General features: G+C 35.3%; 1 protein-coding gene across 1 annotated transcript; it reads left to right on the forward strand.

The window, feature by feature from the left end:
• Nucleotides 1-35,437: 35,437 nt before the first annotated feature.
• LOC141540484 (serine/arginine-rich splicing factor 3-like) lies at nucleotides 35,438-36,248 on the forward strand. The gene is made up of 2 exons (XM_074264602.1): nucleotides 35,438-35,806; nucleotides 36,095-36,248. The coding sequence occupies exons 1-2, from the start codon at nucleotides 35,472-35,474 to the stop codon at nucleotides 36,246-36,248; spliced, it is 489 nt and encodes a 162-aa protein (XP_074120703.1). The 5' UTR covers nucleotides 35,438-35,471.
• Nucleotides 36,249-72,089: the final 35,841 nt, after the last annotated feature.

A 72,089-nucleotide genomic window follows, 5' to 3' on the forward strand; every position in this document is an offset into this window, starting at 1 on the left:
GTGTCCCTATTGTTTAAGTGAGTATCCGGGATCTAATAGCTTGATATGCTCTTGAGACCCAGAACCTTCAGCTGTGTAATGTGCCCTGATGTTGAGTGTGTCACTTTCCTTCCCAAGTCTAAGGAAATAACTATCTCCTCTCCTCCACTCAGCACGAGACACCATAAGTATTCTTCAGTTAAGGATGACAGAAATCTTTGCCTTTGAGCTAAAAGAGTTATTAAGCAAAACAGGGCTTATAAAAATGGTATTTATTATTGGTTTGATGACTATTACGATGTCATTGCGTTCAACTAATGAATTGTGCTATTGTATAAATGACTGGGGAGGATGGAATTGTCCCCTGCAGGTCTGCTTTCTGGCAGGCAAGACAGAAAGCAGCTCCTGCCCTCTCAAAAAGCAGAAGTGGACCCTTCAGCCCTTACAGGATATTCCCTTTCCATCCCAGGTTGATAAACTACAAAATGGGGTTTGGAAATGACTAGTCACACAAGTACCAACAGAAGGCAGGAGGAAGTCTTTTGCATTCTCCGAAGACTGCCAGCTTGCTGGAAAGCCTGTGTCTTTCTCTCCAGCGAGCCGCTTCCCATAATGCCTAATAATAACTTTAAAACTTACTTAAACTCTTGAAAATCAAAGGAACATTTCAAAAAACATCTGTGCCCTAATAGTAGTCTGATTAATTTCTGATTCTCTTTAACATAACTAACTAGGACAACTTGGCTTCATTCCGCTGAAGATGCATTTCTTCTAACTCTAAGTTGGCATTTATCTAATGACTGTAATGAAGGGAAATGTTACATGCTAATATTATGATATAAAAAAGAGAAGTCAGAGAATTGGAGGACTTTTTATTTTAGCTAAAGGGAAGGAAGGAAGGAAGGAAGGAAGAAATTGTTTGGAAGATTCATATCATTGATCTTCAAGATGGTACAAAATATGCTGTCTCCACTCCCTCATCTTGACTGCCAAAATAAGAATAACTAGTTTTTTTTATTTTTTTAATATAGGAAACAGGTAGAAGGCAATTGCCACATTGTAAGGAATCTCTGCTCCATCTGTCTAAGGAGATAGATAGATAGATAGATAGATAGATAGATAGATAGGTAGATAGATAGATAGATAGATAGATATTGATATGGATAGGCCTATATTTATATTTATCTATATCTATATATGTATATTTCTATATTTATCTATATCTATCTATGTCTATCTATATCTATATATGTATATATATATGTCTATATCTATATCTATATATATATATTTCTCTATCTATCTATCTATCTATCTATCTATCTATCTATCTATAAGATTCCCAAATATTATTGTTCATTGGCTAACAACTCCAGGAAAACTTTCAGGAGCAGAATTGAGGTTTCTTTATTACATTTGTAGATCTGACCAAGTTCTTTGATACTGTCACTCATGCAGGCTTATGAAAAATTACATCAAAATTGGGTTGCCCAGAGAACTTCATCAGTATAGTAAATCAGAAGACTTTTTTTTAAATGTGCTTATGAGAGTAATAATCATTTTCAAGCCTGTAATATTTTGACTTACTTTTCAAAAGCATCAATATCTATGTAGACATGATATGGGATTGACTCATCCATAGCTCAATTTCTACTTCACCTCTAAAGGGGTATTTATCTATTATAATCATAATTATTTAGGAGAATGAATTTATCCATGGCACTGGAAATTGCCCTTCGATTTCAATGGACCTTGATAATTCCCTCACTTGTCTGATTACCCGAAGAAATTTCAATTCGACTTTGACATCTACCATAAGACAGATGCTGTTTAGTTAAAAGATGATAATATTTTATTAAATGCACCTGGTCCAGGATCTTGTTAAATTTACTGTAGTTCATAATACCACCAATAAAACTTTTGTTTTTATTGTCAATGTCAAGGATTAAGAAGTATAGCTAGGAATGGGAGATTTGGTACCACAGTGGGAAAACAGAGTAGAATGTTGTCTGAAAAACATGAGATAAAAGACAGTCTCACAAATCTAGTGAGAGCTACATAGGGCTATATGAGTTGGGCAACAGTGTAAATTTAGATAGAGAATGTTCAAGTAAAGCTGTGAATTAGAAATAAGTGAGTAAATAAAATAATAACTCAAATCCCTATAGATTGAGGATCAGTCCAATCAGCAGGGGAGCATCCATGGAGGCAATTGAGAAATAGAGGATTCTATCGTCACATGGAGGAGCAAGAACAGAGGAAAGAAAAACATCCACAAAGTAGAACATGTTTAAGAAATGAAGAATGAGAGAAGAGGAAACAGAAAAATTATACTATGTAAGAGTGGGGCAAGAAAAGGAAAAGTCAACAAAAAGATTTTTGCCTGGATGCTCAGGCATATTTGTATATATATGTATATATGCAGACATATATATACATACATATATATATGTATATGTGTGTGCATGCACATGTATGTATGTATTGGAATATATAGTTCCATGTAAAAAGCAGGTATTTTTTAGTGGAGTGAGGAAAACCACAGGTTAAATTTAGCTTCTGTCAAATTATTGTTGTAATGCTTACCCCAGGAAGGACTGAGTTCCAACTTCAACAATTATATGAATTTGGATATGTTACTAAAACTCTTTATTCCTCATGGTCAAAATAAGCATGTTGACTGAAATAATAATAGCTACTATGAAGGTAGGGATTTTAAATATGAAATTTGTTTTAATGATTATGAGGTAGGTAGGAAGGGTAGTAAATAGAATGCTGGACCTGGGGTCAAGAAGATCTTGTTCAAATCTCACCTCTGATACTATCAGGGAAAGTAATAAACCTTACTCATCTGTTTCCTCATCTGTTAAGGAAGGATAATATTGCCTTTGTCACAGAATTGTTGTGAGGACAAAATGAAATGCTATTTTAAAACTTGCTTTGCCAAGCTTTTAGGGCTACATAAATGCTATCAATTATTATACTTATTAAATATTAGCTCATTTCATTATCACAAAAATCCTATAGTGTAGACCTATTATTATCCCCATTTTACATCTAAAGAAACAGAAGGTAAGAAAGGATAAATAATGCCGCTATTCATGAGAAAAAATAAGTGCCAAAGGAAAAATTCAAACAAGTCTTGACTCCAAATCTGTCTCTTTTTATAATAGATAGCTTATAAATCCCTTTCAAATCTCCATCCATGAACCCCTAAAACTCTGAGTTGGTACTTGAGATGAATAGATTGAATTGAAGGCTGTTTGAGGTGGCAGAAGAAACAGTGACTGGAAGAGAGACCCTAAGAAGTTCATTGTTAATCTTTCAATGATTTAATAGTAACCATGGTGATGATGATAGTTACAAATATGATAGCAATGATGATGATGGTGATGATGATGATGATGATGATGATGATGATGATGAAGATGATAATGATAATGGTTATAGAAATGGTGGGGGTGATGCCCACCTATAATAGCGAGCATTTATAAGTTACTTTAAGGTTTGCAAAGTGCTTTATATATGTTATCTCATTTGATCCTTATGACTCTGAGATGAGTTTTATTCTTATGACCATTTGAAAGATGAGCAAATTAAATTTGAGAACAATTAAGTGACTTCCTCAAATGTCAACTTAATTTGAACCTAACCCCAATGCAAGTTACTGGCTATTTTTTCTTGGTAATGTCTGCTTAATATTGACCTTCTTTAAGGAACATTGGTTTGCCTCCATTGCTTATGATTCCTATCAAATCAGCTTCAACAAATATTTATCTCTGCATTTCCATTCAGATTTGTTATCTTTTCATAAGTTTCTTAGATTGATAGTGGGTGAGACCACAGAAAATAAAGAACTTTAAAATGGGAAATAAATTCCTTCAAAGCCTTTTTGCATATTAAATTCAGGGACATTTGATGGAGAACCCATTGTTTCATTAGTGTCCTTATGGTGTCAGGATCTTATAAATAACTTTAGTATAACTAAATAGGAGTAATAATTGTTGGGACCCTGGATCTCTTAGAATCAACCTGAGTCAGGATAATTAAAAGTCTTTATTCTTGGTCAAGGGATTAGATCTAGCGATCTGCACACCTCCTTCCTCACTCTCCACCTCCAGGAAAATGAGTGAATTTCCTCCTCCTACTCCACCCACTCATGTCACTTTCTCTTCTTTGTCCACACCCACCATCCAGCCAGCACAGAATAGTTGGGGAGGGTCATCCTTCAAATGTGTTAATAGACAATTGTCCAATTGGCAATGAGCCTCAAGTGCTCCATTATCCAAGTGCATTTGCTCAGTTCTAGCCCTTTACAAATAATAACTATGATTAATAGGGGTATATAATTAAATAGAGGTAATAATAAATATATCTAATAGGGGTAAAACTATCAAAATATTTTGAAAAGAGTTACACATGATGCTCAAGCCATTATTTAGTATAGTTTTATTACTGTAGAGAATATCTCTACAAATAAGAGCACTAACATGTTAGAATATTGAAACACCACCTTAGCAAATGTTTTTGAAAATCATACCAATATCTGAACACAGTGTTATTAGATCAGCTTTAAAGTAAACAACTCAGATATCAAATTTGAAAAAGCATGTCACCTTCAAAATGCCCAAATAAGCCACAGAAAGATGAGGAATAATATTTCTGGGGGGCTCATAGTTATGAGAGAACATGGACTAGAAAAATAAAGGAACTGGCATAGATGGTGGATGGAAGGAAAGATATTATGATCCAAGCCTTATTTTTCTGGTTTTCCCTATTATCCTTATTATGTTCCATTGAGTTCTTTAAGGAGATTCTAAGAAAGACATATGACCTTGAATTTTTGAGATAGTGTTGTAGAGAAGATAGAATACTGGACTGGACATGTGTTTATAGAAGGATAGGTAGGATTGTATAAGTCTCAGCATTTTTCAATTTTTTTTTATCCATGAGTGAGGCTAATATAGAACTTCTAAACATGACAATTATAAGGGCAATATGAGATATCATGTGAAAAGTGCTTTGTAAACTTTAAAGTCATCTTTAATTGTGAATAATTATCATTACCACCCCCATCATCAAGTATCATTATATTCACCATCTTATTTAATTATTAAAAGTGACTTGGGAGGAGGGGATAGTTTCTACAGAATCCTTTCTTACATAAGCAGAAAGATTTAATTAAATTAAATAACTTCTCCTGGCTTATACCATGGATTTATTTTAGCTCTAATTCAAATTCCTCTTCCTGAATCTAAATTAATTTCTCTATCCAATAAGCAACATTGTTTTTTTTTCTATTCATTATAGTAATAATAATAATTCATAATTGTTAGTGTTTTGATTGGTAAATAGGATAAGTTTGGATCTGTAATATCACTTTGGAGGGCATTCTCTATGAGGAAATATCCTCTACTGAATTATAGCCACAAAAGTCTCACAATATTTATTCTTGGAGAGTCCCAGGGGGAAATGGGACCCTAAATGACTAGACTAGGATCACAAAGACGGCATCAGGAAGAGATGGAATGTTCAGCAAAGTTTTACCGACTCTAAGGCTAGTTCCCATCTTTGGTCCCTCAGTGCCTCTTATCATCATGAGATGAAATATTACTTCATTTTGTAATTTTAATTTAGATACATTTTAAATATGTATATATTATGTATATACATATATATGTGTTTATATATACATTAAATACATATGTAAAAGTGAATTAGCATCAATAATAGTAATCATGATAGTGCCACCAAGAAAAAAAATGATCATTTTTAATAGGGTAAAGAATTTGAAGGTAGTTGTGCTTTTTGCTAGAATCCATGAACACACAGCAACTTTCTGAACATCTATTTATTATTCAAGAGATTTTTGTTCAGGAAATCAGAAAGATTTAGAACTAATAATTAGCCTGTCTCCAAACACGCTCACATTAAACACATATAACCAGCAATATAACTTTCCTTTGTAAAAAGGATTGGTTGCATTTCTTCTAGGTGAATGATTATGAGGGCATGATTATTAATCACTCAGGATTCATAAGTGATCTGTATTTTGTCAGATTCTATATGGGGCATGGAGTTGGCTCAATTGCATTTGTTGGCATTTGTGCCTACCCACTTCTAGTTATTTGACTTTTTGTATTTTGAGGGTAAACAAATTCAGTTATTTGAGTTCAGCTCCTTGTAGGGCTTTGTACTCTCCCACCCCATTACCTTTCTGTAGTCTCAAATTCAGTTTCAGATGCCTTTTAAAAAGGCAGACGATGAGAGGAAAACCAGTATCATGAACTTCCTTAAGATCACTTAAATCCTAAAGATTGATTGAAGAAACTAGAGATGTTTGGTTGGTATAATAAAAGACTAACTGACTGTCTTAGAAGACTGACTTCCCCTCCCTACAACTCTTCAAGGGCAAATATTATAGAAGGCATTCTTATTCAAATAAAAGTTGGACTATATAATCTCTGTCATCTATGTGTGATTTGATGCCTTAATAATTAGCTTCAAGTATTTAAATATCTAGCATATGAAAGAGAACATTGATGGATTCTACTAGGCCCCAAAAGCCTTAGGAGCAATGAGTAGAAGGGATAAATAAGTAGATTTAGAATTGACTTCAGGAAACATTCAAGCTCTTCCCAAGTGAAACAGTTTGGCAGTGGCCAGTAGATTCAATCTCACCAGCAAGATGGTTCCTTCCTGAATCAGCAGTGAGGGCTTTCTTGTTTGGTAATTACTTTGAGCAGTTGACCTCAGGTCTCTTCCAGTTCTGAGATACTATGATATCACCTTCATTGAGGCAATGCTTCCCGCCTCTTAGCTACCCATATCTTCCCCCACCTTTTTTCAAGAACAGAGGAGGACAATTTCTCCCAATATTTCCTTTCTCTAGCAAACTTTTGGTTCAATTCTCAAATAATTTAGGGATATGAAAAATGGCCAGTTCATATTATATATCTTAATAGGCCCAAAACCTAATTTCTGTGCAATTCCCAGTCTAATCTCTGGTAGATTTAGGGATCTAAACAAGGTCTTCATTTTATTACTATTTTAATACATTGAAAGGAGCTCAGTTCACTTGGAAACTATCTTTTAATATGTGTACTGTCATGTGAATGAAGTGATTTAGTTTCTATTCTTAAAAAGCCTTCTATTACTATGGAGAATGTGTTTAAAAATTATCTTTGAAATATTAGCTACATGCATTTGTGTACAACCCAACAAGTTTTAAAGACAGAGCTGATCTGGCCTTTATATGTCTTATTAAAGTCTTTTGTGGACATGGGGACGAAAAAATAATACATGCATACATGTTTTCTACAAGATTTTTGACTGGTCATGTGTTGAGATTAAGGGGAAAGTGACAGTGTTCTGATGATGTATAGATGCCTCTATAACATTAGATCAATCCCAAGTGGGGAAGTTCTGAGAACACATAAATAAGAGTTATTGAAGAAGTCCTGGTAGAAATAGTAGAAGGGAACTAGAGAAGGGAACAGGATTTATTAAGCATCAGATATTCTGCTAAGCATCTTACAAATATTATTTCATTGATCCTCACACGATCTCTTGGAAGTAGTGCTAAAAATAATGCCTCAGTGACTGATCCAAGATAGCAGATATTCCTCTGAGGTCTCCCTCAAATCACTGAAATCCCTTTACAAAATGGCTCTAAGCAAATTCTAGAACCCACAAAAAATAGAGCAAAAACATTTTCCATCCAAAAACACTTTAGAAGGGAGGTGGGAAAGGCCCTGTTGTACCAGGGTGAGAGTGAAGAAAAATCTATCACAGGCCACACCACGGCTCAAAGAGCCCCAACAAACTGGAAGAAGGTTTCTAGATGATAGAATCAGTGGGCATCAGTGGCAGTAGTAATAGTCAGTGTAACAGAAAAGTGAGCAGCTTCTATCTCAAATCATTTGAAGGTCTGAAATACATTATTCTGGAGTGGAAAGGAGTGAGGATTACACACAAGAATTACATACCCAGCAAAACTGAGTGGAATCCTTTGAGGGAAAAGTAGACATTCAATATGAAACAGAGGACTTTCATCCTTAATAAAAAGACTCAAGGAAATTTTACTTCCAAATTCAACACTCAAGAGAAGCATAGAAAGGGAAAGAGGAAAGGGAAATCATAATGGAACTAATAAGATTAAATTGTTTATATTTCTACTTAGGAAGAAGATTGTAACTTATAAGGACTTTCTCCTTATTGGAGCAGGTAGGAGTATATGTAGTGAGAGGGCACAAGTGGCATTTAATGAAGGGATAATATCTAAAAAAGTAAAATTAAATGGTGAGAGAGGAATGTACTAAAAAAAAAAAGAGAAAAAGAAAATGGGGAAAATTATCTCACAAAAAAGAGTCAAGTAAAAAGCTTTTACAATAGTGGGCAAAATAAGGATAGTGAGGGAGAATTGAGTGAACTTTACTTAACTAGGGAATAATGTACACAGATACTCTGGATATAGGTATCTCTCTTACTTTCCAGGAAAATAGAGAAAGAAGGGGATAAGAGAAGAGGAAGATGAATGAAGGAAAGACAGATTGGGAAAGGAAATAAAAGCAAACACATTTGAGGAGGGATAGGGTGAAGTAGAGAAGGAGTAGAATAAATGGGGGGATAGGATGGCTGGAAATAGAGTTAGCAATAGCAACTGTAAAAATAATGTAAGTTTCTATGATAAATGCCTTATTTCTCAAACTTATGGAGAACTGAGTCAAATTTATAAAACTAAAAGCCATTCCTCAAGTCATAAATGATCAAAAATATGAATAATTTTCAGATGAAGTAATCAAAGCTAGCTACACACATATGCATATATGCTCAAACTCACTGTTGATTGGAGAAATGGAAATTAAAACAATTCTGAAGTACTATCTCAGACCCATTATATTGTCTAATAGGACTGGAAAGAAAAAAAAGAAAAAGAAATGGTGGAGGGAATGTGCTGGAACTCTATCTTCCCAGAAATCAGCCGGAGTCAGGATCACTAAATGTCTTTATTCTAGATCTTTACTGTCCCCTCCAACGCCAGGTCACGAGTGCGAGAGAGCTTGAGTTCCACCACCCAAGTTACTCTTACTCCTCCTACACAAGTCACTTCCCCCTCTTTGTCCCACCAATCAAGTCAGCACAGAACATCTGGGGAAGGTCAACCTTCAAACAAGTTAATAGGGAACTGTCCAATTGGCAATGAGTCTCACGGGCTTCATTATCCAAGTGCATTGCTCAGTTCTAGCCCTTTACAGGAATGTAAGAAAAATGAGACATCAGTGCACTGTTGCTGGAGTTTTAAACTGATTCAATCATTTTGGAGAGCAATTTGGAACTATACCAAAGGGCTCTAAAACTGTGACCTAAGAATACAACTTAGAAATAAAAACAAAAACAAAAAACAAAAAAGGAAAAAGTCTACATGTACAAAAATATTCATATCAGTTTTTTCCTGGGGCAAAGAAACTGAAATTAAGGAGATACCCATCCATTAGGGAACAGCTGAACAAATTGTGGTAGGTGATTATGATAGTATAATATTGTTCTATAAGAAATTAACATCAGAATGCTTTCAGAAAAAACCCGGAAAGATTTCCATGAGCTGATGCTAAGTGAAATTTACTGTGTACATAATAATAACAATATTATTAGATGATCATCTCTGGATGACTTACCTATAATATAATAATCCAATACACATCTGAAGAACTTTTGATGAAATACATTATTCATCTCCCAAAGAACTTAAAGTGTCTGAAAACTGATTGAAACCTACTTTTTAAACTTTCTTTATTTTTCTTGAGATTTATTTATTTTTCATCTATGACAATTCATCATTAACATCATGGCTATTATAGAAATCTTTGGCATGATGACACACATAGAACCTGTATCAAATTGCTTGCTTTTTCAATAAAGGATGGAAAGTGAGGAAGGAGAAACTGAGTATTAAAATTTAATTTTACATATAACTGGGGAAAAATAAAATACTAAATAATGAAGGAAGTGGATGCTAATATTGTGCCCATTTCACAACCGTAGAAACTGTGGCAGATAGAGGTTAAATTACTTTCCCAGGAACATATAGAATTTGAGACTATATTTGAACTTAAGCTTTCCTGGCTAGAAGTTCACAGTGCTCTCTCCACTGTGGCACCCGGCTGCCAATTTAGTGATCTAAATAACTGAAGAACAGAATATCACATAAATAGAATCATAGATTTCTTTGAGAATTTTGAATTTTTTGATTATCTCTGAAAAAGTCCCTTTTCTCTGTTTTTTTGTTGGTGCTGGGATGATTCAGGGTGGTCCAAAATTAGGCTGGTAGGATTACAGATCAATTACACCACCCTAAATTAGTGAGGTGGAAAATACTTTTAAGAATGGGTATTCTTGTTAACTAAAGACTAATCAGGTAACTTTGGAAAGATACACTGCCAAGTGGGCCACAGCCTGATGAATTTTTCATTATCAATGGCTTAAGATAAATGAATGGACTGAAGACATTTATGCAAAGAGCAAGTGTTGGGCATCAGCAATTATCGCCCCCAAAGCACACTTCCAGTAACTCATATAAAGGCAGAGTTGTTATTCTTTTGTTGCTGGAAGAAATACATCGGTCACAAAAGGATCCAGAAGCTGTCAGACTCCGCCCAATTCCATCTTTATTCCAATCGAAGCAGGAAAGAGTGATATTATACCCATAGTGTAATCTACCTTTGCTAGCTCAGGCTATTCCTTGGGGTGGGAAAGAGGGTATTCATGAGGCAGTTTCCATCTCCATTGAATGATGATAAATGTTCTTCAGATATGCTTTTGGGAAGACGAAATAAAAACAAAACTGATTCTCTTCTTCTGAATTTGACTTTGCGGGCTGTGCGTCCTCGCGCTTACCTATCTTGATGTTTGCTACAGTTGCAGAGACCTCCAGGGAACCGCTCTCTATGGAGACTCAGCCAGTCTGCCTCCGTCTCTTCTCTGTTCTTGAGTTCCTGTTTTCAAGTAATGATTTGGGGAAAGTGGAGACTGCTTGCCTATTGCGCAACTCTGGTTGCTGAAATTAATTCTCCAAAGACTTCTCTTTGGAGGCAAGCAGATGGTCCATGTGCACGTGTTTGAGTTTTGATTGTACCGGTTCTGAATAATTTAAAGTTTCAAATCTCTATAAAACTACTGTATTCCCATTTCCCAATACAATTTTTTTTTCCCTTTTGCCTTAGAAATTCCTTCCTTATATTTTGACATTTGGCTGAAACTTCGCTCATTCTGCACTGGCTCCATTGTCACATGTCTCCTGCTGTTCTTTGTTATAATTTTAGATAAGTCTGGCTTTAGAAAACTAAGATGCTTTTAGAAACTATTCTACTGGTGATTTTCCCCTTACCGTTTGCAGAACATTTTGTATACATAAACAGCACATTAGCCAAATGATGTTGTTATCGCAGCTCCTGTTGGTCTGCGGTTGGCACTTGCTTTAAGCATTGCCCCAAATAGGTTTGCATTGCAGAGCTTTAGAGAGGCATTATGAGGCACTCAATAATATGTGGGAACTCAGGCATGTTTTGTCTGCCATTTTGGTCGAGAAACAGCCAGAGCCGACATTGGAACCATTCTCTGCTTTTACAGGTAAATAATGAGAATTTGTTAATATTCAACATGTTCTCTAAGTTCATTTGAGCCTCTGTATCCCCATCTGGAGAGTGCTATGTTTTCCACGTATGTTTCTCTATATATATTTGTACATAGGTCAATCTATAGTAAATCTATCCCCCTGCTCTAAGAAGGTAAAATAAGGGGCTCAGGTCATAGAATCAGAGCTGGAATCCAATTAGTCAATTAGCATTGATTAATCATTTACTTTTTGCAAAAATTGTGGGGATACAAAGACAGGCAAACAAGAAAATTCCCATTCTCAAAGAGCTCACAGTGGGGATATGACAACATGCATACTGTATACAAAAATACAGAGGGAATAATTGAGCAGTGTCCTCCGGAGGGCACTCAGATGGAGAGGACAGCTTCTTTCCAAAGGTAGAAGACCATTTAGAAGGATGATAGGCAGAAGATCAGAAATCTAAAGGTAGAAGGGCTTTGAACCCAATCCCCTAAATGTGCAGATGAGGAAATAAAGATACAGAGGCCCAGAAAACTGATGCAGGTTCCCCCAGCTGGCATTGTCAGAAATTCAGGTCTCCCAGGCTTCACCTTCAGTGTTTTATCTGCCTGAGGGCCACTGGATTCATTACTTTAGTGATAGAGGAACTGCAGCCTCCAGAATTGCCATGATTTCTCCAGGGTCTCCTAACCTTAACAGAAGTAGGATTCCAGATGAGGTTTTGCATCTGTGAAGTTCAGCATGTGTTAAAGAAACCTCAACAGTTAGATGGCAAAAAACCCAAAACAGGAAGCCATGAGTTCAAATCCTCTCACATATTTTTACTAGCTTTGTGACCCAAGGCAAGTCAACATATCCTGTCTCTGCTTCATGTCTTTTTCTTAGTAAAATGGGAACCATAACAGCCCCTTTCCCCAATTTGGTTGCTTTGATGATAAAATAAGGCATGATAATTGAAGTATTTGACCCATCTTAAAATGTTATAGAAATATCATCCAGTAGCAACTATTTACTTCCCAGTTCAAGTGTCAGGCTAATATTCTTTTCCATGTTGGTGATTCCAGTGTGGAGAGTTGTGCCAAGTTGCAAAGCCAATTATTTTATGGTGCCTTCTATTAGAATGGATAAAAAAGAGAAGACCAGGAACAAAGGGATGATCAGAAAATCCAGGTTGTCTAGATGTGCTCCCTGGGTCCAACTAACTATATCACATGACTAGAAGCAGTAGATGGAAACTGAAAAGAGTCAAATAAACAACATGGTTATTAGCAATTAGAGCTATCCTAAGTGGGAAAGGCAGGATAGCTTGCTGCACAGTGAAGAGGATACCAGATCTGGAGTCAGGAAAGCTAATTTTCTTGTGCTCACAATCTGGCCTTATAAGCTGTGTGATCCTGGGCAAGTCACTTAACTCTGTATGCCTCAGTTTCTTTATCTATAAAATAAGCTCGAGAAGGAAATAACAAAACATATCTTTGACAAGAAAACTTCAAACGCGGTCACACACAACTGAACAATCAATGGGAAAGGGTCCTAGCTACAAACATGTATTTACAGAGTCTGGGAGTCATTGACTGAGGGCCAGAAAATAACTTGGATATCATCAAGTTCTACTTCTTCAATTTGCAGACAAGGAAATTGAGGAAACTCTAACTGTAACTAATTCCAGGAAGTTAAAAAAAAGACATATGCTTAAAGATTGAGTTTTAATCTATAGCTTCTGACTCCTGAGTCAACAGTCTTTGCATGACACTATATTCCTATATGAAAAAAACAAACAAAAAATAAGTATAATAAAATATATGTAGTGTACATACATGTATATACACATGCATTGTGTACACATTTATAGTGCACATATTATATGTATGCATTGCATGTATATGTATGTATCCATATATATTTACAAATAGATGATAGAGCGATGGCTAGATAATAGATGGCTAGATAGATAGACAGATGATAGAGAGCATATTCTAGATTTGAGATTAAAGTTAAAAACATCCTAATAATGTGAGCACTCTTGCTTATTCAATGTATACTGAGACACAGATGACTATTTTTTGACTAAATATCTAGTTTACTTTAGGAATACTACTTAGAAACTAGAAATTCAGAATGAAGGAAGAGAATCCTAGCCGAATTGTTTTGTCTTCATTGAGCCTTGCCCTTGGGACTTGGGCAATCTCTCTGTAGAATCAACAAATAAATAACTTTCAGCAGTGTTTTGTCTCTCTTGATTTCCACAGTTCAAATAATGAGACTTGGGCCACATCCCTTGGGAGATGATTCCCTAATCCAGTGGTTCGTACTGTCAGGAAGCTTTTCATGATGTTCAGTCTGATTTTCACTCTCTTCCAGTGTCCCTGCTTATTCTCTCTGAGGAAATCACTAAATGATTTCTTATTCTCCATAGGGAGTATGCCTTTCAAATGTTGAAAGGTCTATCATTTCCTTCTTTCAATTTCGCTGTTCCAGGAGTTAGCATTTGGTGTACAATTTACTTTTTAAAAAATCAATCAGTTGTTCTAGGAGATTAATCACTTTTAAGCTTTTAAATTCCTTGCCTTTAAGATATTGGTGGTATGATAACACTGAAATTCTAAATGCAAGTGAGGTCACAATAGGGTAGAGAGGAAAAGAGAAGGAATTCAGTTCAATCGAATAAACAATTATGAAGCATCTGCTATATTCAAGGCTATATTCCGAGAACAGAAAGGGAAAAAAATAATGAAGTCCTTTTTGACCTCAAGGAACCTTGTTCTACTATGAGCACAAAATGTCATACAGAGGGGTAATGCCAAAGTAAGGTCTCCTGGGGTGATCAGCAGAGTCCTGCTAAGGAAAAAAGTACAAGGCTTGTCCTTTGACTGAAGACAGGAAGGTGATAGAGCAGAGGGTGATGGGGATTAGAGAAGAAGGGATCCATTTGTGGAAAACAGATTTGCGAAATCAAATGCTATGTAGGTGAAATGAGAAGTGGGCTCATTCTCCGGGCACCAAGAATGCATTAAGAGGGATGATCTAAAATAAGATGGGAAATTGTGTTGCTGCCATATTCTGGGAAGAGAGGTGGTGAAAAGTTTGTTTTCTGCTAGAATTGGCAGGAAGTCACTGAATATTTTGGATTAGGGGAGTGACATTGTCAAAGAGGTGCACTAGTTTAGTGCCTTTGGATTCGGCAGCTTGGTTTAAATCAAGATTTAGCTATTATCAGTGTGGGCCAAAGAAGGAATTTCAGCAGTTCTTCCCTTCCCTTGTGCCTTCTTCTTTTTCTCTTGTTTTCCTGTTTATCAGATATGGTTATCCTTTTTCAGATTGTGACTTTCTTTGACGAGGTTGTTATATCACAGATCAGCATAAGAAATTAAATGGGATTTAGGGGAAATTTTGCAGAAGTCACAGATGATATTTGAAGGCCAAAAGACACAGGAAAAACTGAGAAACTCAGAAATGTACAAAATATATGGATACTATTATGTAATATCAACCTATTTTATCTTTTAATATCATAATAATTCAGACCTCTGGTATACAGGGTGGGCCAAAACATGCTCTGTTGATTTTTCAGATTATGTGCTACTGCACATCTTATCTCGGGGATGTGGAGGGGATAACTCCACTTTACTAGCTGGCAATCTCTGCCCCTGTTGAGAGCTTATTTTCCACCTAACAATAAGAATATGTCCCATTAATTCAGGTTGCATTTAACTTTTTGAAATTCCATAAAAGTGTACATAGTTATTATCATCCCCTTTTTTTTCATTTTGTTCTAGGTTTTCACAGAATAGATAACTGCCAAATAAAAGACTATTCTAGTTTAAATAGAGGAATTTTTAATAACAATAATGAAATCACTACAATGGTACAGAATAGAACGATTGAATGTACATTATGTCCTAACCCTTTCTTAAAATTGACTCAAGTTGTGACATTTTCTATTCTTGAAAAGAAAAGTTATGTTACAAAAAATGAGGTATCTGAATTCCAATTGTGTCCTTTTTTGTATTCTCCCGCTGTTCTTGGCTGACCTTTTCAGTATTCCATGCAGTGTTTTGAAATGGCTGACCATTCAACTCCTCTTCCTATTAAGCAGAGGAACCTGTTGCAGACTGAAATGACTGGCCAATTGGAATAGAGAATTTTTAAAAGGTCAGTATGATTTAGGATATCATTTTTGTCACAGTATTTATTAAGCCTAAAATTGTACACGCATATATGTGTGCCTGCATACATACATTATATGTGTGTATACATAATATGCACATATATAATTTAGATATATACATATGTACACATACACATATAGATATAGCTCTCTATATACATATATTTGTATGTGTATGCATTATATATAGACAGAGAGACATATCTGGTTGTTGTTTATTTACCTAGGTCATATCTGACTCTTTATGATCTCATTTTGTGACTTTTTGGAAGAGATATTGAGGTAATTTGCTATTTTCTTCTCCAGGTTATTTACAGATGAGGAAACTAAAACATATGGGGGTCAGATGACCTACCTAAGCTCACACAGCTTGTAAATATCTGAGAATAGATTTGACCACAGAATTAGTCTTCCTGATTCTAAGCTCAGCACACTACCTACTGTGTATCACCTGATATATATATATACATATATATATATATATACATATATATGTGTGTGTGTTTGTATGTGTGTATATATATATATGTGTGTGTGCGTGTATATATGTGTGTATATATATACATATATATGTGTGTGTGTTTGTATGTGTGTATATATATATATATGTGTGTGTGCGTGTATATATGTGTGTATATATATACATATATATGTGTGTGTGTTTGTATGTGTGTATATATATATATGTGTGTGTGCGTGTATATATGTGTGTATATATATACATATATATGTGTGTGTGTTTGTATGTGTGTATATATATGTGTGTGTGCGTGTATATATGTGTGTATATATATACATATATATGTATGTATATATAATATGCACACAAATATGTATGTATATACATATATGCGTGTATTTATATGCATATACTTATCTTCTGTGTATACACCTATATATGTATTTTAGCATATATATGTGTGTATGTTTATATATATATATATATACTCACATATTACAAGATAATTTTCTTCAGTTAATATTCCCTAATTATTATAAGCTACTCTTTTGTGGTCATCTCAGGATATTCCAATGAGGCAAAATCAATGTCCTCTGTCCCATGATGTCACAGCTGAAGCTAAATACCATCACCCTATCCCTCTAGTTTGTAGCCCTAAAGAAATTCATCTCTATCTTGTTAAGTCTCTAAAAGTCTTGCCAGTTCAATTCAGGAGCCAGCACATATGATGAATCAATCTTGATTCAAACCTTCTTTTCTTTTCGTTGTGTTTTGTACATATATTCATCTGTAAAACTAGTGTCTTATCCTAATGGTCTTAGAGTTTTGTTGTTTTTTTTTTTTTTTGTTTTCCTAATTAGAGATCTATCTCACTACAGTATTATAACCTGTTTATAATTTTCGATTCCATCAGCAATAAACTGAGCAAGAAAACATCCTGGGTTTGTTTGCTTTTAAAATAATCATTTATATTATTTAGCACAATGCCTGTGTTTTCTTTGTATTATTGTTTACCAGTTCTGTGATTTTAGTGGCATAGGGAAATCCCAGGCAGAAGGCTCCCTCTATTCTTGGAGGTCATCAGCTATTCTGTAACTTATCTTCTGCGAGAATAGCCGATGGTTCAAAGGAATTGTCATGATCAAGGATTCAATACATTATCAGACATAAGTATCAAACCCAAGATCCCCAAAGGCAAGAATGGCTTTTTAGCCCTTACACCAGACTGGTAGAGAGCAAGCAATAAATATGTACTTGTTTCTATTGGCTTGGATGAAATAATTTCTTTACTTCAGTGTTTAGGCAGTCTTCTCTGAGAACTTTAAGCTCCTATTTGTAATGTCTCCTTTGGTCCTGGAACATTTATACTTTTGTGAGTCTACATGGATATACCGAATTCTCAGATAAAAATCAAAGAAACAAAAATGTAAAGGTAATTCAAATAAGAAACATAGTATTTTATGTTTCTGCAGCAGCATTATAAATATGTATATATAACGTCTATGTGTATATAAATACATATGTACATATATACATGTATACATATATTTATAAATATACACATATATATATATATTTATAAATATACACATATATATACTTACAAATACATACACAGATATATATATTTACAAATGCACACATAGATATATATTTATATTTATAAATACACACATATATATATATTTATAAATACACACACATATATATATATTTATAAATACACACAGACATATATATATATTTATAAATATACACATATATATACTTACAAATACATACACAGATATATATATTTACAAATACACACACAGATATATATTTATATTTATAAATACACACATATATATTTATAAATACACACAGATATATATATATATATATATATATATATATATATATATATATTTATAAATACACACACACATATATATATTTAGGAATACACACAGATATATATATATATATATATAAATATACACATATATATATACTTACAAATACATACACAGATATATATTTATATTTATACACACATATATATTTATAAATACACACAGATATATATATATATTTATAAATACACACAGATATATATATATGTATACATATTTATAAATACACACACATATATATATTTATAAATACACACACACATATATATATTTAGGAATACACACAGATATATATATATATATATATATATATATATATATATATATATATATAAATATACACATATATATACTTACAAATACATACACAGATATATATTTATATTTATACACACATATATATTTATAAATACACACAGATATATATATATATATATATATATATATATATATACATATTTATAAATACACACACATATATATATATATATTTATAAATACACACACACATATATATATTTAGGAATACACACAGATATATATATATATATATTTATAAATACACACAGACATATATATATATTTATAAATACACACAGATATATATATATATATTTATATTTACAAATACAAACAGATATATATTTATAAATACACACAGATATATATATTTATAAATACACACACAGATATATATTATATGTATTTATAAATACACACACACACACACACACACACATATATATATACATATTCATTCACTGGGAGAGTGATCTTCCTAACATATTAGCATCAGCATAATCTATGTCAATAGACAGATAGCAGATTGAAGGTCCATTTTGACATAAACAGAAAAATTAACGTGTCGAAGAGGGGGCAAGCAAAGAGTTCCAGGGCTCCATTCTGGAATCCCAAGTGACTTTGAACTAGTTATTAAGGGACTACATAGCTGAGAGAAATTTTTTTTTTTTTTTGGGAAAAAAAAAAAAAAAAGCTCAACACTACCATGAAGGTTTTAAAAGCTAATATTTTGTGACATATGTAAATGACATTCTTGAATGCAACAATCATGCAAAAAATGTGTCTATTCTCTTTATATTTAGTACCTGGGAGTACCTAGGGACCCAGCTGCTGCTTGAATGCCCGACAGGAGGAATAATGAATTTAAACAAAGGGTGGCAATTTGATACCAAAATGTATTTTCTCCTGGTATTATGTGGAATCACTTTACAAGTATCTTGGGATTTGTGGGAACAAGAGCAATGTATATTGAAGCCAAAATTATATTTTGTGCGGTAATGCTAACAAGGTGTTGAGGTTGGGAATGGGGGATGGGAAGCCACTTGTTTCTTACATTTAACTTTAAAAGGAAGATTATACAATTATATGCATTTTCTTTCTGCCTATGACACTAAAAGTCTATTCCTTACTTTACTGAACCCGTGATATCATTACTTAAGATATTCCTTCAAGTAGGGTAAATACTTCCCCATTTATCTATACCTATCTGGCCTATATTTACACATCAGAAATTCACCAACATGAATAAGTGAAATCTATCCAATATTCTGGGTGCCTTCTTTACTTTGTTCTGCCATTGCAGGCATACTAATAGAAAACATTAGGTATTCTTTCCTAAAGCCATCTGCCCAGTTCTCACTTTTTTGTTCAAATTTACCTTTGATGATATCATTTAGGAAAATAGAGTTTAGGTTTGTGGTTTAACTTATTTTGAAAATTCCAAGATTGTGAAACATCATCTAATATGTCAGGTTATCATCTTTGTTACAACTTCAAGGCTCAGAAAGTTGCCTAGGTCATTGGGAGATCCAGTGCTTTGCCCTAAATCACACAGCTAATATGTGTGCCAGGCAAAAGGTAAATCCTAATTTCTGGGTTCTAAGGCCAGCTCTAATATGGTGCACAAAACTCATGGATGAGAGTCAGAAACACTTGAATTCAAGAATTTTCTAATTTCAGGGTTCTGGGATAGTTAGTTCACCTAAAAATGTAAAGTTTGCTTTATATTTTATCTGTAATATGGGAATAATGACAGCATCTATTGCCTATCAAATGTAGGACTCTTTGAACTCTATTCTTAAGCTCACACACACACACACACACACACACACACACACACACACACACATACACAAACACACCAATTCAGGGATCTTTCAATGAAGAAGAGTGGCAAAATGATGTCATCAAATACTGGAAATAATTATACATTTGTCACAATGTATACCACCACAATGTTCTTGGTATTATTTTATTTTATATTAGTAGCTAGGATTTATGTAGCACTTCACAAAGAGTGCCTCCTTTTACCCTCACAATAAACCTGGGATATAAATACCATCATCCTTCTAATTTTACAGATGTGGCAAGTGAAATAATGTAAAGGTCTGGTTGTCTCTAAGTTGTCCTTCCAGACCACCGTCTCAACTCAATCTCCATCAGACTAGAGTAACTCCTTGCCCTCCTGCCCTCCTCTTTTATCCTAGCAGAGATTGTAGTGAGAACTCAAAGGGGCTTGTGAGAAAATACTTCAACCAATGAACTTGCTTCTTTTAAAGGGGCATGTGAGTACTCAGGGGCTTAAAAGCTTCTTTAACTCAGGCTTCTTAAAGGTGCAAACTTATTTTAAACCTCAGAAGATTAAAGGTGTAAACTCCCTTCAAAGGCCCAAACCAAAGGTGTGAATTCTGAGCTAGAGAATTGTCCAGACAATCTGAGTTCTCACCTTGTTATCTTGTTAGATAAGAAGAGATTAAATGAATTGTCTAACATCACATAACTAGGAGATGTCTGTTTCTATATTGCAAACTCATGTCTTTCTGTTTCCAGGTCCAGAACTCTATCAATTATATCACCCAACTTCCAAAAGGAAGCTCATGTAGATACCATTCTTACTATTCCACACATAAGACAAGAAGGAAATGGCAGAATATGTTTGATTCAATTAATCAACAAATCTTTATTTAGCACCTATTTTGTTTTAGGCGCCTTGCTGTAATGTGCTCTTGAGAGATAAAAAGATAAAATCAGATCTGTCCCTGACCTCAAACGCTTATCATTTAGAAGAAGGAAGACTACATAGCCATATATAAGTATTGAAAGAAAAAGCAAAACCAATAGCAGGGAGTAGGTTACTAATCAGGAAAGATTTCACATCAATAGCAGTTTAGCTTTTATTGTTCTTATTATGAGCTCTTATTATTCTCCCTTCAAAGGCAGAAGCTGATGACTTCATATAATGCTGCCTGACAAATTCGGTTCACAGTCAAGTCAAGATATCATCCCATGCTATCACTGGTTCTCTTCAGATATGAAGAATGAACAATAATGGTCTCTGGCCACTAGTCTGATATCTGTCTCTGGCCTTCCAGTCTCACCTTTCCATGTGTTTTTGTATGTTTATTTCCATGGACTCATTTATACTTTGTTAGGTATTTAAATCTCTTCTTCCTTTTCCTTCCCTTCTCTAATCCCCTAGTCTTATGACACTCTGGAAACTCTTAACTAATCTATTACTATTTGTGTCACCTCCTATAGTTGATATTTTGAGTTGAAAATAAAGAGGGGACCCAAGACAACCTCAATAGAGTTTGGATAGAAAATCCATTTGCATCCAGAAAAAGAACTATAGAGGTTGAATGTAAATCAATACATGTTATATCCACTTCTTTTTTCCGTGTTCTTCCTCTTCCGTGGTTTATCCATATTGTTCTGAATTTTGTCTCCTAACATGATTCTTAAAGCATTGTGTATTAAAATGAATAAAAAAAGAAAATTGATGGACAAGTTGTGATATATAAATGAAATGAAATACTATTGGTCTAAAAGAAGAGATGAGCAGGTGGATTTCAGAAAAGTTGGAAAGATTTATATGATGCAGCTTGAATTGAGAAAAATCAGAACATTGTACATAGTAACATAGTACATAGTACATGTACATAGTAACAGCCACATTGTGTGATGGTCAGATATATCGGTTTAGTTCTTAGTATTACAAAGATCTAAGACAATACCAAAAAACTCGGGATGGAAAAAGTTATCCACTTGCATAGAAAGATTTGTGAAGTCTGAATGCAGAACAAAATATACTATTTTCACTTTTAATTTTTTTTTCCTTTCTCAAGATTTTTTCCCTTTTGTTCTGATTCTCCTTTCACAATGTGACTAACGTGAAACTATGTGTAATATATTTGTACATGTATAATCTGTATCAGATGGTTGAATGTCTTGGGGAGGAAAAGGGAAGGATGGGAGGGAGCAATGATTTGGAATTCAAAATCTTATAAAAATCAATGCTGGACACTTAAAAAAATTCAACTTCAGTGCTCACACTTCTACTCTAATTAGCTTTTGTACACTCCTATAAGCAAATTTTTTACATAAGAAACCAAAGAAATATAAAAATTTAAAATGAGGGGGAAAAAGAAAATAAAGAAGGAACTGGTGATATAAAATTGAAGAATTATGTGATGTTTTCCCTCAGGCATCCCAAATTTCTCACTGATTGAAAAACTCAATATTTGGAACATCAAGCTGTTCCTGACAATTACTTTGAATTTCTGGAACATGATGATCTTAGAAAAATCACCATATCACCAATTCACATATGGAAAGGGTTTAGAGGCCATTAAATCCATGCTCTCATTTTACAGACAGGGAAACTGAGGGTGCCTAAAGTCACAAGTGTATGTCTGAAGGACACGAAATGACAGGTCATCCAATGACAAGAGATACTTAGTGAGTGCAAGCAGACCAGAGCATCATGTCTGACATACTATGCTTCAATACAGCCTTTTGGCCTCCTGCTTCTCCTGGCTTCAGTCTATCTTCTCTACAGAGAAATAGATTTCCACATAGATTGGCTCCTTAAAGTGTGTTAGTACTTAGTGAATCTCAAATCCAAAGGGTATCTCAGTCTGCTATTGAAAATGTTTCACACTCAAACTACAGATACTAGGTCATTTTTATTTTCCTTTACTCCTCACAGTATTATTTTATCCAACTAAATTAGTTAAGCAACTATTCTTCAAATTCTATTCTACAAATTTTGTCTGCATACCAAAATTTTGCTGAAGCTGATCCTTAACTGCTTCCAAGAGTTGAATGTTAAACTCTCAGGATAAACATTCACACACACACACACAGAGAGAGAGAGAGAGAGAGAGAGAGAGAGAGAGAGAGAGAGAGAGAGAGAGAGAGAGAGAGAGAGAAAGAGAGAGACAGAGACACATTTGGCAAATTAGGACTTGATTTCTTGTTTTACTGATTTTTAAATTTAAGAAAGGGATGGGTAAAATGTTAATAATGCAGGTTAAAATTAAAAGTGTTTCGTGTTTATGTTTGTGTTTGATTTTGTTTGAGACATTTTTGGAAAGCTGATTATTAAACAGTTACCAGCATATTCCTCTCCTATGTCTTTACACAGTTCATTTCCCTTAAACTCTGAATGCTGGAATGCACATCCTCCTTATCTCTTCCCCTTCTGCCTTGGAATATTTATTATCAGCATTCCTCAAAGATGAGCTCAGGTACCACATCCTAAATGAAGAATGTTCTTATTTCATCTCTCCTCAAACACATTCTGCCTCCATCCCCTTGTCAATATTTATTCCTTTTCAAATATTTGCTATTAACTCCTCTGCTTGCATAATGCAAGCTCCTTGAGGCGGTGGACAGTTTCATTGTTTGGTTTTGTGTGATCAGAAACTCATATAACACTTTGTTAAGTGTGTCATTCATAACTTTTTAAATGACTTGCTGAATGAACCTAGAAAGCAGGTGTGAGCCGGGGCAGTAGGCCTTTTCTTGGAAGGGAATTATGTCTTGTTTTATTTTGTTTGAGATATGTAGGCAGAACATTGACACCTTCACAAGCATTTCTACTCTCCTTTTATTCCATCATGGACATTTTATTTTCTTTAGGTAATATTTTCATATAGTTGTTCAAATTATTAAATGGAGGGTTTCTACAACTTTATTAGTAAAAGTAGACCAGAAACTATAATATTCAATTACAAGATAGTTAGTACAGAGAGAAGGAATGGGCCTGTGATGTCCTTGGTAGAGGGAACTTCTAGGTCAAGAAATCCCTGCTACTAATAGACTTAGATACCTTCTCTGCAATATACAATTTTATATAGTTGCCCAGATTACTAAGAGAGGAGCTACCTTGCTCAGCTTTGCAGGTCCAATATTTAGAAGAGACAATATTTACATACCCACCTTGTTGTCAAAATCTGATCTGAATGCATCAAAACAGATTTGAACTACAAGATGGCTTCTGTGGGAAAAAAAAAAAAAAAAACAAAAACAAAAACATGTGTCTTCTAGCATTGTCTCTATTTTTTAATCAATAAATACAGACACATTTGCTAATTGAACACATGGACGGTGGTAGGCCATGAGAATATATGGATCAAAAAGGAAGGAGTGCCTGCCCTCAAATTTTCATCATTTTGGCAAAGTCAGTATATGCATTTTTTTTCTGTCTTTTTCAGTCATGTCTGATTTTTCACAATCCCATGTTGCTGTTTTTTTTTTGTTTGTTTGTTTTTGTTTTGTTTTGTTTTGTTTATTTTTTTTGCAAAGTTACTGGAGTGGTTGCTCATTTCTTTTCCCATGTCTTCTTACACACGAGGAAGCAGGAAAACAAGGTTAAATGACTTGCCAAAAGTCACACAGCTAGGCAGTGTTTAACACCAGATTTGAATTCAATTCTGGTGCCACCTAATTGCCCAATGAAGGCATCTACAGCATAGAAAAAATGGTAAAATGTAATCACAGGAGGGCACTGATAGTTGGAATGATAAAAAAAAAAAAAAGTTAATTGTTGTTTCCCTCCCAATAGAATACAAGATGCATGAGGAGAGGACTGAATCATTTGTTTCTTGTACCTTCAGACTGAACAAAATACGTGATACCGAGACTTTTAAAATGTTGCATTGAGGAATGAATGAATGAAATAATAAAAAAAGTTCCAATTTTAGAACTTCACCCAGGATCTTCAGCTACCCTAAATAGCACGACTCCTATACTCTGAATAAAATAAAGAAATGGGTCAGTATGCCTTTGAGGAAAAGATGCTATTCTATTTTAACATGGATTCACATCAATCACGGATCTTCTGAATACCTTTCCCTGAAAATGACTAGATAAATTATTCAGCAAAACAGAGTACTTGCCATGTAAAAATTCTATATAACTGATAAGTTACAATTATTTGAAATGACCTATACTATATTGATATACTGTATAATGAGTTAGATCTTCTCTGAGAATTAGCCAAGACCTGTCAAATGACATATCTTTTTGGATATGTGAGAATGAGTCATCTTGTCAGGAATATACTCTCTTTCCTGACAGCAGGGTACCATTTTGAAAACTGCCACTTCAACATGCTAAATGATACCCCCAGAGACCCCCGAAAGTGGAAATGTGCTTCTGAAAATCTAATTTCTTCTGTGGGAATAGTTTACTCACTGCCAAGACCTGACCTCATGCACTGTACTCTCAAATACCAGCCAAGCAATGTATCTGAAAAGCCACACTCCATTTTTTTAGCCTTTGAAAAACTGGTTTCCAAGTCACTTGTGTACAATTTTAGTGAACCAGATAGCTTGTTAAGGAGCTGGGACTTCAGTGACATTCCATCTCAATGGCTCTTTGGAGGATTTATGATGTGATGTGACTCAGACTCTTTTAATCAGTTCAGGTGTTTCCACTTATGATAAATTAAGATTCTGCCAAGTTTTTCAGTCCTTTTTACAGCTTTTATATAATATAAATCTTGTACCATTTTTTCATTCAACTATTGCATTGTGAATTCATAACAACAAGAAAATGTGGCATATATGCATATACTTGTTAAAAATAATGATCAACTGCATATTTTTAAAGGACCTTTCAAAATGACTTTTGTCTTGACCAAAATGGAGACGAGTGCTGGTCCATTAGCACTGTTCCAGCTCTCCTGAGGAAAAAATGTCATTACTATCAATTCTTTTAATGTGCCTGATAAGGCATTTCAGTTTGGTATTAAATATAGTCTTTGTCACAATCTTTGGGGGCTATTTCAGAAAATGCAAATTGAAAGATGCTAGTGAAGGGTATAATAAGTAACTCAGCTCAAGGCTATTGTGAAGTTTGGGATGGACCAAGGGGACTATTGAGAAGGGTAGGATGCTATTTGCATGATTGGGAAAGTAGATGGCAAATTCCCTTTACTTTCATTTAACCTTGGCATAGAGTCCACATTTCATGAAATTATTGAACTAGCTGCCTCCCACTTACCTCCATCTCTAACTTCGAACCAATTTGGCAAACTCTTTAGTTGTTTGTACTTATCACATATTAAGCTCGGATACTAAGATAGATTTTATAAATCACAAGATGTAATTATATCATTCCAAAGAAGAAACTAAGACACAGAGATCAAGAGGAAGCTTCCTTAATGCTGAGAATTGGGAAGGAATAATGTAATTTTCTGCTTCAATCTTTATCCAGAAAAACATCTCTTAATATATCTGAAAAGAAAAGAAAGCTGACAATTATCAAATAGATTTTATTACAATATAGTCAGTGCATCTTAACGTTTGCTAGGAGATAATGGACACATAATAAAAAAAATAGACAAAATAAGGCAAATCTCAATTATTATAATTTTGAATAAAGACCTCTTCAACATTCGTGCTCCATTACCTATTAATTAAGTTCCAAGCACAATACTTGGAATGCAATGGCAAAAAATAAAAGCACCTCTGCCCTCATGGAGTGTATGTTCTCTTGAAGTTCTCATTGAGGATATAGTCTTGTAATTTCTTCAGAACCATGAAGGAATTTCATTAACTGACTGTACCTTTAGAGATTACTTTCCGTGCGCTAATTGTGGCTCAGATGGTTAGGAAATAACACTGAATAAAACTCCAAGTAGAATTAAAATTCAGATTGAGAATTCATAGGACCATTATCTCATCTCTGAATTGAAAGTAATTTACACCTGCTCACTATTGAACATAATTAAAAGTGGGAGCAAAAGAGATTTTGTGGCATTCTCAAAGGGACAAGAATTTATGTCTTAACTAACTGAGAACAAGACATGAAATTACTACTCTCTTCAAATTCAGGATGTCCTAAAAGTAGGGAAAAGAGTGGGGAGGGACAACAATTCAATGACAGTTTGTTTTTTTTTGTTTGTTTTTTTCCTACCAGCTTTGTACTCCTCGGATTTGATTCTTTTATCCCAATTAAAATAAATCCCTTATCAGAAAACTCATGATTCTTCAATAATGTCAACTTTTGTCCTCATTCCTTTTCAGTACACTCACTACACTTTTCTTTGATGAGAGAGCTAAAGGGAAGGGTAAAGAACTCTTTCCAAAATCTCTATTTAAACAGGGCTCTCAAGACAGCTAGCTCTTTATTGCCAATTAGTTTGCAGTCTTTGGGCTTTACTCTACAATTCCCCAAAGAAAGCATACCTCATCGGAAAACTAATCATCACTCACTATTGCATTATGTTGGGTCTTACCTGATGGGAGTTCTAGAAGAAGAAAGCTTCTCTTTAAAACTCTAGCTCTTTCTTCATTTCTTACTATCTTTCTTCCTTTTATTGGATTATGTTGTATCTCTTAATCGGTTACCTTCCTTTCAAGACCCTATATTTCATCTTCCTATTGTACTTTTCTTTTTCCATTAAATTGTAAGTTTCCTTAGGCATGAGACTTTTTTCTTTTTTTCTTTTTTTCATATTTATACATCTGATGCTTAGCCCAGGTACATATTAAGAACCTCATCAATATTAATTCACTGAATGATTAGCAGTTTGCTAAAACTTTCAGATACATTGGGCTATCTCATGACTTAGCTGAATATACTACATAAACCAGACAAGAAAAAGCAGTGTTCAAAGCTTACCGACTTATTATAATTAAATTCAGTAATATAATATTGCTCATTATAAGAGGTCTTATTGACACATGGAGGGGATACAAGTAGAAAATGTCAGGATTCTTTATGATAAAGGCAGAGTGCATCAGAGATGAATAGTGCCTTAGAAGTAATTTAGTCATAATAGTCATTTTTCTTTTTCTTTTTCTTTTTTTACTTTGTTCTTTGGGGGATAAAACCATAGTAATGGTATTGCTGGTTCAAAGGGTATTGACATTTTTAAAGCCTTTTGGGCATAGTTCAAGATTGTTCTCTAGAATGCTCATAGGACACTTCACAACTCCACAAACAATTCATTGGTCTACTTCTTTGTCCACAACCCCAACAGCAGTTAGTCATTTTTCCTTTTCTATAATATTGGCTAATCTTTTAAAGCAGCTAATCTTTTAATCTGGTCCCTTATATCCTCCCAGAGAATGGGCTTGTGGGTATTCCAAAGGTGTAAACTCCTTTAAAGGTGTAAACTCCTTTCAGAAGACTAAAGGTGTAAACTCCTTTCAGAAGACTAAAGGTGTAAACTCCTTTCAGAAGACTAAAGGTATAAACTCCTTTCAGAAGACTAAAGGTGCAAACTCCTTTTAAAGATGTGAACTAAAGGTGTGCATTCTGAGCAAGAGAATTGCCAAGTACCAACTTACCATCTAGTAAGAACCTAACAATTTATTTATTATTATTTTGGATTTTTTTTTCATGTGACTATTGAGATAACTGTAAACCTCTCTCTTCTACCACGGTTTCCTGATTTTCTTCCAACTTTTGCTACAACAATTTGCAGAATATTTTTAAAAAATCATTAATCAAAATTATCCAATTACTTTGTATGATCCTTTCTATCATTTATTTGGTCATAGAGTTTAGTTTTACAAGTTCTAGCAAATAATTTTTTCTGTGCTTCCCTACTTTCGTTATATCATCCTGCAAGTATAAAGCATATACACATTTTGACCTTATCTTGATATGCTCTTTGTAATAGCAGTCAAAACCCACTTCCTGTCACATTGCTTTTCAGTTTTCCCAGAGTTTGTTGTTCTTATTCTTATTGTAAATGGTGAATACTTTCCCCAAAAGCAAAATCTTAAATCTTTGAATTTATTGAGTTCAAGCTTACTGTGGCCATTTCCACGTTCGTGGGGGGGGGGGGAAATATATATATATATATATATATATATATATATATATATATATACATATATATATATATACATATATACATATATACATATATATATATATACATATCTATCTATATATGTATATCTATATCTATATATATGTATGTATATATATATATACATATATATTTATATATACATACATATATATAGATATAGATATACACACACACATACACACACACACATATATATGTATATATGCTACTCTAGTCCATTTACCAACCATTCAGCTACTTCTTAGCCACTATCAGATTCTTTTAATGATTACTGCTTTGTAATAGACTTTGAAATCTGGTACTGCCACATTCTCTTGCTTCATTTATTTTATTTATTTCCTTGATATTGTTCTACTTGTTCAACTGTTACTTGTGCTTATTAGTATTTCTATTTCCCAGAACCTAATTCCTTAACCTCTGATTGAATCAACTCCTTTTTTTATAAAATGAGAAAATATATAATTACATGAGTAATTTTGTCCAGCCTTATACTATTAAAGTGACAATTTAATTGCAATGGATGAATGTGCACAAATATGAATTGGCCAGATTAATACAAAATGAAATAGAATATATAAAAGTTCTTTTTAGAAAAAAATGAACAAGCCATAAATAACTTTCCCAAAGAAAAATAAGAGAAAATGATCAGATGAATTTACAAGTCAATTCTAGCAAATATTTAAGGCATGCATTTAGGGTTAGTTTAATCCCCAAATCAAGTAAATTCTTTGAAAGATAGGTAAGATAAAAAGTTCTGCTTCATACCTAAATTAGAGAAAGCTTTGGCTACCTTCCTTAATAATATTGATGCAAAATTTTTATTTAAATATTAGTAAGGAAATTACAATAATAATAACCATATATTATGACCAGGTAGGATTTTTATTAGGAATGAAGGACTACAAAGAGATTTTTTCCCCTTTATTAAAGCTTTTTATTTTTCAAAACATGTGCATGGACATTAGCCCTTGCTAAATCTTGTGTTCCAATTCATCCCACCTTCCCCTAGATGGCAAATAGTCTAATACATGTTAAACATGGTAGGAATATATATTAAATCCAATATATGCACACATATTTATACAATTATTATGCCACTTAAGAGAAATCAAATTAATCCAGTTAAAAAAAAAAAGAGAGAAGCAAAATAAAATCCAAGCATACAACATCAAAAAAGTGAATATGCTATATTGTGATCCACACTCAGTTCCCACAGTCCTCTCTCTGGTTGTTGATGGCTCTCTTCACCACTGAACAATGGGAACTGGTTTGAATCATCTCACTGTTGAAAAGAGCCATGTCCATCAGAATTGATCAAGGTATAGTCTTGTTGTTGCCATGGATAATGATTTCCTGGTCCTGTTCATATCCCTTAGCATCTATCCATGTCTCTCCAGACCTTTCTGAAATAATCCTGCTAGTCCTTTGTTGCAGAACAATAATATTTCATAACATTCATATGTATATAACTCTATTTTTGCTTTCTCTAATTTAGGTATCAAGCAGTTATAAGGGGAAATTTTATAGCTCTTGATGCTTACTTGCATAAAATAGAGAAAGAGAAGATCAATGAATTGGGGTTGCAACTAAAAAAGCTATAAAAAGAGTAAATAAAAAAAAAAATCAAATACCAAACTTGAAATTCTAAGGATAAAAGGAGAGATTAATAAAAATGAAAGTAAAAAACTATTGAATTAATAAATAAAACTAAGAGTTGGTTTTATAAAAAACTAACAAAATAGGTAAACTTTTAGTGAATTAGGTTAGAAAAACGAAAGAGAAAAATCAAATGGCTAGTCTCAAAAGTGAAAAGGGAGAATGTTCCACCAATGAAGAGGAAATTAGAGAATGATTATTTATTATTTTGCCCAACTTTATGCCAATAAATTTGATAACATAATTTAAAGAAGCAGGCAAACTGCCAGGAGTTTTGCCAAAGATCTGTTCTCAATTTTGGAGTTCAGAATCTCCACCTTTCTCCTCCTCATCCTGCTGCCAAGTGAAGTCTCACCTCTCTCACCCCACCCTCAAATCCTTGCAGAGGATTATCTTAACATCAAACATTGAATCAGCACCAAAGGTCAGAAGAGCCAGTTTTCGAAACATATGCTAATAGAGCCATTGTCTCATATTGAATAGGTAATTAGCCTTAAGTGCTGCTTCTGTTTTCTTTTTCCAATTTGTCAATTTTATTTTTTAAGGAGTTATATTCTTTTTCCATTTAATTATGTCTATTTTGTAATGAATTTTCTTTGGATATTTCTGTATTTCCTTTTCCAAACCCTCTTGTAAAGTTCTCATTTACATTGCCCATTTTTCTTCCAGCTCTCTTTTTCGAGCCTTTTAAATAGAGGAATTGAGGAAAAATTAATTGCTATATATAAACTAAGTCAATATAATAAAAATGAATACTATTTCAGTTAATTTACTTATTCAGTGCCATATAAACTATCAGATAATTATTTTTCAACATAGAAAAAATAATAAAACTCATCTACCATAACAAAATGGCAAGAATATCAAAGGAAACAATGAAAAAATAATATGTGAACGACAAAGGTCTAACATACCAGATTCCAATTACAAAATGGTAATCATCAAAATAGTTAAATGATGTAAGAAACAGAATATGGTCATTCTAATAGCTTAAGTATACAACATATAGAAGCAAATGAAAAAAGAAACCCATTCCCTAATAATCCCAAAGATCCCAAATACTGAGGAAAGAGCTTACTGACTGAGAAAAACCAAAACAACCAAACAAGAAACCTGTCAGTCAACTGAAAAACACATTAGCCATAGGTGAATGTTTTATGCTGCATACAATAATAAAGTAAAACCAAAATGTATGCATGATTTAGACATAAAGGATGAAACCAAATGACAATTAGCTATCATGGCATAGAAAATAATTTTCTTTGTCAATGTAAACGTTCTTTTCTTTTTTCAGTTAATTCTTACTTGACATGTTTTGGGGTTTCTACTTAATGCTGAACTCTTGTGGGTATAAAAATATGGACAATTGAGAAGGAAATAAAATAAGAAAAACCTAAATCAGGTAGATATGAGAGCAGTGAATTGACAATCAGTTTGTTTGAGCTTTATAGTGACTCTGCCCTTCAAGTTACTTTTCTGGAATTCTTATTTTAAATAGTTCTTCAGATGATACACATACACATCTTTTATATATACATATACATATACATATACATATACATATACATATACATATACATATACATATACCTATACATATACATATATATATGTATGTATGTATACATACACATACACCTATACAAGCACACATATATCCTCTTTGATTTTACATATTGTCTCTCCCATTTTTAATTAATTGCAGCACTGCTCAAATGGTATTAGGGCAAGCTATTCATCTGTGAATGAAAAGGTTCAATTCTATCCAATTTTCAAAGTGACTTTTTAAAAATGGGTGCCATTCACTTCCTCAGTTCATTTTAGGGATTGCCTTTTACCTCCAAAGTCAAATACAAACTACCATGTTGGACATTTAAAGCCTCATGCAGTTTAGATTCAGCCCACCTTTTCAGCATTGCTAGATAGTACTCTTAGTCACTCACTCACTGATCTATCCCTATGGCCTTAATATTGGTTATCCACAGAACTCCATCATGGCTTCCTAGCCCTTTGTCCTGACTTCCCTTTAGGTAGGGAATGGATTCTCTCCTTTAAAACAAATGGGTTCACATTGTAATTCCAGATCTTTCCTGATCATTCTAAGTGCTAATATCATCCTTCCAGTTAGTCTGTATTTGTGTTTTCAATCTGGAGTCCATAAACCAGCTGTAATTGATTGATATTGGGTTTCAATTCATTAAAACTACCAGGAATGTGAATAAAATGACAATTGATGAAGGAAAGGGATGGATACAAAGAGCCAGCATAACTTCACTCATAGCTCATGGCACACTAACCTCATTTTTAGGTGAGCTACAATTTACTAGGCACATACTATTTGTTGAATGCCATGGATACAAAAATCAAAATAAGACACAATAACAATCCTGAAAAAGCTCACAGAAAATGGGGGAGACAATATGTAAACTACTAAAATCAAAGAGGATATATGTGTGCTTGTATAGCTGTATGTATGTGTGTATACGTATATAGCTATATATATGTATATGTATATATACATATAAAAGATGTGTATATGTATTACATCTATATGTATATATCTACACACAAACATTCATAAATATACACATATTCATACACACAAGCATGCTTTCATATGTATGCACATATACCCTGAACATATACATGCATGCATACAGAAAAACATACCTACACATAAGTACACACATATGAATGTACTCATATATACACATTATACACTTACATATATGGATACTTACACACATATATTATCTTTTTTTCTATATGTATATATAATAGAAGAATATTGTGAGCGTACTTTACATGTTTTTTTTTTTTCTAAATTGTGCTAAGGCACCTCAAAAGTACGGTGGGAAATGATTGATAGAGCCAGGTTAAAAAAGCACCCTGACAGGCTAGAATCTGAGGCTGAATTAAAGCAAAGGTATTCTTAAAAATAAATGCAAATTCTTCAGTTGCTGATAAAATATGAATTCTTACATAATATAAGATAGGTGAGTCCTGGGAAAAGAGAATTCACATTAAAAAAAGATTCTCAGTTTTAAGGAAATATAAAGTCTCTTTGGAAAAGCAAAGTAATGTAGAAGCCAAAAAAATAAAAAAAAAAAATTAAAAAAAGGATGCAATCTTTACCTGAATTAGGGAGGACAAATCTTCCAGAAATCATGTTGTGAAAGTTTTGTGTCTCTGTTCTTGTCACAGCACATCTCATGGTGTTCAGGAGACGCCTCCCCAGTTGAAGAAGGCTGCTAATAAGCTGGAGAGTGGTCTATGAAGAGTGATGGCCTTTGATTTCATGGAATAAGATAGGCACATGAAGGATTTGGACAAGTTTAGCCTCGAGAAAAGAAGATTCAAGGGGAACATGATAGCTAAACGAAAGTATTTGAAGAGCTGTCATATGTAGGAAAGATTAGATTTGATCTGTCTGGTCTAAGAAAGCAGAGCTAGGAACAATTGGTAGAAGTTTCAAAGGGGCCAATTTATACTTGAGGTTAACAAAAAAGTTCTTAAATTAGAGCTTCCTAAAGGGAATGGTCTGCTTCAAGTGGGGGAATGTTTCCTTCCCCTGAGGTTTTGAAGCCGAAGCTAAACGGCCATTTTTAGACAGGCAGCAGGCAAATACTATATGATTATTGAGCATTTGTTTTATTTACCATGTGCCACATATTGCACTAAATACGGAGGATACAAATTCAGGGGGAATAAAGAAATCCACTCCATGACAGCAAGAAGCCTCCATTCTTTAGGGTAAACCACCCCAAAGGAGGTGGAAAAGGCAGGGCGAGCATGGACTCAAGGGCAGAACAATAAAACATATTAGAATGAACTGTGGAGGGAAAGTAAGGATAACTAGCTTGGGTCCTTATGGGAAATATTTCCCTTGGGGCAAACTAATCAATGGGAGAAGTGGGTCAGAATGAAGATAGTGTTCCAGTCAGTATGATCCAGGTGCTAAGCGAAGTTCCAGGGAGAGATGGCAGAGTAAGAATTATAGACATATTAGATAAAGTTGGTTTTCCTTTATACATGGGTGTTAGGTTTACAAGGTGAGAACTCAGGTTGTTTGGACAATTCTCTGGCTCAGAGTTGCCACCTTTGGTTCAGGCCTTGGAAGGGAGTTTACACCTTTGGAGGTAGAGTTTACATGTTTAAAGGAGTTTGCACCTTTGGACTTCTGAAGAGGCATTTACACATTTAGAGGAGTTTACACCTTTAAAAGAAGCAAATTCATTGGCTGTGGAAGTTCACACAGGCCCATTCTCTGGGAGGATAAAAGAGCCAGCTTTGAGCCTGGAGTTAGTCTGACTGAGATTGAGCTTAGACGGTGGTCTGGAAGGAGAGTCTAGCTGGGAGAGTGAGTTGAGACTGCCGTCTGGAAGGATAACTTAGAGACCACCGGACCTTTACAATTTGGCGCCTGAACAGGGACTATTTTGTGGACATTGTGGGAGTAGCGCAACAGCTGTACTTGGACGGAGCAAGGAAAAGCGGGGGGAAAAACCCAGTAGAGCAGTGGGAATCATATCCCCGCCTGTTAAACCACAGCAAACGAGATGCATCGTTACTCTTGTCCACTGGATTGTAAGGTTTATGTAGGTAACCTTGGTTACAATGGCGACAAGACAGAATTGGAAATTGCTTTTGGATATTATGGGCCACTCCGAAGTGTGTGGGTTGCAAGAAATCCTCCAGGCTTTGCTTTTGTTGAATTTGAAGATCCCAGAAATGCAGCTGATGCTGTTAGAGAATTAAATGGAAGAACACTTTGTGGTTGCCGGGTAAGGGTGGAACTGTCGACTGGGGAGAAAAGAAGTCGGAATCTCCGTCCTCCACCTTCTTGGGGTCGTCGCCCATGGGATGATTATCGGAGAAGTCCTCCACCCCGTCGCAGATCACCACGAAGAAGAAGCTTTTCTCGCAGCCCCAGAAGAAGAAGCTTTTCTCGCAGCCCCAGAAGAAACTTTTCTCGCAGCCCCAGAAGAAGAAGCTTTTCTCGCAGCCCCAGAAGAAAAAGCTTTTCTCGCAGCCCGAGAAGAAACTTTTCTCGGAGCCCCAGAAGAAGCTTTTCTCGCAGCCCCAGAAGAAGAAGCTTTTCTCGCAGCCCCAGAAGAAGAAGCTTTTCTCGCAGCCCCAGAAGAAGAAGCTTTTCTCGCAGCCCTAGAAGAAGAAGCTTTTCTCGCAGCCCCAGAAGAAGAAGCTTTTCTCGCAGCCGGAGCAGGTCCCTTTCAAGAGATAGAAGAGAGAGATCACTGTCAGGGGAGAGAAATCATAAGCCTTCTCCTTCCTTTTCCAGGTCTCGCAGTCACTCTAAGTCAAATGAAAAGAAATAGAATATTGGCCTTCAAGAGGAGTGATTTACAGGAAGTAACCCTTCATTTGACAGGAGCATGTACAGAACATTACAAGTTTTGTTTGAGCCTTCATAAGCTCAGTGCATTTTAAAAATTTGTTTATTGTCTTGTAACATGTAAAGATGTATATCTGTATGGCTTAAAACAGATCATATAAGGCATGTAATACCAAGAATTTGTTAACTTTACAGCGTTCCCTTAAACGAAATTCTAATTTTTATTGATTGTTATTGTTTTGCGTCAATTTGCAAATTTCTAAAACCTGCAATGGCCAAAAAAATAATATCTTGATTTGTGTGGAGATCCTTGATTTTTATCCACAGCAGTGTTATATGTGCAGCATCAGTTAAACAAAATGCAATGCTAAAGCTCCTCTTAGAACAGGCCAGCAGGTAAATTGGAAAATAAGAAGCATACCAAAATAAATATAATTGCTTGGCTCAAATGTGTGATGGCAATTTTAGAAAAAGAAAAGGGGGGGGGCAGCTAGGTGGCACAGTGCATAGAGCACCAGCCCTGAATTCAGGAGGATAGAAGTTCAAATCTGGTCTCAGGCACTTAACATTTCCTAGCTGTGTGACCCTGGGCAAGTCACTTAACCCCAGCCTCAGGGGGAAAAAAAAAAAAAAAACAGAAAAAGAAAAGAAAAAAAAAATTCTAAGTGGACACATACCTTTAAGTGAAAACCTTAAGAGGTTTTGAGGAATTTAGTCTTTTTTTTTTTTTTTTTTTTTTTTTTACTTAAGGTCATGGATTCTTTTTGTAGTTGATGCACTGTGAGTAAATAAGTAGTGATATAAAAATTCGTCATTCACACAGACTTCAAGTTTAAGGGTACACTGTAGAAATAAAACTTTTTGAGTTACTGTGCAAGACTTTTTTTTTTTTTTTTTCACGATGTCATTTGTAACATGTTTTGTGAGACCTTCGGGATTAAAGTTTTGATTACAAATTGTTGCTTAACTTTTGAATACTTAAAAGTTTTCCTTGTAGAACCTAATTCAGCCTATGAGCTTGCTTCTTTTAAAGGTGAGGGGCAGCTAGGTGGCACAGTGGACAGAGCACCGGCCTTGAATTCAGGAGGACCAGAGTTCAAATGTGGTCTCAGGCACTTAACATTTCCTAGCTGTGTGACCCTGGGCAAGTCACTTAACCCCAGCCTAGGAAGGGAGGGAGGGAGGGAGGGAGGGAGGAAGGAAGGAAGGAAGGGAGGGAGGGAGGGAGGGAGGGAGGAAGGGAGGGAGGAAGGGAGGGAGGGAGGGAGGAAGGAAGGAAGGAAGAAAGGGAGGGAGGGAGGAAGGAAGGAAGGAAGAGAGGGAGGGAGGGAGGGAGGAAGGAAGGAAGGAAGGAAGGAAGGAAGGAAGGAAGGAAGGAAGGAAGGAAGGAAGGAAGGAAGGAAGGAAGGAAGGAAGGAAGGAAGGAAGGAAGGAAGGAAGGAAGGAAGGAAGGAAGGAAGGAAGGAAGGAAGGGGGGAAGGAAGGAAGAGAGGGAGGGAGGGAGGGAGGAAGAAAGAAGGGAGGGAGGAAAGAAAGAAAGAAAGGAAGGAAGGAAGGAAGGAAGGAAGGAAGGAAGGAAGAAAGGGAGGGAGGGAGGGAAGGAGGGAGGGAGGAAGAAAGAAAGAATGAAGGAAAGAAAGAAAGAAAGGAAGGAAGGAAGGAAGGAAGGAAGGAAGGAAGGAAGGAAGGAAGGAAGGAAGGAAGGAAGGAAGGAAGGAAGGAAGGAAGGAAGGAAGGAAGGAAGGAAGGAAGGAAGATGTAAACTCCTCTAAATGTACAAACTCCTTTTCAGAAATCCAAAGGTGTAAACTCCCCTTAAAGGCCCAAACCAAAGGTGTGAATTCTGAGCTAGAGAATGAATGGCCCAGACAACCTGAGTTATAACCTTGTAATCCTAACACATGGGTTGGGATATATAGCAATAGATATTCATTCAAATTCACATTCTATTATTCTATGTATATGTTGTCTCACTGAAGAAGAGCTAAATAAATGGAAAGAAGGAACTTTTATTTTTGTCTTTGTATCCCTAACAGCTAGAACAGAACCTGACATGAAAGAGTTGGTCCTTAAGAGAGGCTTTGTCTTACCACTTCCTAGCTGTGTGACCCTAGGCAAGTCACTTAATCCCAGCCTCAGGAAAAAAACAAAAACAAAAACAAAAAAAAAGAGGCTTTGTGAGTTGACACATGAAGCAATTCTTACTGTCCCTTACTAGCTGAATATTCTCAAATTCTCATCAAAAGGGAAAAATCAAGGGGGCAATGTAATATCTTTCTAGTTGCTTTCTATGTAGACTTAGTCCAATGTCCAAACAAAGGAGAAAATACTAGGGGAAATGTAGACAATGGCAGCAAGGAACATGAAGTCAGCTCTTTAATTCTTTGATGCCTTATTCAGTATGTATGTAGGCTCCTACTGTGTCATCTAACTATATCCTCTTTTTACAAGACATTTTCAATTTAGAACATCTGTAAAAATATCTACCCAATTGAATTCTTATGGAGTAAAACTATTCAGATCTAATGGAATAGATTCCAAAGTTATGTTAAAAATTTCCAAAAGGATCACGTAGAGAAGTATATTAGGACAAATTCTCATCTTTACTTTGTTGAAGTCTAGTAAAATAGAAGCTGTTAGCAGACACTTTCCTCTACTCCTCATAACTCTTCCCAATGGTCCTGACTTTGTCTGTTTGACCAGGATGTGTCAGTGAACATTTGCTCTAAAACTTTCAGTTAAATTGATGAAGCAGAAGGTCACTCCATTTCATTTCTCCATAGCTGTCACAAATACAATTTTTGGCTAAATAGGAAATTGTTTTCTCAGCCCTAAAGTAACAATGCCAAGCATTGTGTTCTCAAAAGAGGATCCTAAAGAAACTTCTGTACTCTCAAAAATAATCTCCCCTTCTTTAAAAGAAAACAGGGGCAGCTAGGTGGCACAGTGGATAGAGCACCAGCCAGAAGTCAGGAGGACCCAAGTTCAAATCTTGTCTCAGACACTCAACACTTCCTAGCTGTGTGACCCTGGGCAAGTCACTTAACCCCAGCCTCAAAAGAAAAAAAAAAAAAACAAACAGAAAAAGGCTACATTTGGGTAACTTTGAGCGCCTTAAAACCTTGCTCACACGACCTAAGTACAACATTAACTTCACACACATTAAAAAATAATGTGTCCTTTTCACTGACAGAAATAAATACCCTGGAGTGTTCAAAGGTACCCAAGTTGTAAGGTCAGATATTCCCACTCTTTATACTCATGGATTTTTGAATCATAGGAAGAAATATATTTCATCTTGTATAGTCATCTTAGTTTATTTAGGAAGAATGATAGCAGAGAGAAACAATGGCGCACTATATTCTACTAGGAATTACAAGTACATTTTACCCTGCTGCTTCCATATTTAGTTGAAAATTTGAACATGAGACTTGCAGCACCTATGAAGCCTGATGTGTAGATGAACAGATAGAGAGATGTAGAGGAATATACATACATACGTATGCATCTTTTACTTTAGTAAAATCTTTAGTAGTAGGAAAAGGAAGAGAGTCACTTGTTTTCTTCAATATTATTTCCATTTTTAGCTGAGAATATTCTTTGGATTCATTATATTCCATAATCCTGCCAATTTCAAATTTACATTATTTAGAGTTATACTTTCCCTTTGGAAGACACAATCCCTTGCAAATTCACACTTAACTCTTGTTTGGAGAAAATAACCATGCTGCCAGTTGTTTTCTTATAATCCTCCTACAAGTGACTACTTAAATATTGTCTTACCCCATTTTATATGATGTTAGATATGAATAAAGCCATAACATTTGACCTTGGTCAGAGGGGGACTCAGAATGTTTTCATTTTTGTATGTGTTTGTATGATAATATTTATCAGCATAAGGGGAGTGAGGTGTCATGATCATAGGAGAGAGGGCAATATTTATAGTTAGAGGATCTGGATTCAAATTCTAGCCTTTGCTCCTTTTCTCTGTGGGATCTTGGGTGAGTAAACTTTTAAGAAACACTTCAGTGTCTCATTTGAACAGATTAAAATAGAATAGCTGGATAATATTCTTCATGGACTGTTCCATCTTGTAATATAAAATGCTATCACAGGGGCAGCTAGGTGGTGCAGTGGATAGAGTACCAGGAGGATCGGAGTTCAGATGTGGTCTCAGGCACTTAATACTTCCTAGCTGTGTGACCCTGGGCAAGTCACTTAACCCCAGCCTCAGGGAAAAATAAATGAAACAAACAAACAAACAAATAAACAAACAAACTAACAAATAAATAAATAAATAAACAAATAAGCAAACAAACACATACATAAATAAACAAATAAATGGATGAATGAATGAATGAATAAATAAATAAATAAATAAACAAACAGACAGACAGATAGATAGATAGATAGATAAATGAATGAATGAATGAATGAATGAATAACTAGATAAATGGATGAATGAATGAATAAATAAAATGCTATCACAGAGTCAGGAAAAATGAGCATCCAGTCCTTTTGCTATCACATATTAGCAATGGATCTTTGGGCAAATCTCTTGAGTTTGTGTGTGATGTTATAGATGGGTTATAATCTGTTATTGATAAAATTGAAATTGGTTTAATCTCTTCCTACATAAAAGGAGATAATTGGATGATGCTGGCTCTGGGTTTTCTGGGTTTTGGACCCTTTAACCTTTCTCCTTATTTGACCTTCTGTGACAGGAAGAGTCAGTTCCCTATTGTAAGATGAAGCTCAATTCCAATGTACAGTTAAAAAAAATCCAGACAAGTATAATACATCAAATAGAGTAACTGGGCTAAGTCATCATAGGAGATAATCGAGTGGTTGGCTCTAACATGCAAATCTCAGACTAATTAATAAAGATCCCTCTGTTCTAATTACAAATGACTTTGTACAACTCCATAACTCTGTGTTTCCAATGGACTGCTCAATGTAGCTTGTGCTGCAGTGAAACCCCCTATTTCATTTTGGAATGGTAGTTAGCCAGCCATGGTGATTTAACGACTTGAAAACAGTGTTATTAATTTTGGTCTGATATTTCCTACCAAGTCATATGGTTTAACTTAAAATTAAATTAACATTAAAATGGGCTAGAAAGAAAAATTAAAATGCTGTTGACAAGCAGCACATGTTTAATAGCATACGAAAATTATGGTTGTAACCCTTTCTGTTTTTATTAATTCTATACTTTCCCTTTAAGAAAAAAAAACATGATAAATGCTTCATAAATTCCTTTAAGTCCAATAATTATTAGCCTGCAATGAGAAAGATGGCAAGAAACTAATCTAAGAAATGTTTCATTTACTGTATTTTAATGCTAATTCTGGGTTCTATTTTTACATTTTCATTAATAAGTCCATAATTGTGCTAAATGGGAATATTTTTCAAATGGATTCAGTGAGAAAAGAAAATAGGCTGTTGGTTTATTAAATTACATAAATACATGGATATACAAATGAGAAAGGCAATGAATATATAGCAAGCCTAAGCATTACCCTATATAAAAGAACTCAGCAAATGTACTTTGAAGAAATATGCAAATAAAATATCTACTCTCTATCAATCTATAGAGTGTGTTTGTGTGTGGATGTGTGTGTGGAGTTAGAAAGGAAAGGAAAAAAGGAAGAAAGAAAAAAATAATATTATAAAAAGGTTTTGAGCTTTCAGAATGCTTAATGAATATTATCTCATTTGATCCTGACAACCTTGGGAGGTAGATTCTATGACTGTCACCATTTTGTAGGTGAGGAAACTGAAGCAAAATTGAGGTGATATGACTTGTCAAAGTCACACACTTAATAAGTATCTAAAGTTGAATTTGAACTGAAATTTATTTTGTAATGTTTGGGCTAACTTTCTGGAGATCCTCAGAATCAGCCTGAGTTCTAAGTCTTATTGGAGAAGTGATGAAAGGAGGACAACCCCCCATGAGGTTGGTCAAAAATAGAATGTCTCTTTTCCAGTCCTTCTCAGCCCATATAGTACAATTACATCATTACAGCATATTGAATACGTGTGAACTAGAGAACCATGACATCACCAGTATATATGTGAACTAGAGAACCATCATCTCATCAATTCCACTGAGTTAACACCTTGTTTCAAGTAGACAGCTTCAGAGTTCTGGCCCTCTGCATTATTTAATCTAGGAACTATGTTCTATCCCTTGTATGTCATCTGACTGTCCTACAATTCATCTTTACACACAGAGACATATGTATTGTAAACATACATACACATAAATACACACATATTATAAACACATACAGTAGAAAAGATAAAAAAGTTAGGTTTTAATCTGAAAAAAGCTAAAATTATGTAGAAATTTAAGTAAAAGAAGAGGTGGAAGAACAAATTTGAATTTATAGTCAAGTTTATAATGAATTAAGTTGCAGTGTATCAAACATTTTATTTGGAGTTGTGAAGAACTGAGTTCAAATTAGCCATTACCCACTTATTAACTTTGTGACCATGGGTAAGCCATTTGACTCCATCTCAGTTTCTTTATATATAAAATAAGAATAACTGTTCAAATTCAGAGCTTTTGTGGGGATCTAAGAGAGACAATATTTTTCAAGAACTTTACAAAAATTTAAAGCATCATGTAATGTTGGTGATTTCTCATCATCATTACCTTAAATTGAATAATTAACAAGTAGTCTCTATAATAAATTTTAGGTTTAAAAATACTAATTTAATTCAAGAAGTAATATTTAGTACAAACAAAAGGAAAATTAGGTTGCTTTGGAAAGGACATGATTCAGAATCAAAAAATGTAAATTCAATTCAGGAAACATTAAAATTAGGCCAAATGAGGTAATAGATAGAACGAGAGCTTAGTAATGAGGAAGGCACATGGACAATATGATCTCTGACACAGACTAACTCTGTGATTCTGGGCAAGTCAATTAACTTTTCAGTGACCTGGGCAGTTCTTGAATATGAAGTCATACCAAGTTTTTTTATTTAAGTGGAAGAAAATGTTTGCACATGCAGGAGTCAATTATTTAGAACCTTCTTTCTACATTGGTGCTAAGTTCTAGGAATGCTAAGAAAGGGGATGGGGAAGTCCCCATTGCAAAGGAAGTCAAGTCTACTGGGGAGACAACATATAAGCATCTCTCTCTCATCTCAAAATATATCTATTTGTATACATAGGTATGGGGGTGTATGTATGGGAGTAGATAGATATCGATATATGTATGCCTGTATATAGATATAGATATAGATATAGATATAGATATAGATATAGATATAGATATAGATATAGATATAGATATAGATATATAGATAGAGATAGAGATAGAGATAGAGATAGAGATAGAGATAGAGATAGATATATAGATACATAGATATAGATAGGTATAGATATCTATACCTATCTATATCTATGTATCTATATATCTATCTCTATCTCTATCTCTATCTCTATCTCTATCTCTATATATAAACACTATATATACATATATTTTACCAGATCAATTAGAGCTAATCAAAAGAGGGAAGGTACTAGCATTATGTATAAGCTAGGTGACAGTGCATAGAGCAGTAGGTTTGGGATCAGGAAGATTTATCTTCATTAATACAAATCTATTCTCAGACACTTACTGGTTATATGACCCTGGTCAAATCACAATCCAGGTTACCTCAGTTTTCTCTTCTATAAAATGGAGTGGAGAAATAAATGAGAAAAACTCTAATGTCTTTGTCAAGAATACCCCAAAATTGGATCATGAAGAGTGAGATAGAACTGAAAATCATCATGAAGGAGAGTAAGGAAGCACTGCTTATAGAAGGGATTTTAGCTGGAACTTGAAGGAAAACATAGGGTTTAGAAGACAAATATGAAGATCAGGAGTGAGAAAATCCCTTTCAAGGATGATATCCAGTTATATTGTCTGGGGAAAATAAGTGGAGACATGTGATTCTGATGGAGGAAACTAGTGTCTTGGGGTCTCAGGAAAAGGAGGGGATTAACATAATACAACTGGAATGGGAAGATGGTACAAAAAACATGGGATGATAGTTTTTAATCTAGAAGGAAGCTCAAAAGATAGCCTTTCAATGCCCACATTTTAGAGATGATGACCCCGGGAAGAGCAGAGAGGTTAAATTACTCAGCTATAGGTTTCAGAGTTGGGATTGGAACCCAACTCTTTTGAATGCATTCCCTACTCCCATACAACAAACCGGAAGGATGACATGATCTATATTCAGGGGGAAATGTTCATCTTGACAAAATCACGAATCATTTTAGTATTGAAATATACTTTCCCAAAGTCTATGTGGAAGATACTATAAGGTATAGGGAGTGACCATGAAGATGAACTATGAATGTCCTTACAATGTTATTCCTTAATATATGGAAGGCCAAACTATTAATTCTACTATAACATAATTCCTCCCCCACCCCCAGAAGAACATATGAGGATAGACATCAGATGAATGGGATCCTTGGGCTGCTAAAATCCATATTTATGATTACCATGAATTTGTCACCTTAGAATGTTTCTATGGGTTTCATCTGGCTTTTCTCTCTACCATTATAGGATAAAATAAATTGTCTATCTCTTGGAAAGATGGATTTTGAACGAGTCTGTTTCAGGGACTCCTGGCCCATCACAAACACTGATTATTTTCTATTATTTTAAAAGGAAAAGAAAATAAATTGATTCATTCCCTTTCAAATTATTAAAATTAAAAAAGCAAAACAACCATTTTCATAAAATGCACACTTATCTGTTTTCTTTAGAAATGCTGAGTGTCCATTTCAAAAAAACAGTATTTTTTACTGTCTATATGAGCCCCAGAGCCCAAGGAGGCTGCTACCCTAAAATATCTCATCCACTTCAAATACAATAAAAAAAAAAAGTGTATTTGTGGAGGTTAAAAACAACTGACTTTTGCCTCACTCAGCTATCGAAATTCTAGAATGTGCCTGAGAGCTGAAATAGGTAGCAATAAATCAATCACAGGAATGACATCTGAATTTTGATTTGCAGAAGAGATTTATGACTTCCCCCCCTGCTTTGTAAGAAGAACACATACAGTTGTTGAAAAAGTACATTGTGTGTATGAAATGAATATCCGTGCATGGCCAAAGCAGGGGAAGGAGGGAGATTAATTAGAAGGGTTTGTAATTGAAGAATGAAATTGCTTTTTCTTCTTGTCACCTTTCACATGTCTCATTCCATTTCTTCCAAAAGAAGAACAGAGTAGGGGAAATACTCTCAAGAAGAATGCTCTTTGGATTTAACAGGGAAAATTATTAATATTTATTGGGGAATTGTTAATAGCGTATCACTTCAACAATAGGAGAATGAGGAAATATGTCAGTCAATCAATCAATATTAATTAACTGACTTCTATTTTTCTAGCAACTATGATATTCCTTAGGACTAAAGAGATAAAACAGAAATAATAACAGCCTTCAAGTACTACCACCATCACCATCACTATTACTATTGCTATTCATTATCATTATTATTATTATTCTATACAGTCTAGCATTTTAATGTGTGTAAAACATTTTCATTTGACTCTTACAATAGATCTTTGAGGTAGGTCCTCTTCTTATGCTTATTTTTTTTTAGTTGAGGAAATTGAGCCCAAAAGATGCTAAGTGACTCTACTAGAATCAAAACCAGTTGTCTCCAAATGCAATAGTGGCATCTTGTCCACTATGTCACATTGCACCCCAGTGAAGTTGCTTAAATTCTATCAAGGAAGTAGCAAAAACAAGATGATAGGCACCTGAGACAAAAAAAAAAAAAAAAAAAAAAAAAAAAAAAAAAAAAGCTATTTGAACTACAGGATTCATTGTCCAGCTTTGAAGACCTTTCCCCTCTTTACAGGATGTAACAGCCACAATAACTGGGTCCATTTTGGAATATTCATTTATGTTGTTGAATGTGAGGAAATGTGCTCTTTGGGTCCTGGTCAGTTTTCACCATTTAAGAGGTAGAACAATCCTGATCCCACCTCCTTTCATGTTTTCCACTTTTTAGATTTTGGAGACATGCCCATTCTTCAAAATAGAAAATTTCTCTTCACCTGTCACTTGTCCAATGCCTGTATGTATGCCCACATCTTACTTAATCTAAAACACAACCACAAGGAAAAACAAAAACCAACACCAGCACAAACAAGAATATCTCCCTCTGTTCGCAGCTAGCTCCTTCTATTGTTTCAGGCTAAATACAGTGAAAGCAAGAAAGTCACCTAGCTTTTGTGACTTTCCTTTCCTATTACTCTCTTCTAAACCTCCTGAAATTTGGTTTCTACCTCATTGAAGTGAAACCATTCTCTTCAACATTACCAATAGATTTCGAGTTGTCCAATCCAGCAGGTTTTTCTTAATTTTTTTTCTTGACATTTCCATGCAATTTGACATCATGGATCATATCCTCAATCCCTTCTCCTCTCTGGTTCTTCATCACATTGTTCTCACTTAGTTCTCTTCCTATCTGTCTCACTGCTCCTTCTCAGTCTCACCTTGGCCAAATTTTCAGTCTCCCAATTGTGGTTGTTCCCTAAAGTTTAATACTGAGCTCCCTCCCTTTTTTCTCTCTACTATATTCTACACTATTTCCATTGGTACCCAGGGATTCAATGATCAGCTGTATGTCAATGATTATCTGATCTAAGTATCCAGCTCTACTTTCAGGAATCCTATTTCACCTATTAACTTTTTTTAAAATTTTTTAAATTAATTTTTCTAATTATAACATTTTCTTTGAGAGTACATATTCATAGGTAATTTTTTTTACAATATTATCCCTTGTACTCCCTTTTGTTCCGAATTTTTCCCCTCCTTCCCTCCACCCCCTCCCAGGCGTTCCCATACATATTAAATATCTTATTGTATATCCTAGGTACAATATATATGTGCAGAACCGAATTTTGTTGTTGTTGTTGTTGCAAAGGAAGAATTGTATTCGGAAGCTAAAAACAATCTGGGAAGAGAAACAAAACAAAACAAAACAAAACAGTGCTCACAGTTTATACTCATTTCCCATCACCTATTAACTTTTAATATTTGAAATTGAAAGTCCCATAGACATCCCCAAATCAACATGTCCAGAAGAAAAGTCATTATTTTCTATTCCCAAATCACCCCTCACTGAACTGCCCTATGTCCTTTGCTGGAAAAACCAAGCTCCTAGTCACCCAGCTTTGCAACCTCAGGGTCAACAGACTAAAACATGCCTCATATTCATCCTGTTACATACGGTAAAGAAATGCCAATGTAGTAAGCATTTTCCAGTGCCTCTCATCTGTGCCTTTATCATAAACATGAACCAGTTCTCTTTCTCAAGTCTTCTTTTTGCAGCTAAAGTGATCTCTGCTGAGAAAAGTTGTGATCCTTGTTGTGACCCCAGTATCCAATCAACTCCAGGGATTCCCATTTGATATCAACAATGGCTTTAAACTATAGTGTTTGTCATTCAAAATTCTCATTAACTACATCCCTGCTATATTTTTAGTGATCATATGCCTTACTCCTCTATGATACAACCTTATTGGGACCTACTATGTGAGAGACATTGGACCATATCCTTACATATGTGGTTTCTCTGCTACCAGAGGCTGATCCTAGGTACTTTCAGTACACTCCAAATTATGTTGTTGTTATCGTTGTTGATTTATTTCAGTCATATTTAAGTCTTTCTGATTCTATTTGGGTTTTTCTTGGCAAATATATTGGAATAAGTTGCCATTTTCTTCCCCGACTAGGCCCTAGTTCTGCCCCACCCTGGTTATCATTCTTTTTCTTAATACATCATTCTCTTGGTTCCAGTCATGCTTTATTCTTCTTCAGACATAGAATTATTTCTCTAACATTTCAAATTCTGTTTTAGAACATTAACCAGAGCAGTTTGTATGTTTGGTTGTCTTGAACAGAGGCTTGCAATAGTATCCATGCCCCTTAAACAATAATTTTGTTACTCAGGGAAATGGCAAGAGAGGTAGAGTTTTTATGAGCTTCAGGCCAATTAAGCAATGTACATTTATTAAACATTAACTGCATGCCAGGATCTTCTATAATTAAAGTACATCCTTCATTTTCTCAGATATAGAACCAAGAGTGAATAGAGTCTATAGAAGTTCAAATTCTTTATATGATTTTTGTCCCATTGAATTAAAAAAAAAGATTTAACTTTTTTTTTCTCCAAATAAGATTTTAATACCTCTTTGACTTGATAGACAGTCTTCTAAAGTGGTAGAGGAGGAAAAAAGTTTTCCTTATAATTCCTGGCTAGTGAGGAGACACTCTAAACCTAACTGTGTTTGGAAAAAATAAAGCATGTTTAATCTCTATCAGATTGTTTGTTTTCTTAAGAGCAAGCAAGAATAAAAATATGGAACTCAATGTTTTGCAAAGTTGAATATTGAAAGCTTTCTTTATAGCTACATATATATATAAATAAAACAATATATAAATGTTATGTATATTTTGGAAAAATAAAATGCTATAAAATAAATGAATATTAGTGAATTAGAAAAATTTAAAACAAAGCTCTACGAGAAGCCCTATGAAGAAATTACAGTGAATTTGAGGAAAAAAATATTGAATACTCCATAAATGAGAGAAAGGGTATGCAGCAACTAGATGCTATGGATTACTCCTTTCTATATATCATTTCTAAACTTAAGCATGTTTCCCTCTATATTCTGTATATACCTCTAGGATGATGTTTTACTGACTTTTGGAGGAATTTTTAACTATTTTGGGAGAAAGTTATATGAACTCATTTTATTATATACCTTAGGAAGTGAGCATTTCTGAAAACTACTAAAGGATGATTGATTAAATTAATTAATTATTAATAATATTGATGGAGGAAAACACTGGGGTGGGGGAGATTTGAACCAATGGCAGTAGAAAATCTCATGTAACATTTTATCTATGATTTTCTTACTCATACATTGTAGCTTATATTCTTCACTATATTTGTCAGCTGAGAAAATAGCTTCAATGAATAGTATATTATCTTATGCATAACAGATATTTTTAAAGGTTTTAAAATTTGAATCCATTTAAAAAAGTTCAAAAGTAAATAGAAGGGCATAGTTTATATGTAGAAAGGAAACATCATGATTTGAAGCATGATTTGGGAGCTAGCATTAGGAAGAAATTGATAATGATAAAAAAAAAAAGCAATTAATACCAGTGCAGCATGAATTTTAGAATACCTCTGATCAATATTGAAAATTTAAAAAAATACATGTATGTGTATATACACTTGCATATGTAAATATATGTGCATATACATTACATGTGTATATACATGCACGTACATGTTTGGGTAAGTCTTGAGTGGGTGTATATATATATATATATATATATATATATATATATATATATATATATATATATATATAACACTAGAATACCTCTTATACCACCGGAAGTACTTTATCTTATATATTAGCATTGGTCACAAATATATGGATAGAGTGATAGTAATAATTTTTTTGGTAATACATTTAAAACAGCAACTTTGAGCTTTGCTTATTTTCAAATTTTCAGCCTTCTGCTGTGTACCAGAAAAATATATACTCAAGAGTCAACCAACGACCATCATTTCCAAAGGTTCCATCATGCTCCTGTTCTAATTAAAGCCTTGAAGCTGATTAATTCCAGAAGCCTCTCTGCAGGCACCCATCTTCAGGCTACATGACTGGCTTATCTTTCTCCCTATGTGATCTCATGGAAGTTATTTAACCTCTAAGTTCCTTTGTTTGCTCAACTGTAAAATGAGGTGGCTGCACCTGCTGCCCTCGGAGGTCACTTCCATCTTTAACTGTGTGGTCCTGTGTTGCTGCTTGCCTCTACCTTCTTAACGAAGAGTTATCAACTTTGTGAGTCTATTTCTCTTCCCTTTTACCCTCTTTCCTTATAAAGTCATCGTTCTCTCCAGCTGAATTTATTCTTTCCCCACTTCTTATTCTCTCTTCCCCATCACTTCTATCACTGACCTTTATTATATTCATGTCCATGTGTTTATACATATACTTTGAAATACAATTCATTTTGTATTTACTCTAAATAGATCCTTTATGCACTTAAGATCACAGGTCATAGATTAAAGAATCTTAGAGGCCAGAGATCATCAGTTGAACAACTTCATTTTCTAGATAATGGAACAGATTCAGGTGAAGGAAGTTCCTTATCTGAGTACACAAATAATAAGATCAAATTTGGGTTGTAAGATTAGTACCTCTGACTCTACAACTAGCCATCATTCCACTATACCCATACTGTTGCTCCCCCTCCTAACACAGACAGACAGACAAACACACACACAATTATAAGATCAGCAAAAGAGATTTTGAGAAGAAGCAGTTCTTTGAACTATCCCTATGCAGTTTTACCCAAGACATTTCTTTGCTTTCCATCAAATGCATCACTTCTTTTAAAAATAAAGCAAAAACAAGCAAACAAACGAATAAAACACATTTAGGTTACTCAGTTGGTAGAGTTGGTTCTGGAGTAAAAAAAAATGAACTAATTTTTTCATATTTTTACTTTTATGTTACCCTTGGAAAACACAAAATTGACTTCTACCTCAATTTTGCAAGTAAAATTTGGATAAATAATAGCCCTGAAACTATGTCATGAAAATGGAAAAACATACATAAAGTATTTAGCAAACATTACGATGCACTCAAAATTAAAGCAACTATCTTTTTTTATTTTAAAAAGGGAAATCAACTTTTTTGAAGATAAAAAATGTAAAAATTATGAATGCCAATTACAGGATAATATGAAAATGTTTAGAGCTAAACAATACTAATAAATTATTAAATATGAGTTGATAATGCGAGATGATTTGAAGAATGCTACCCTCTTTCAAAGTGTACATTGACCCATCAGATAAAGGATTATTCCTTTACATATATCAGGTAATGCACATGGAAATAACTTTTAGAATCTCATTTTCAGCTCTGGGTGGACCCAATTCTAAGGGCTGTCATTTAAAATCTTTGATTTCCTAAGACGTACATCACTAAGGACATACATGTGCACACACTGTGTTTCTCAATTTGGAACACTTATTCCTTTCTCTTCAATCATATTGAAACTGTCACATGAAGATTTCACTAGCTATAAAATGCAAAGAGCTCCAAAAGGAGTCACAGGAAATAAATGCGCTTGGAGAAAAAAGTCAATTTCCAGGAGAAAAAAAAATTAAGAGTAAATGAACTCAGAACAAATAATAAAGAGGGGAGAGATGATGAGTTGCCACAGATATCTGCAATGTGAAAATTCCAATAAAAGAAAGCCTTACTATTGTGGGAAAGGAATTGTGTGAAAGTGCAAAACAAAAGCTTTGTTTAATGAGTTTTAAGCTTGAAGTCCTATGGAAGGAAATGAGATACTCGAAAAATGGGATGCTTAAGCCAATGTGAAAAGCAAAATTATAGGGGCTCTTTCCTTACCACCAATTCAGAAACTAAAGGTTTATTTGTTGGAACCATGCTTTGAGTCTGCTGATTCACTGAAGCACAGAAATGAGAATCCCAGAATCTCAAAGATGGAAAGGACTTTAAAGATCATCCAGTCTAATGTAGACGAGCATGAGGATATCTGCTACAACATACCTAAGAAGTAATCACAACCATTTCTTGAAGGCCTCTATCCTCCATGGCAGATAATTACATTATTCTAATTCTTTACCCTAACCTTAAGGCCTAATGATGTTTTATAGTAGTGTAATTTCATTGATCCTAGGAACTCTTAATGAGGAAACTACCTAAATAAATGCAAATTAATATGTAGGTTGCAATTTACACTATTACAGATTTGCTTGGGAAATTGTAGGACTAAGTCATGGTCATACAGTCAGTTTATGTTATTGACAAGATTTTTACATTGTCTCACTTTATCTCTGAGACTCATAGTTCACTTTTGTTCCTACTGAAGATTTTTTTCTTATATTTTTTCTTGTTCTTTCATTTTGCTTTCTAAAATAAAAAAGAAGAAATCAAATTTCCATCAGTGTGACAATTCATAAAAAAAAATGAAAAAAAATGATGATTATACTCATTGACCCAATGAATTTACTCTTCTTTAGGTAAAACTTTTCCACTCCCATTAATTAACTTTCACATAGCATGAGTTCATCATTTCCGCCACATTCCCCTTCTGAACATGTTTCAATTTAACCATCTTTTTTTTTTTTTAACCTCAAAATGGGGCACTTAACACTGAACACAAAATCATAGGCTCATACACAGTAAGGTAGAAGGTTCCTAGAATGACCTTCCAACTCTTTTATTTCACAAATTGAGAAGTAGATCACAGAAATGAAGTCACATAATCACATCACAAAGATAATGGGTAATAAGTATTTTTATTCAATCCTCTGACAGCAAAATCCATGTTGTATTCTGGTCATCTTACCTCTTCAGAGTGGACCTAAATGTAAGGCTATATGAAAGGACTGCATATGTTTAGCTCAGAAAGGAGAAGAGTAACAAAGAACACAATGTATGTTTTCAAGGATCAGAATGTTTTTTACATGGAGAAGTTTCATTTATTCTGTTTGGCCCTACAAATGAAGAAATGGGTAACTTTGATAGAGGCCAATTTAAATGTATGGTTGGACAGGGAGGGGGAGAGCTTAATAACTAAAACTTTAAAAAATGGAATGTGCTACTCCACAAAGGTAATCAGTTTTCTTTTCCTAGAAGTCTTAAAGCAGAGTTTATACAACCATTTTCTGTGCATGATGTACTAGGGATTTCTAATATCTGTGTTGGACTAGGTGGCTGTTTGTTAGGTTCTTACTAAGTGCTAAGTTGGTAGTTAACAATTCTCTAGCTCAGAATTCACACCTTTAAAAGCAGCAAGTTCATTGGTTGTAAAAAAATTCCCACAAGCCCCTGGGAGTACCCACAAGCCCATTCTCTGGGAGGATAAAAAGAGGCAACATTGAGCCTGGAGAGCAGTCTGGATTAGGAAAGGACAAGACTTCCAGAGGGAAGTTCAGGGAAGCTGGAGGAGATTCAGAGCCAGGATTCAGGAAGAGGATTTGAGATTCTACCTTCCCTCTGGCTGGAGGCTCCAGAAGCTTCCCAAGAAACCTGCTCACAGAGAAAAGGATTTACAGAAAAGAAACCTCCTCCCAGGAAAGGATTACAATTGAGAGACAACAGGACATTACAGCTGTTAAGATCCCTTCCCAACCAAATTTGTGTGATTCTGTGATGACTGAGCAGCACAAGTTAAAGGGGCTTTATCTCTAGGATCATTTCAAGAAAATCCCTGGAGGGTCAAGTAATATCATGACTATAATCTCATTTTTTGGAATAAATATATTTTCACAATTGATCATAAACATCGCTGACTCCCACTGGGATTTCAGTCTGTTATCCAGGGCTATAGGACACATATCATAAATCTAGCTTTAAACAGAACTTTTATGAGCATTTTCTTCCTATAGCTAGAAATCAACTATATCTTGTAGGAAACACAGATGCTATCACTGAGATGACAATGTGAAAAGGTAGGTGATAAATTGTTATTTGACACCAAAGCACCAAATTTTTAATTCATTTTAATGATATAGGATTTAGTGTGTGACCCTTTTGAGCATACAGCAAGGTTGTCACTGAAAGAAGGAAGAAATGAAAGAAGGAAGAAAAGAAAGAAGGAAGGAAGGAAGGAAGGAAAGAAGGAAGGAAGGAAGGAAGGAAGGAAGGAAGGAAGGAAGGAAGGAAGGAAGGAAGGAAGGAAGGAAGGAAGGAAGGAAGGAAGGAAGGAAGGAAGGAAGGAAGGAAGGAAGGGAGGGAAGGGAGGAAGGGAGGGAAGGAAGGAAGGGAGGGAAGGAAGGAAGGAAGGAAGGAAGGAAGGAAGGAAGGAAGGAAGGAAGGAAGGAAGGAAGGAAGGAATGCAAAGTTTGAAGAGTTACTGAAGGACTTACCTAGTCATGTGACTCTGACCATGTCATTTAACCTCAGCTTTAATTTCCTCATTTGTGAATTGGGGATCATGACCTCTTACAGTATAGTTGTAAGTAATAATTTACAGTATAGTTGTGAGAATTCTATGAGATAATGGACGTCATGTGCAATAGAAGTGTTCAGCATTCTCCTGCAGGGATGTATCGATACAGATTTAACACCTGGGCATATATACGTGCATACCATCTTTGATCCATGACTTTTCTTAGTTTAAATATCAACCACAGAATATCCCTAGCCCTGATTTGTAGCGTTTGCCAAACTTTGAGTTGGAAATACACAACACTGAATATTTAAGTCTGTTTAGCACACCCTTGTTTCAGACCCACACGGGCACTAAGGGCAAGCTATTTTCCTTTTTATGCAAAGGACAAGACCTCCCTCCTCTGGACCATTGGAACCGATCATTTATAGCATTGAGTATACGATGAATGGACACAAAATACTTGGAACACAAGCTTGATTTTTACAATTTCACAAATGCATTATCAACATATACATATGAGTGTGTGTGTGTGTTTATGAATGTGTATAAATGTCTACATAGCTACAAATCTAGAGACACGTGTTTATATATGTACACACGTATACAATATGTATACATTGCAAGCATATACATATATCTATCAATGTGCACATTAGAGCGGTACATACACATGTATGTCTACATGCACAGGAGTATAATGTGTATATATTCACATATATATTCATATATTCATGCATATATTTTTCCCTGAACACTGACTAAAGAGCAGTGTCTGTTATAGTCAATAAGGGATGGCGTAGCTATCCCGTGTCCCACCAGGTGGGCATATAGGCTTATGCATGTGTCAGGCCAGGTTGAACAGCTGCCTCGTCTATGTAGCAACAGCTGCAGAAGTGGAAGCCTGGAGAGGAACTGGTCTTTTATGGGCCATTTGCAGGTATCTAAACACCTGGGGGCCCAGGTGAATCAGCAACATTGCCAACAGGCTAATTACTGGTACTAGCAGCTAGAATAAAGTAGTATCCATGTGGCTGGAAAAGAAGGGGTGGACATGAAAGACATTCAAAAGCCGAAGTCGCAGAAAAGGGTGAAGGGATTGGACAGGAAAGACTAAATGGGTGGTTGGGAACGTCAGTCACTGTGGAAACAGAAAGAGGAAAGTCAGGAAGCTAGAAGAACTTTTTGGCAAGGGGCTTGCAGTTTACACCTGTGTATTGATATCAAGGAGGCAAGTGGAGGTCTGCAGGTTGAGACTGGGATAAAGCTTGATTGTAAAGGGCTAGAACTGAGCAATGCACTTGGATGATGAAGCACGTGAGACTAATTGCCAATTGGACGGTTCCCTATTAACTTGTTTAAGGTTGACCCTCCCCAGCTGTTCTGTGCTGACTTGATTGGTGGGACAAAGAGAGGGAAGTGACTTGTGTGGGAGGAGCAAGAGAAACTTGTGTGGTGGAACTCACGCTCACTTGCACTCGTGATCTGGCATTGGAGGCGACGGTAAAGAATCTAGAATAAAGACGTTTAGTGATCCTGACTCCTGCCTGATTTCTGGAAAGATAGAGTTCCAGCACTTGATGGTTTAATATAAACATCTGGAGGGCAGGAGTGATTTCAGTCTCTAGTCTCAGGTATTTCCTGTCTTGCCTGTTTATTCGTTGATTAATGCCAGGATTTCTCTCCTCCAGGTGATAGAGTGAAATGTGAAAATAGGTAATTTTTTCGGACATTGAGGAAGTACAGAGAGAGGCAGAGAGGCCAAGGTCCCAACCTTGAGAAATGCTCACAGACCTTGGGAGAGGAGAATCCAAAAAGGAGGGAAGTTCCCTGGAAGTGCCAAATAGTCTATTGGAGAGCTGCAGAGAGCTGAGAGAGAACTAACTCCCTCTGGGGTGGGGGCTGCTTAGCCACCTGAAGTGACCATTGGCCACTCAATTCTCACCTGCACTCCAAGAGACTATAGTATATGAAGGGACCTCACTCTGGGGGAACCTTATCAGCATATGGACTAAATTAGATTAGGATTACTATCAGTAAGTTAGGGGGATGTCTGCCCTAATCACAGGAACACTCCCTCCACCCACCCATGGAGTGGGCAGAGGAGAACAATTTGTGCTAATGGCCATAAACATGGCTGAAGCCCTGCTGTGGAGCTTGGTCAGACATGGAAGGCACCAAGGGCATCCACTCCACCTGGGCCTCCACCACTCCTCTTGAACTGGACCTTGATGACTCTGAGATAGAGAGTGAGGTTAACTTCTTCTGCCTCAGTAAATCCAATGCATCCTACAACATCATTGTCTATCACTTTCCAAAAGGGCCGAACCAAAGCTCAGCCTATCATCAGACAGCAACTCTAAATTGTTCTAGTTTCCCTAGGTTTGTGGAGCTAGGCTTACCTTGACACTCAATTTGTAATATTTTGTGTGTTCTCGCTTTCTCCCTCTAACTCTTCTCATCCTCTCCATTTTCTGTCTGTCTCTCTGTCTCTCTGTCTCTCTCTCTCTCTCTCTCTCTCTCTCTCTCTCTCTCTCTCTCTCTCTCTCTCTCTCTCTCTCCTTCTTTTCTGTCTCTCAGTGTTTGTGATTTTCTACCTCTGTCAATCTGTCTGTTTCCCCTGCACATTATTCCATCTCCCACCTCCTTGCCTTTTTCTTGAAAGTTCCCTATTCTTAAAATTGTTGGCTTTCTTTCCTTTGAAATTACTTTATTTTTACTTATCCATGTATATATTATCCCACCTTGCTCTCGTTTGTAAGCTCTTTGAGAGATGAAGACTTTCATTTCTTATTTTGGACTCTCCTGTCCTATCAGTGGCTGGGAGTGCAATTATACAAGGGATAATGTGGCGAGACAGGGGCTTTCAGAATAGCATTTGGGCAATTGGGGTAGAGTAACACACTCACCAGTAGGCCAAAGGTGGCTCCCAGCCCCATCCCAATTGAAAGCATAATTTGAAATATATTAAACAAAGTAAATATAATATATAAATAAATAAAAACATAATAGGAGATAGAAAATGTTAATATATGATTTCCAAAATCAATGTGTGCTTGCTGGGATTCTTGTGAAACTTTTTTTTTTCCCTGAGGCTATGGTTAAGTGACTTGCCCAGGGTCACACAGCTAGAATTATTAAGTGTCTGAGATCAGATTTGAACTCAGGTCCTCCTGAATTCAGGGCTGGTGCTCTATCCACTGAGCCACCTAGCTGCCCCCTCTCGTGAATCTTATAGTCTACCTTTTTCTATTTGAGTTTGACATCACTGATGTAATACAAGGCTTCTTAAACCATGGCCATTCACAACCCCTTTTGTCTGACAATTTTTTACAGGACTCTGTCAATATAGGTGTATACAATAGGTAAAAAATCAAAATTTAGCGATAATAAATCATAATGTCGTGAGTCCCCCATTCAATTACACAAACTCCTATGGGGTAGAAACCCGCAGCTTTGTTTAGAGAAATGGCTGATTTAGAGAAATGGATTTGGGTATTGGTTTGGTCTCAACTCATCGATGAACATAACTTCTAGGGAGTGAACACCGTCTGTCAATGAAGATTGGAAAATATCCTGCATTTTGCAGTAAAACAGATTCACTATGGGTAGCCATGGGTAGCCACAGGTGCTTTGTGCAATCTGACTACCAGGGAAATACATGTACACAAACTCATACACATATTTGCATAAGGTACTGTTTAGTTGTATCCATTTCTGCATAAGCTCATTTGGGATTTCCTTGGCAAAGATATTGGAGTTGTTGGACAATTTTTTCTCTAACTCATTTTACTGATGAGGAAACTGAGGTTAACAGGGTTAAGCTATAAATCTCCTATCAGTTAATGCTCACAACTCTTTGAGGAAGGTGCTATTGTTATTTCCATTTTACAGTTGAGTAAAACTGAGGCAGCCATTAAGACTTGCACGGGTCACTCGTCTAGTAAGTGTCTGAAGTAGCGTTTGAACTCATCTTCCTGAGCCGGGTCCCCTCTGTCCACTGCATCACCAGCTTTCTCAACACAGATAATAGCATCTGAGTCTTGGCTTAATCTGGACCTCCCCGACTCCAGAGCCCATCTCCATTGTCGTCTCACCACTCCATCTTTCATACGATCTGTATTTGATAACAGAAAAGCTGCAACCAATAAATAAAAAATGTTACCAAGTCATTTGATCACTTGTTACTCTTTGTAGAACCAATCATCACTTCCCTGTCTCTGTGGGTAAAATCAAATTGCTATTGTGGTAACCCCATCCTGTAAAGCCTCAGCAGGATTTAATACATATATTTCTGACACAAATGCATTTGGTTTTTTAAAGGCCTCGGCAGTCTAATAACTAAATGATCCCCTTCTTTCACAAATTAAGACCAACCACCCAGATTGTTCCTTATTATCCTTCCATATGAAGTTAATCCTCACTGAGCTCTTAGAAAGGCTTCCAGAAACCTCCCAGGTGAGTGAGAGGCAGCCCTAATGAGCATGAATCAGTGGCATTTGATCTCCACCAGGATGAAATGCTGACACAGAAATAATCTTTTGCTCTTCCACAAAGCTTTTAAGTCTACAAAGAATCACACGCACACACACACACACACACACACACACACACACACACACACACACCACTCTGCTAACACAACGCCATTTAACTGACTCTTCATTTCAATAGTTTATTTTCCATTACTTTGAAGGGGGAAAAAGAGCCCCCAATCAGTATTTTGGAAGCTTCTTTCAGGGTGTGTTTAGAAATCTTCAAGGCAGAGAAGCTTCTGTCCTTGTCATTAGCCTGATTTCCTGATTAGACTCCTTGTTTTTCCTGACTCTGATCTAGCACTCTTGACCAACAGAAGACCCCAAGGACAGACCCATCTTTCCTAGGTTTCTCTCACTGCAATGACTGAGCAATGAAACAATCTGTTTTCCCTCATGGAGGAAGTGTTCCTTGGGGAAATATCTGAGGAGGACTTGCTTGTACGTAGATGAACTAAGGCTGACATCGGTCATAAATTCGCACATTCTCATTATGTCTCCATATCTTCTGCTCAAAAACAATAAACCCTCCCTGATCCATTGTCCAGAGAGGGAAGATCATTGTACCCAAAGGCCAAGGCAGATAACTACATCTTGCATGTTCGAAGCTCCGCTGTGTGGCCTCCCTGGGTGGGAGAGAATTATAGAGGTGCTTGGGAATCATGGAGGTGGGAGCCAGCTGTCTGCCTTCAGGGTTTCCAGCCTGGGAACAGTCCTGCCAGGGAAACCCCAGCTGGTGCGTGGTCAGATGGGATGAAGGCAGTCTCCTAAAAGGACCTGATGGTTAAAGCATCTTTATCCCCAGGTCTTGAGCCTTTCCCACTGAGCCTTCCCCACCTGAACTCATTAGATTGACCCCTAATCAACTACTCAGAAAGCCCATCTACAGAGAGGCAGAAGTGTTCTTTTCAAGGAAATCCATCACGAAAGGAATCAGAGATCTTTCAAATACTGAAGTCCAGAGAGCCCAAATCTAGTTTTCGTTCTGAGATGTTTTTGTCTCCCCCTTTGTGACTATTTCCTTAATGTTCTAACTTCTACATGAAAGAGCTTTTTTTCTTGCCTCAACATTAGCATGAAATTCAGGTAATTATTTGAGGGAGAATTTCATCTCAACCAAGAGCTTCTCCCTGCCATGTGCTCACTGCTTTCTCTCTCTCTTTTCTGGGATAGCTCTCATTAAGTTTTATGCTTACGTATACCAGAACAGGGAAAGGGGGGGCTAGAGCTTTGTGCATTGTTAGGGAACAATGATTCGTTTTTTGGAAAGAAAGAAGGAGATTTATGGGGGAAATCACGGGCATCTGACAGTCACTGACATCAGTCCTCACTTCATGAAAAGTGAGTGGGAACCTGATGAATCTTTCTTTCATCGAGAAGCTCCTGTTTTTCTTGTCTCAGCTCTGAGTGGGGGGATGAATAATGATCATCTTGATGGGAAGGGAAAAAAAAATCTCTATTCTCTCGCTTCAGTCAAATTCTTTCAAAATCTAAGTTGAATCATGAAAAATACAGATGAGCTACCTGAGTGTATTTCATAAAATTGTGCTTTTTAAAGAACTTTTTTTGAAAGAAAATTTCCTCATGAAAGAATTAATTTCAGGCACGTTTTTTCTTCTTTTATGAAGTTAACTCCATTTTCATTGCTCCCTCCTTACTACCCCCCTCCCCACAAAGAGAAGAAAGTAGACTGGACTGGAAAATTGAGCCCTGGCATTTGGCTCCAAGAATGAAGTCAATCAGGGATTTTTAGAGCTCTTTTCATGTCTTATTATGATTATCTTGTCTCTTTACTCTCAGGTGCAAATTATCCCTCAAAGTCTGTACTGTTGGAAAACCACCAAATATTGCTAATGAAAAGGAGATTAGCATTGAGTATAAAACTGGAGTAGGGTGAGCCCTGCACACCCCTGGACCAACTGCTGGCACTTATTTCAGATACGTGGCCATCTGAGGAGGCCAAATGAATATATTCTCTTCAACTGTCGATCTCCTCAAAGCCCTCATTTCATAGTGAAGAAACTTTCTTCCTCCTGTCTAGAAGAAGTCATTGTCACATGATTCTATTGGAAGATAATTCCCAGACTATGTTGGAAGGAACTCTGTAGCACCCTCCATTGTCCATCCCCCAACTTCAGGGTATCTTCAAACAGCCTTTGGAGATATTGATTAGCATATCTTTAGGCAGGTCTGGGACCTGGCCTGCCATTTGACTCTTTGATCCTTCTCTCTGAGTTCTTGACTTTATTTCTTGGATGTTCCTGAGAACCCTCCTCCCCAAGGCTGTATTTCCCCTCTAAAAGATCCACTTATGTCAAAGATCTTTGCTTAGTTCTCTTCCAGACTAAGACTCTCTCTCTTTCTTCACCTGATAGAGCCTTCCCTCTAATGGCACCATTGTCCTTACTCTAACTAACTCTGGTCAGTCTAACAGACAGGACAATGACTTTCTTCCACCTCATGGAGTATTTCCTTTCTCCTAATTAATTGTGAGCTCCCCTGGAGATCTTGTCTTTTTTTCCTTGCTAAACCTCCCAAATCTATTTCATATTTTCACTCTTGGTGCCTACTTTACCTCCTAATTTTGTCTGCAACCTCTTCTCCTAAATAAACTTGCTTTTTTCCTAAGAGAATGACAATTGTAAATTTGTCACGTGTTTATTTTGAACAAAGTATTGTTACCCTGACCACTTCAAGGGTCAATTGTCAGCCCAATGGGCACCTCCCTAGTAGAATCCCAGGTTTATATCCGCTCATTGAAGCTGTCCCCCATGACTTTTTAAACATGTACCAATTTGATATGTACTGACATGAAGACATGGTATCTCTCCAATGTTATATAAGCTCTTTGAGGACAGATGTTATTTCTTTACTGATTTTGTCCTCACACATTTGGCTTAGTGTCTATAATACATTAATAAGCATTTATTGATTTTAGAAACACCATTACTAAAGCACAGAAGCTCAGTTTCACTAATTCAATATCTTAGTTTTTTGTGTCCCAGGTTTAGATCTTTCATTTAATCCTATTGGATATCTTTCAATTAGAAAAATGTCTCCCTACTTATGCAGATTGGCACTCATCTGAAAGTCTCTTTGGAAAGTAAGAAGTTGAGACTAAGGTAGGTAGGCAAAGTAGGTAGACAGAGTTAGATTGTGTCAGGAACTCCATGTCAGAGCTCGCAAGATTAGCTCATTCCCATTTCTGTTTATACATTAAAAGATAAATAAGCATTTCTTTCATCAGAGTCTTTGAAAGGAGAGGAAGGCCGCATGGTGTCAAGAAAAACACTATAATGAGGGCTTGATTTTAAAACTGTCTCTTTCAACCCTAGGGGGACCTGACAGAAGTGGACCATATTTTGACCAGCACGAGCCAGTTCTTGTTTTGTTAACAGAATTAGAATGAGAAAATGCAGGCAAGGATGGTAAAAGAAAAAGAAAAACAATTTCACTGGCTGGGAGCAGGGAAATAAGGTAAAAGGACAAGGAGGAGAAGATTAGGAAAATTAAGGATATAAAGCTCAAAAAAGAGAAAGCCCAAATGCCATAGAACCTGGTTTAAAAATTGCCCAAGAGGCCCCAGGATGAATGAGATTGTCCTTATTCACTCAGGCTGCACCTAAAAGGAATCAGGTGAGCCCCTTGTGCAGGGGCCCAAAAGAGACAAGAGATCCATCTCACTCCCCTCTTCTGAATTTGATTTTTCTCACATCTTCTGGAATCTCATATCTGTTACGATTACAAGGTGAGAACTCAGGTTGTCTGGGCAATTCTCTAGCTCAGAGTTCACACCATTAGGAGTTTACACCTTTAGACTTCTGAAAAGGAGCTTACACCTTTGCACTTTACACCTTTACATCTCACACCTTACATTTAAAGGAGTTTACACCTTTAAAAAGTTCTGAAAAGGAGTTTAAACAATCTTTAAAGGGAGCAAGTTCATTGATTGAAGGAGTTCCCACAAGCCCCTGAGTTCTCACATGCCCATTCTCTGGGAGGATAAAAGAAGACAATATTGGGTCTGGAGAATCAGTCGGGATTGGGGAACTCCTTCAACCAATTAACTTGCTCCCTTTAAAGGTTGTGTAAACTCCTTTTTAAAGGTGTAAACTCCTAAAGGTGTAAACTCTGAGCTAGAGAATTGTTTAGACAACCTGAGTTCTCATCTTGTAATCCCAACACATATCTATTGATTATTCTTGAGTGAAATCAAATCATTTCTCCAAGTAAGACAAACTTTTATTATCAAAGCCTGTCATCTGAGAATAATATGGGTTAATAGCTGCCTCAGTTTCCAGTCAAAAGCAAAAAGCTTCCCTGTTACAGTTTTTTGGGGGGAGTACAGAAAAATGCCAAAATAGGTTAAGGAACATCAAGACATTGATGGCAACATAAGCAGTGACATAACTGGGGCCAGGGAAGTTGGGAGCAAGGAGCTAACAATAATATCCTCCTCTTCCTCCTATGATTGAGAAGTGTTTGTTATTGGAGGTCTACTGCACCAAAGAAAAAGACCCAGACTCCTTTGGAGAGCAAACCAGACTTCCTTGAAGAATATCTTGGTAGTGTAAAGATATCAGGCCTAATTCCACTATAGCAAACTACATCTTTTAATGTGAGCAGAATTTGTTGAGGCAAGACTAGACCAGTAATTAATAATAGAACTGGATGTCTGAACACATCCAGTCTGAATGTAACCCATTTCATGCCTGTTGAATTCTAAACTGAGTTTAGGAAAAAAAAAGAACCATGACTCAGACAGTTACAGGTATAATAGATTAATGATAATGTAGGATCGAAAGGAAAAGAATATAGGATGAATTTCAATTTCACAAGGGATTAATAATGATCATTATTGTAATTTGAGACTTTATTCTAACCCAGAAACTGAGGCTTCTTTGATTCAGCAAATCACTTAACTAGAATTAGCCTCAATTTCTCCCCCTCTAAAACAAGAGGTTTTCATTAGCTGATTCCTATGAAACCCTCCAGTCCAAAATCTATTGTATACTTATTTTTTTTATCCATTAATGTAAAAATCAATAAATAATTGAAGAAATAATATTTCAGATTCATAGAATCTTTAAAGGAAGAAATATTATTATGATTTGGCATAAAGAGAATCCTGTATTATGTTTTATAGAATGAAAGGGAGACATTTTCTTGAAAACCTAAATAAACCAACCAATTTGAATTCTTTCCCTGACTTCCTAAAACATAATGCTTTAAGTTTCTATAAAAGTATTCACCTATGAAGTGTAGTAAACATACCATGAAAAAAAATATGACAATGTAAATCTCCCTTGTGTGTTCCCATATAAGTACCTAGCTACTCAATTTTGTTTTTCATTAGAATATAAATTTGGGAAGGACAAGACTTCCAAGGGATTTTTGACCTTTCTGTAATCCCATGAACAATATGGTACTTAGACAATACTAAACACATAAAACTTGTTGATTTTTGGCCTATTAATTTCCGATCCAATATCAGAGTACAGTTGCTCTGTACTGAATATGGGTGGTCTTACGCCTACAAAAATTGATTAGAATCTGAAACAAGATGGAACCTTAAAGCTATTTAAGACAGGAACTGAAAGGTGAAGCTTATCTTACTGTTCAAGCTGCTCTCTCTTTCTTATCACTTAAGTAAATTTACTTTAGAAACTTTAACCATCTTTCTACTTTTGATCACTGGAAATTCCATGATGTTATGAGGTTCACTCATAATCTGGGTAAAATCAACTCTTTCTTCATACCTGAATGTTGCAATGGGAGAAGAGGGCTGTTAGGAAAAAGGAAATGAAATTTCAGCATGAAAACTCTCATATGTAACTAAAGTAGGGGGAAAAAACCCAAAACAGTTACTGGATTTTGCAATGAATAACTTTTTAAACTCAAATAACTCTTTAAACTGTTCTTTTTATTTCGTAATGTTAATATCAATAAGGACGAGAGACAGAAAAGTCTACATAATTCAAAAAAAATGATCCAGTCAATGGAGCACAATTCAGGGCAGAAATTTGTATTAACTAAGCATGTCTCTCCATGAATCCATTGTTTACGTGGATATACAGAAGCATGCAGTAGAATCTAAGCACTTTGAGGACGAGGTTCTTGCCAATTTGTCATTGTGTCTCCTAAAAATCTCACAGAAACCATTGCTAATAGCAGCTACTTAACAAAGATGGTTTGAATTGAAATTCATTGAATGACATTCAGAAAACACAATCCATGTTCTAGCACATAGACCATGGGTCAGTTTTTAGAGTAGTAGAATAAATCAATGAATACACACACACACATACATGTGTGTGTATATATATATATATATATATATATATGTTATATATATATTATATATATGTTATATATATATATTATATATATGTTATATATATATATTATATATATGTTATATATTATATATATATATTTGAAATAAATACATTTTATATATGAAATATATACATTTTATAGATGAAATATATACATTTATATATGAAATATATACATTTATATATGAAATATATGCATATACATTTAAATAGTCATTTCTTAGCGTGGCTAAAAGTAACCTCAAAGATATTCCTACAAATGGTTATAGAAATTAGGAATCTTGCCATATTACTGAGCAATTACATCCAAGACCTATAAAAATCTGTTTTCATTATGGCTTAGCCTATGTATCATCAATATGGAGAACTCCCAGAGGAGGAAACTCCTGCTACCAATGCAGACCAGCACTTTCTCTGAAACTTGGAATGGTAAGAGAGTTGATTAAAATATTTAGTATTTAAGGCACTTACCCAGAGTCAAAAAGACTAAGTGTTAGGGATGAGACTTGGCACTAAGATATTCTGGCTTCCAAATCAGCTATATTCATTGCTCTGTTATGTTTTATTTTCTTTCTTATGTTTTAAGCTGTGAAAGTCAACAACTTATTAACATATAAATATATAACATAAGCAACTGTCAAATGTATGTGTGTGTATACATGGATATATAGTGCACATTTAAATACACATGTAGGTACTTTATATTTGTGTATTTATATACAGACATGGCCATCAATAAGCATTTTTTATATGTTTACTATGTGTCAGGAATTATGCTAAGGGCTAGAGACACAGTGAAAGATAAGACAGACCCTGCCTTTAAAGAACTCCCAACCTAGTGAGACGGGCAACATGTAAACAATTCTGTACACACAGAATAGATACGGGTAAATTGCACATAATCAAGAAAAGGAAGGAACTAAGGATTAATACAAGAAGGAAAGGCTTCTTCAAGGAAAAAGAAGGGATTCTTAACTGGGATTTGGATAAAGGCAGGAATAGCCAGAAGGTCATGATAAATAAGGAAGAACCTTCCAGGAATGGAAGAAAGACAGAGGAAATACTTGAAGTGCGGAGATAGAACATCTTATTTGAGAACAACAAGGAAGAGTCTCAGCATTGTGGGAATATAAAGTACATGTGTGGCTGTGGAGAACAGTTTGGGATTAAAAAAAAAAAAACTGGAATAGAAGAAGTAGACCAGAGAAAGGAGTTTGATAAACAGAGCATTTTTATGAAATCTGGAAATGATGGGGAATCCTGGTCACTTCTGGGATTATTGGATAGGGATTGATATGGTCAAATCTGAGTTTTACCAAGTTAAGTTTAACAGATGAGTAGAAGATGGGCTAGAATGAGAAGACTTACTACTAGTATATATAAATTTATATGCATAACTCTTTTATATCTATACAAATGTATATAGATATAACTAATGGTACAAGTATATATGTGTGAATATAAACACATGTATGTCTCTGTCCATAAATGAATCAGGTAGCTGAGGCAGTGATATACCTGAAGGAGAGAAGAATAGCATCATGGGCCAGGCAAGTCAGATGCTTCCAACATCTGGATTTTTTTAGATTCTAATGAAGAAAGTCCAGAATCCTGAACCCAAGAGTTAGGAATAGTAGTACCCACAAATCATCAGCCTTGATTCTAGTCCAACTGACACAGCACACATTGAGAGAAAGAAAAATGTTATGGCAAAAGACCTTATTGTCTTTGAAACCATGAGCAAAAAATGTAGACCAGCTGTAAACAGGCTTCTAAACACAAGAGCCTTAAAAGTGGCAGAAGTAAAAAGGAAAAACCCACACATGTGCAACAATATTTTGTGGCAGAAAGGAATTGGAACCTGAAGGATAGCCATCAGTTGGGGAAGAGCTGAACAAGTCATGATATATGAATGCAATGGAATAGTTTTGTTCCATACGGAATGAGAAGCAGCCTGATTTCAGAAAAAAGCCCGGGAATTCTTTCAGGAACTGATGTTGATTGAAGTAAATATCTTTCCAGGTCTTTTTAAAATCAGTTTGTGCATCATTTTTAATAGAATAATAATATCCCATAATCTTCATATACCACAACTTATTCAGTCATTCTTGAATTGAGGAACATCTATTCATTTTCCAATTCTTTGTAGCAGCTCTTTTTGCGGTAGCAAACATTTTTCCCATGTGGGTCCTTTCCCTTCTTTAAGATTTCCTTGGGATACAGATCCAGTTGTGGCACTGCTGTCAAAGGAGATGCACAGTTTGATAGCCATTTGGGCAGAGGTTCAGATTGCTCTGCAGAATGGTTGGATCGTTTCACAACTCCCCCAAACATTCGGTATTGTCCCAGTTTTCAACATCCCCTGCAACATTCATCATTATTTTTTTCCTGTCATCTTAGCCAAGCTGAAAGGCATGAGCTGGTAGCTCAGAGCTATTTTAACTTGCATTTCTCTAATCAATAATGATTTAGAGCATTATTTCATCTGACTATATATTGTTTTAATTTCATTATCTGAAAATTATCTGTTCATATCTTTTGATCATTTATCAGTCAGGGAAAGACTTGTATTCTTATATTTTTGACAAAGTTCTTTATATATTTTAGAAATGAGACCTTTATCAGAAGTACTGGCTGTAAAGATTTTCCCCATTTTTGTACTTTCCTTTTAATGTTATTTCTGTTGATTTTGTTTGTGGACAACGTTTTTGATTTGATGTGATCAAAGTTTCCCATTTTGCCTTTCATGCTGTTCTCTAATATTTCTTTGGTCATAAATTCATCCTTTCTCCAAAGATCTGATAGGTAAATTATCCCTTGCTCTCCTATTTTATTTATGATATCATTCTTTGTGCCCAAATCATGTACACATTTTGATCTTTTTTGGTATGGGATGTGACATGTAGGTCTATGACGAATATCTGACATTATTTTCCAGCAATTTTTGTCAAATAATGAGTTAAAAAATGAATGTTGAAAACTATTCATGTAACTGAAAAAAATCATATAATATTAAGTGGGGAAAAAAGGTTTAATAGTAAAACCTTCATCTTAGCTTCAGTTCTGATCCTAACTAACCTTAGGTATCATTTTGGGAATTGATTCCTATGGAGAAGAGGCTGGCCACCATCGGCAACTGAAACAACCATCATCTCCAGAGGAGACAAACTACCTAGCTGAGGCAGAAAAGGGTCCTGAAGGAGACATAAAAGGTGCCATGTGCCAAAGCATCTCCACAATCTTGGCTGCTATCTCTGCTCAGCACCCTGAATTCTGTAGCCTTGGGACATTCGTGTACAGAGGCAGTCGGACAAGTGATCCAACCGGGGCTCCAGCCAATTACTGGAGACCTAGAAGAGAAAGTCCTCTCCAAAGAAGTCCACAAGCTTGACCCATGGTCTAGGATTAGAAAACATTATGATTTTATCATTGAAAATGTAATTTAGAGAGAGTCCTGACCATATGCCGAGTTGCTCTACTCTAAAGACCACAGGACTTAACAGCTGAAAACTCTTATATGTTGTGTTCTCCATTAGAATGGAAGCTCCTGGAAAATGGAGATCATCTCATGGTTGAATTGATATCTTCAGCACTAGCTCATCACTATGTATATAGACAGTACTTTATATATATATATATATATATATATATATATATATATATATATATATATATATATATATACTTTTCATTCAAGTATTCCTTCATTAATACATACACAAAGAGGATATAATAATTTAAAATTGCATCAAGACTTGATTTTGGGGACAAAGTAGATATTTTTTTTTGTTTGTTTGTTTTGTTTCTGTTTCTTTTTGTGTGTATAGACAATATATTTACTAAATAAGTACCATATATGTATCTATACATATATTTATGTGTATATTGCTTTAACATTTGGTGTTAAATTTGGTGATAAATATGTACATATACATTATATACACTTAACTATGTGTATGTGCATATATAGCTTTGCATACGTGTATGCCTTCACATGCATGTTGCATATTTGTTATGAATAGCTTACCGAACTGCATTCTTATTTTTATTTCCTTTTGTTTTGTTTAAGTAATGTGAATGGCTTAGGTTTACTGTCAATTTATAGCTACAGGTGATCTTTGAGGTAGTATGCATCTTTGGATTGTCCCCTTAAGATATGTCTGCCCTTGAACTTGACAAACAAGCAAGCTATTTGACTAATTAAGAACTGAACCCTATTGAGATTATTCACTGGGCTAGGGTCTAGTGCTATGATTGGCAGTTCAACCAATGCTCTAGGCCAGTTGGCCTAAAACCTCCACATGATTGCCAAAGGGAGCTATGCAGATAAGGAGGATCTGGCAAGCTGTAAATATTTTTTCCCCAAAATGCTTTGTATAAATCAAATAGTTGATTTTTTTATGGTTTTGCACGAAGAGATTGAAGAAGAAAAGGACAGAAAAGATGCATTTTTAAAGAAAATTTACAGTTGTGGATGCAGACTGACTCAAATCCTTTACATTTTAATCCATAGTGCTCTTCTTGTGACTTAAGCTGAATTTGATTAATCGTTTTCTCAAGTAATAAGCTGCCACTCCCCTGCTTAAAACACTTGGTATTTCATATTATTCTACTATGGAAAACAAACAGTTGTTGCATTCTAAATACGTGTTTCATTCTTGATGTGTTTTCAATTAATTATTAGAAAACTCAGCAGATAGCAATTCCCATAACACTCCCTAGCATAGCATGGTCATGGCTTTCAGCCTCTTTCCTGACAAGACTGTTGTGCTTTTTAAATAAAATATAGAGAATAGGGAAAGAACAATGGTTGGGAGTGAGAGGACCTGAGCTCTGAGTAGCTTTGCCACTTCCTATCCACATCTCTCTGAAATCAGCTCTCTCCTTTTTCTGTGCTTTAGTTTTTGAACATGCAAAGGCATGGCTCATTTTTGAGCTCCACAGATATCCCACTTTGGTTTTTAGTTTTTTAATTGAAGGTTTATGGCAATCCTGTATCACGCACATCTATCTGTGCATGCCGTTTTTCCAACAGCATAATGCTAATCTCAAATCTTTGTGTCACATTTTGAAAATTCTTTCAATATTCCAAACTTCTTCATCATTTATTATTATTATTATTATTATTATTATTATTATTATTATAAGTTTGGGGTCAAAGAGTAAGCGTAGTTCTATAATCATTTAAGGATACTTGCAAATTGCTCTTTAGAACCCTTAGATTAGTCCACCAAAAACATTAGCATCCCAATTTTCCCACATCTTCTCTTATACTTATTGTTTTCCTTTTCTGCCATATTAGCCAATGTTATACTTGTGAGGTAGTACCTCAGAATTGTCTTAATTTGCATTTAGCTAGTCAATACTGATTTTGACTATTTTAGCTGACTATAGATGGACTTTTATGTTTTAATCATAAACTGTATATATCCTTTCACCATTTCTTAAATAGGGGATGACTTGTATTCTTATAAATTTGACTTTTCTACATGTCCTGATCTATATCCAGGAACTCAGATGGCTGCAGAGAAGAAAATAAGGGTGGCGACTTCACCCAGTCTTCCCTCACCTATATTCAATTCACTTGGACATCATGGTATCACTCTCTGAAGTCATGGTGCTCTTTGAGAACGAAGGAAAACAAACAGCAATTTATCCTGTATAGAGCTTTTCTGTCTGTTGTTGCTCTGTTATTTGGGCTATGAACTCCTTGAGAATAAAAACTGGTTTTGGAGTTAAAAGGTTCAGGGAACGTGTTGTTCCAAAAGTTGTTCTGGACAGATGTTCTTTCTATCTGTCACAAATTAATTAAATTTGTATCTTGTCTTCCTCCTGGAACATCCAGAAACCACTGCATTGTAAGGACACACATCAGAGGAATAAAAGGGCAACACATTTAGTCATCTCTTTTGGTTTTCTCGGAGCAGCTTTTAAATATTTCCTGAAATGTTTTTCATTCAACCAGGAGGGAAAAAAAAAAATGTCCTGTGCACTGTCACTTGGCAGAATTGGTTGTTTCTTAACCTAATGTGCCAGTTTTAAATGTGAAAGCAATATTTTCCCCATGTCGTTCTTCTCCAGGATTAGCAATTTTAATTTGAACTGCTATATTCTCTGGACATTTACTATTTGAAGGCAAGCTGTGGAATACACAGCACAAGTTATTATAGTCTTGACGTTTCTATTTTAAAGGCATTTAACAACTGAGGAAGAGAAGCTTATGAGGAAAGAAATCGGTGAATTGCACTTTCAAAGGCGACAAGTTACCTGCAGTTATTTCTTTTTTTTCTTAATTAAAGAGGAGAAGACATCCCACAATCACTTCAAAAAGTAGAATGAAAAAACAGTAATCAAATAAAAGCAAGGTTTCATCTTTCTTTAGCTTGTTCCCAGGAAAAAATACAGAGCTAAGTTGGTGGTTCTAGATGTGGTCATATTTATATCATATTTTTTCTAATTCTCCCTCTAGTTTCTCTATCATTTTTAGCTTTGCCTTTGAATCTTTACCTCTCCATATATGTTTATTTATCTTTCAGTCCCATATTGGTAGCTATATCTGTCTAAAATTTTTGTAACCTATATGTATTATCTTTATATACCTATTAGTATAGCATAAGTATATACACCTCTCTCTCTCTCTCTCTCTCTCTCTCTCTCTCTCTCTCTCTTTCTCTCTCTCTCTCTCTCTCTATATATATATATATATATATATATATATATTATATATATATATGCATTTATATACATATATACATTTATTTTATTTTTTATTCATTTTTCCAAATTATCCCCTCCTCCCTCCACTCCCTCCCCCTGATGACAGGCAATCCCATATATTTTACATGTGTTACAATATAACCTAGATACAATATATGTGTGTAAATACCATTTTCTTGTTGCACATTAATTATATGCATTTATTTTATTAAAAAGACATTGATTTTTCAAAGGGAAGATTTCAAGGTTAGGTC

Source organism: Sminthopsis crassicaudata, chromosome 4 (assembly GCF_048593235.1).
Source record: "Sminthopsis crassicaudata isolate SCR6 chromosome 4, ASM4859323v1, whole genome shotgun sequence".
NCBI lineage: Eukaryota > Metazoa > Chordata > Mammalia > Dasyuromorphia > Dasyuridae > Sminthopsis > Sminthopsis crassicaudata.

Coding starts and splice junctions, on each gene's coding strand:
- LOC141540484 (XM_074264602.1), top strand. CDS start 35,472: ATGCATCGTTACTCTTGTCCACTGGATTGTAAGGTTTATGTAGGTAAC. Junction 35,807..36,094: donor AGAAGTCCTCCACCCCGTCG/CAGATCACCACG, acceptor AAGAAGCTTTTC/TCGCAGCCCCAGAAGAAGAA.